The sequence below is a fragment of the Vigna umbellata genome, chromosome 8 (genome assembly GCF_029865625.1).
Source record: "Vigna umbellata cultivar VRB3 chromosome 8, Vumbellata_1.0, whole genome shotgun sequence".
Lineage (NCBI taxonomy): Eukaryota > Viridiplantae > Streptophyta > Magnoliopsida > Fabales > Fabaceae > Vigna > Vigna umbellata.
Window position 1 is genome coordinate 22854381 of NC_142172.1, and position 72089 is coordinate 22926469.

Here is a 72089-nt window from a genome sequence, read left to right on the forward strand (position 1 = left end):
TCACGTTTTCCCCAGCTCAGTTAGACTCCTTCCCCAAGTCCAAAATATGCGTATGAGTAGTCAAATTGAAGCTCTTTGAGTCTAGTTTCCAATAAAACAAGAATCAACTCAATTGATATTTTACTAAGAATAATAATTTCACTCCCCAGAGTCCCAAAATATTTTCGAAAACCATTGCTCTGATACCAAAATGTAACACCCTAATATTTTAAAGGGTATTACTAATAGTAGAGACTAAATTAATTTGATATCTCATATAAACAATCAAACTTTATTTCAATTACTCCAAAGTACAGTACCAAACTTACAAACTTTAAACAATATAGTCTTCACCATTGAAATTTCAACTTATAAGTTTTACACAACATAATCTTCCCAATACAAATTTATTCTTTTTACAAAAATCCCTGAAAGTTTTTCCCCGCATCTCTCTCATCTCTAAGCTTTTTCAACCGCATCTGCAACATTATCTAATCACATATAACATGAGTTATATGATCATAGTACAAACAAATAAGGGTAAGCCAACCATATCATAAAATCATTAAACTTGTAATAAAAATATTATAATCATGTATTTCTGCAATTGATAAAATATCATTATTCCGATGTCATTAATTCATCATTATCAAAATCATCTTTTCCATTTCCATAAATCTTACAAGTGTACCATGCTTACTCATGAAGCCTTATGGTCAGACCGCTCTCTGCCTGCTTCCTTAAGCCTCACTTATATACTATGTCTTACTTTCTGAAGCCTTATGGTCAGACCCCTCTCTGCCTGCTTCTATATAACTTACGAATCATATGTTTATGTCAAAGCCTTATGGTCAGACCACTTTCTGCCTGCTTTCATAAACCTCAGGTGTTACATTGCTCATACCAAACTCTCATGGTATAACTCGAACATACTACTCCCGGTAGTAAACATCATTTCATAAGTAATGATTTCTCATATCCACTCCAACATTTCATAAAACCAACAATTCATACCCTCTTATCCACCTAACTCAATCATGTTCATTCTTTAATCATGAATTCATAATAACCCGTTTTGGTATCAATAAATTAAACATATTGCCATATATCATGCTTCATATTATAAACTCATTTTGCCCATAACGAGTATAACTCAACATATTTTCACCAAACAAAGATCATGGATCAACCAAAATATATCAACATATCGTAGGAACTACATATTAAAGTCTGGGCTCAATGTAATGATAAATAAAATATATATGAAATTTTTACCATGATAATATTATGCATCTACAATCAACTTGTTTTATTTTATTTTCATCCTAGTAGAGATTTTTCTTTACCCCAATTGGTCACCGGAGAGGACCCAGATGTCTGAACGCATCAAACTCACCTTCGACGCCAGCACATATGACTAGTCACAACTGACTGAACCAGACCAGGGCTGCTCTATGATCAGGGATGTGCCAACTCAGGTTTTTAAGGTTCCTCTATCCTACCAACAAAGGGAGGCCCTCAATAATTAATCAATTTATTTATTTAATTTATCTACCTTGTTGTCTTATGCTCTAAATCTAAAATGCCTAATTTTAATATTTTTACTTCCTCTCACAACAACCTCAAACAGTATCTGTATATCTATTTAATACTCATATATAAGCTATTACAGAACCCTTACTCCAGACCTTCTAACAAGATCAATTTCAGCCAACAAACTCATTCAATAAATTCATCACATCAGAACATGTACAATAATTTAACAGTTTCAGTTATAACACCCAATATAATAAAAGTCATAAAACAGTTTCGCAAGAGAACACCAGTTCAACATTCGTATATTTATAAATTCATACAAAAATAATTAGTTGCCCTTACCATCAAAATAATATTAATATAAAAATTCAGGGGAAACAAGAAGTTGAATCTGGCAGAGCCGGTTAGACAACTTCTCATCCTTCCACAAAGATGAAATAAAAAGAATAGATAAAACAATAAAATTTCTGGGGAAACAAGAAGTTGAATCTGGCAGAGCCGGTTAGACAACTTCACATCCTTCCAAAAATACAATATAAAGATATAAAAAAAAAAAAAACAACAAAAGCTTTGGGGAAACAAGAAGTTGAATCTGGCAGAGCCGGTTAGACAACTTCTCGTCCTTCCAAAAATACAATATAAAGATATAAGAAACAACCAAAGTTTTGGGGAAACAAGAAGTTGAATCTGGCAGAGCCGGTTAGACAACTTCTCGTCCTTCCAAAAATACAAAAGAAACAAATAAATGTTCTCATTCAAAATTCAAGACCATACAGCAACAAAATACTACATATTCAAGATTTAGGATTAGAGAAAAGCAAAGTATAAGAGTGGCTTCCCTTACCTCTATTACAGACTTAATCTCCTCGCTCTCTGAAAACTTCCAGAATATCCCCTTTGCAGTTAGAAATTCTTCCAACTCTCTTCTCTCAACATTTTTCTAAGTTCTTTGGTGTAAATTTTCAGCCTCCCCCCTTGGCTATTTATAGTAAAAAATTTTACTATTCATTTGTACTATTCATTTTTACTATTCATTTGTACTATTCATTTTTTATTCATTTTACTATTACAAAAATAATTTTTTATTTGCAAATTGGTGAATTCTGATCTCAAAGCTACGTGTAACACTTATCCTTTCCAAAAATAATTTTATTTTTTTTTATTTTTTTTTTTTACTATTCACTTTTTACTATTTACTATTCACAATTTACTATTCACTATTTTTTTTTTTTTTTATCTAGTATCTAACTTACAAATATTTTCAAGGATCTTACAGTAAACATAGTCGAAATGTGATCCTTTCATTTGGAGAGTATCCTAGTTGAGGACGAACGTCCTCGTGTGGTAATACTATGCTTGAGCGTTCGGCCAAGCACAGTTGTATCCGGGTATCCTGTGATAAACTAAAGTTCTATATGTAACAGTATATTTTGTTGTCCGTAAACACTGCTTCGATAGTATTTTAGACTATTTATTAAGCCTTTTATTATAAGTTTAAATGTGCTCGGTCTTACACCAAGCGCTCGTCCCAAATAAGTGCTCGGTCTTACACCAAGCGTTCGTCCTGAATAAGTGCTCGGTCTTACACCTAGCGCTCGTACTCAGTAGTGCTCGGTCTTATACCAAGCGCTCATACTCGTTTTTAATTTATCAATCTTGATGAAACAACGTTCGTCCAATTTCAGTAGAATCTCTTTTACCATGTTCGGTCATTGACTGGCATTAGGTTTCTACATTTGAATTATTCCAAGTATGGTTCTTTAACGTCTTGATGTGTCTACATCCATTGGATCCGGCGTAGAGCCTCCGTACTTAATTTATTCTTTGAGTATTGGTCTGAACTCACGAGAGTCAGTTCATTTAGCTGATTTACGTGGTAAATAACGTTCGTCATATATGGTATATTATTGTACTCGGTTTGTTTCTCAAATTAAAAAGTAACTCTCTCAGTCTTATTCTATTCTGGAACTGGAGACCTCTCTATCTCATTCCAAATGTTCGTCCTCGTTCTGAGTGAGGATTGAACGTTCGGTATCGAGTATCCGTTAGAATCTTTGAACAAAGATGAAATTTTACTTATTGGTAATGAAAGATGAATTTGAGAAAAGTGATAATGAAGGATGAAATTGAGAATGATTAGGAATGAAATAGGAAGAGAATGTGATGTGAATGAAATGATGTGGATTTGAACGAGCGTTCCAGGGAGGAACGACTCATGGATGAATATTGGAATTGGTAAAGTATGACTGTGGGCATGCTAATGCTGGCGGTTCATCCTGATGTTCCGTGAGTACTCGTCCTCACGTAGAGGAGGGTAGGTCATGTGTGGGAACGACAGGAGGTCCTAGTCCTTAGGGGTACTTTGGACGGAACGGACTAACCTCGGGTGGCAGCTGATGAGAGTTTTCCAGTTACTACATCACTCGGGTGCACGAACGCTTGTAGCTACGCAGATTTCATACAGTCCGGACAGTCAGTCTAGTGATAGGCTTGTGTGATACGTACGTTGAAATTTATCTGGTGTTGAATTATTTGAAATGTATGTTTATGCATGAATTAAATTACATAAGCTTACCCTGTGTTTTTCCTTGTGTTGTCTCGTTTGTACGTCCGTCCTTGTCTTTGCAATGATCATCCGTGTGGATGTGAGCAGAAGGAGTCGAGCTGTTGGAAAAGGCGCTGGAAGAAGAAAATTTGGAAGAAAGCGAAGTCAAGACCGAAGAGTAGGATGTTCGGTCAATAGTCTAGTTATAGTAAGGTGGACATCCGCTCACCTTCCCTTTTGTTTATGTATGAACGATCGGTGTCGTTATTTTGTAAACCGGTCAGATAGTTTTGGGTAGTGATGTACGGCTTAAATTTGTAACTCTTTTTGTAAGGCCGTTCGGCCATGAGCGTACGCTCGACTATAGTGTAAGACTAATCTGATTTATTATTAATGTAATTATTCTATCATATGGTTTATTGCTGTATTTTTGGATGTTACATATTGTTTTTTAAATAAGATTATTTTAAGAAAATAATGTATAATATATTTTTATAAATTTAATTTTATTAAATAATGATGTAATTAAAAATTATAAAAAAAATAAAATAAAAAATATTATACAAAAATAATATTTTAAATATAAGTTATTGTTTAACAATTTATTAAAATCAAGTAATTAATTTATTAAAAAAATAACTAATTAAAAATTATAAAGATAAATTTAAGAACGAAAAAATTATTATAGAAATAAATTTTTATTTTCAGAACAAAGCAATTTAAAAATAAAAAGAGTTATTAATAAAGAAAAATAACTTCTACAAAGGTAAAATAAATTTAAATATTGTAATATTTCAATAATGTAATATAATATTATATAAAATAGTTATACATACATGATATTATAAAACAATTATCACACCTAATTATAAATTTACGGTCATTAAAAAATAACTATAAAATTTTAAACTTTATATACAAGTGGCTAACAAAACTATATACAAAACTAATCTAAAACTAACTACACAGCAACATGTCCTCCGTCCAATGCCTACTCTAGGGAAACTTCATCTCCCTCTGCTCACACCCACAAGATGATCATTGCAAAGAAGAAAACATCGCAACATACAAAACACAAGTACAAACAACAGGGTAAGCTAGTTTAAATAAAAGAACAATCATTATATTCATCAACTACGTTACATACAATCACACATAGTTATTCACCAACACAACACACTTCATGCATGACACTATAATGACTTGACCGTCCAGACTTAGAATGATTGCCGAGGTATGGCGGGTTGTGCACTTGTGGTGGCTTCTACTGCTTTGCAAAGCCATTGCCAATGGGGTTCACCCTACCACACTCTGTTACTCCTCACGACATGGATCAATCCTCTCTACATGAGAATGAAAGACCATTGGAGTTTCAGGATAGCCCCCAAGACTGAGCTCCTGCATTCATTCTAAACATACTTGAATCTCACCAAGAAAATTCACTTTGGAACTTACTTTCACCACTTTGAATCAAAACTCATAGCTTTGATACTCATATAATTCAATACACATCCATACATAATCCACAATGAAGCAAAATATCATTCAAACCAATCAAGGACAAAGAAAGAAAGAGTAAACTAAAACCTGGACCAATCGTTGAGCAACCACACTCGTTGAGCGACCACACTCACTGAGCGACCACAAAGTTCTCTCGCATAACGACCCAACTCGTTATGCGAATACACAAGCAGTACCTCCAGACTCCAAACTACTCGTTTAGCGACCCCGCTCGCTGAGCGAATAAACTCACAGTGCTCCTAGACCTTAACCTCTCGCTTAGCGACTTTGCTCGTTGTGCGAATCCCCTAGACAGTGGGCCATACCCTCCACGCACTTGCTCAATGACACGACTCGCTAGGCGAATAAAAATCCCAGTGATCCCAGGCTCCAACGTCTCACTTAGCGACACAACTCGCTAGGTGAATCTCCCAGATAGTGGCCCAGACCTTTTGACCTCTCGCTAAGCGACTCCACTCGCTCAACGAGTCTGCATAATTCTGCAGCACCAAACTGCAAAATTTGCAAACATTCACCAAATTGACCAAATGGATATATTTTTCCCAACTTCTAACCCTTCTAGATTGTGTTATACACTCAATTATACTCAATCAAGTGTGTCTAAACCTTTCTAAACCAATTTTAAACATGTAATTACAAAATCTAAACCAAAAACTTACAAATACTCAACTTAGAGACCCAAATTGAATTCTACCATTTGTGGTACAATTTCCAGTAAGTTAGGGACTCTAAAAAGTCTCAAATGACTTACCAAAACTCTCCAAATTTACCATTTGAGCACAGAACCTCTAACTCAAGTTTTCACTAGTTCACTTCCTCAATTTGAGTTCTAAACCAAGCTGAACTCTACACAATCACCACCACTCACTCCAAACTGAATTCTCTTCCAATTAAATTATTGAACATGACCCAAACCAGTTCATAAAGAACCTAAACTTCATCAGACCAAAACACCAACCACTTCTCACCATTTTCTCTACTTTAAACCTCCATTTTAGACTAAAACTCACAACCAAAACTAACCCTTTTTCCTCTAACAATTTAATCAACACAATTCAATTCATCAACATCAAATCCAACATCACCAACATACATACAACAAATTCAACAGGTTATACAACATTCATCATCATACAAATCATCAATTTCACCTCAATACCGCAATTATTACTAACACAAAACAAGATTACTCATCCAAACAATTTACTAATCACATACCATCAAACTTACATCACATACTTCAATTAAAACAATTTCCTAACTTCCCTTACCTCTATCAAACTTGCATCGCTCTAGAAAATACCCTGACCGTGGTTTACATCGCAAGGAACTTCTAAAAACACCTACAAATTACCGATTGATGATTGGAGAGAAACTTTAGGACATAAATTGAGTCAAGAATTGAAGAAGAGACCAAATTGATACATGCAACGGAAACCCCTTTGCATGATCAAGAATTAAGAAATACTACGAAAGAGGGAACGAAACTTACTTGCTCAATTCAATAAATTGATCGGTTAAAAAGATAGCCCTCGATGCCAGGATCACCTAGACACTTCCTGATTGTCGAACATATGATCCAAGAGTGAGAAAGGTTAGAGAGAAGTGAGAGGAAACAAAGAGAAAAAAGTTTAGAGAGGTAGAAAGTATTTTAGATAATGAGCCGAGCTTTAGTAAATTCTATTTATATTATAAGATTATTTTATAATAAAATACTCGGTCTCATTATTTTAATACACCTATCTACTCTAATACTCTATTTTCTAAGTTCTTACCAATATAAATATAAATGATTGAAAAAAATTATTGAAACACTTATTAACAAAAAAAATAAAATAAATATAAATAGAAAAATAAATTAATAATGTAAAATAACTAAAAATATTAACTTTGGAAGCATTTTCAAAAAATACACGAGTTTGCTAACCTATGTCTTTTTCCAATTGATATATTTTAGCAAAGTGTACCAAATTTTAGTACTTAAAAAAATTTCATTCATAAAAATAAAGACATACTTTAAACATATTTTAATAATTTCATTTTTAATTTAAAATAAAAAAAAAAAAATTAGAAACATTAACATAATTTTAATCCATTTCCATCATCTCTCTCACCCACCCACACCAACCCGCGACACCGCAATTGTTACTCTAGTTTTGTTCGTGCATTTGTTTGCCACTTTAATAAAAAAATAATTGATGATGTTGATTTTGTTTTTAAATTTTAGAAACAGTAGTTTATCTTCATAAGTTTGATACTTTGAGTATCATGTGACCTCCCTTGTGTGATGGCTTCCTTTATTTGTTTGGTTAACATTTGAATAACGAAATAATTGATATGATTTGAGTTAAAATCATGTTGATTTGCAAGGTGAAGAATCATTATTAGTGTGAAAAATATTATCTCTAAAAAGCACTCCAGGTCCATTACTAATTCTTTGGATGTCATTTTTGTGAAAATTTAAAGAAAAGTACAACCTAAAAGTATAGTAAAATAAAATAAACATGAGTAATGATTTTTTGCACTAGTAATGATTTTAACTCAAAGCATATCAATTCATTCGTTATTCAAATGTTAAATAAAGGAAGCCACCAAACAAGGGAGGCCACATAATAGTCAAAGTATCATTGAAAATAAACTACTGTTTCTAAAATTTAAAAAAGAAATTTAATAATCATTAAAAGGAAAAGATATAACAACCCTCCAATCAAAAATTGAACAGAACAAGAGTAACAAATTGCATTGTCGTGAGTTTACTATGTGTGGGTGAGAGATAGAATGGAGATGAGAGAGAAACAAATGAGATGAGTGAAAAATGTGAATTAGAGTTACGTGAATGTTCTAATTTTTTTATTTTAAATTAAAAATAAAAATTATTAAAATATTTCTGTATTTAAAATATGTCTTTTTTTTTATAAATAATGATTTTTTATCGGCTAAAACTCATTACACTTTGCTAAAATATATTCACCGGAAAAGAGCTTCCATATATTAACACACACATATATATATATATATATATATATATATATATATATATATATATATATTTTTATTTATTATATAGATGATTATAATTATCGTAATTAGAAAGATAGCAACCAAAGTTTCTCTTTTATTGATAATTAATGCATACAAGTCATTCTGGCATTTGGGACCAACTAATTTTTTAGCATATAATTACTTATTACTTTAATTGAATTAAAAATAGTATTATAAATGAAATTGCTAATAATTATTTTCCAAAGTCAATTTTTTGTTAGGAGTAAGTTGTACCAGGATTTTAAGTTGAGTATCTTTCATATTTGTACGAATGACAGAAGACATGGGGTATGACCAAAATTACAGTAATATAAATTGAATTTGCATCTAGATTGAATTTTATAGATAAAAATTTATAACAATGTAAGAATACGATATTTTATGTTTTTTTACTGCTTGTGACCTAAGTTATTAAAAGATTTTAAACTATGCTTGATGGGAGTAATTGTCTTGTTATTTTGTAAATTAATCCACTTTTTTTAATTAAATTATAACTAGATTGTAAATATGTAAGATACACACAAAAATAATTCTGTAAAGCTATTAGTTTATTTAGGGACATTAATAATTTTTAAAATTAAAACTATAATAGGATTTAATTTGTCGACCAATCCATTATATTTATTAACAAATACAATAAAAGAAGAGTACATAAAACATGCGACAAGATAAATCCATAAAACACGTAATTATTTATCTTGCTAGTTTAATAAGGGTGTTCTAATATGCAATGCACTTAGATGCTATACTTCAGTACACTATATTTTATTAAGTGTTGTAGGTTAAACTTTAAAACTTGAGTTCCTAGATAGTCTAGTCTCTCTAGATGATTTTATCTTAACATTATGTTCTGTTGCAGATCATATTGATCACATAAGTCAGTATGAGTTATTGGTTAATGGAGATGCCCCGTGTGTAGTCGCTAGGGTGACAAGAAGGACAAATTATCCATTTTGCTCTTTTACTGCTAGAATACACATGTGTGACAATTATGAAACTCAAGATCCTAATTCTTGAATGCCTATGCCAAATTCAAAGATCCAATTTATAGGGAAGGCCATAGGCATATTTATAGCTTAGCCTAAAAGAGTGATCATGCCATATTTTTGTCAACTATGTGTACTACATTATTTTCTTAGTATTTTTATGTTGTAGTTTATAAATAAATGCACTAAACCTTTGAATATCTTTGTTTTATTTCTCTTATCCTAAAAAGCAAGTCATGCAGCAACCTATTATCCATGAAGATGCTAATGTTATGGCAGATGCAAATGATGATCCTCTATTAAATCTCCTGCCAAATTACACTTTGCATAGAGGACCAATAGAGCTACATTGAGAGTTAAGAGTGTTTGGCCTCTAGTGTGTTGTTCCATTATACATTTCGTTAAATGATGTAATGAAGGTGATTTCAGTAGACAGGATGATAAATATTTCAATCTTACAACTATGATGGATGTAAGTTTTTCCATTGTTTTCCATATTTAATTCTTAAAATTGCTACATTTAATTTATACTTAATTGTCTTGTTACGTACATGGACGTAATCATTATAGACCAAGGTTGGACAAACATGTATAAAATTATCAAACCTCAGATCATTCAAAATTCTGAAAACATAGTTGACTAGACTTAAACATATTTGCAAACATGGATGTCTAAGTTACAAAGAGAGATGTACCTTGCGCTATACATTGATGGCTAAGTCTTATTGAATGTAATATTTTATGAAGTAATACTACATATTTGCCTAACTATTTGTGATTCATGGTAGGTACCATAAACAACTAATGGTCATCATTCCAAGACAATGCATAATTATATGGTTTTTGTTCTCTGTATAAGAGGATGAAAATTGATTTGAAATGCATGCTACAAACTTAAGGGTTACTTTTTCATATTATCTATGTAATACAAATTATTGCTAACATATGTTTCTAATTTAATTAGAGTTGTGGGTAAGCTCGGATCAATGTGAATTCAAGTAATATATCCAAAGGTTGAAACTCTTTTCACCTATAAGTTATTAATTTTGGCACATCAACCTACAACCTTAACATGTGATTATTTTCTTTGCCATGTATAGTGTGACAAACAGAAATATTCATTCAAATCTGACTATTCCTTGATGTGTTGGATGAAAACCATCATTTGAGCATAAATTAGAGAAGATTATATATACCTTTCGCATATTAAAAATCATATCAAACTTTAAACATTAATATAATTACATCGTGAAGTTATCATTTTTTAAGTTTTTCAAAAATTCATTACCTATATCGAATTGATTAATGAAGCAAATAAGACAAGGGATAGGCAACGTTTCTACTCAAATAATGAAATTATGTTTAGGTTTAAGAGTAGTGAATTTGATTGAAAACAATCTAGGATATATTTTTGAATTATGAAATCTATATTTTGTGTTACAATTGTATTAGTTTATATATATATATATATATATATATATATATATATATAATAATAATTTTTTTTTGCTTTTTAGATTTGGATAATAGTAAAATATAATTGAAACTTAAAAAAGTAATTCCCCATTCTTGTTTAAAGTGGTGCCAATTTCATATAGATTTTTTATGAGGTTTGACATTACTTGATGTCGATTTTTTACTTTTGACGTCAATTAACGCACTAGTGCAAAATAAGGCTTCAACGTCTCGCATTCAATGTTAGAAAACGAAAAAGCCAACGTTAAAAATGATCGGTGACATTTTTGTAAATTAAAGTTCAATTACAACGTCAGATTTAAACTTGTTTGACGTCAATTGGTTATAAGACGTCGAATATTGATAATGTACTTACATATGACGTTGAATGCCCTAAAATCATGTCAAAATGTTATAAAACGTCGAATGCCCTAGAATTAGATGTTATATGTTAGTGAATTAAATAAAAATTGGCACGCGGGAGGTTAAAAATTCATTCACTTTATTTTAACGCGATGCCTCTTTTGCTCAAACTTTTCTCGAACGAAGCTTGGTGACCAACACATGTAATCTTTCTTTCATTTTATACAAAGACATGTTGATTATGTACTTTAGGTATGATTTTCGTTAGTTTTGACTGATTGTTTTGGTGTTCTTCTTCATAGGCGCATTCTGCTTTCTCTCTCACTAGCGAGAACACTTTATTCCAACGAACCCATCTTCAAGAAGGTTAGTTTCATTTTCAAGAACTTGTTTGTTGTATTGTATTGTCACGTTTTGTTGAACTTGTTTGTTGTTCATACTACACTACACGTTATACATGCAAGCTTTAGGGTAAAAGTGAGAGTATATTCAAAACAACTCCAAATGACTTGAAAATTTGTTCAAAAGCACCAAAATATCATGAGAAGCCCCCACAAAAAAAAAATAGATCAAAATTCAAAGTCTAAGTATGTGAAATATTTTTGCAAAGTTTGGAAAAAGCAAAAAAATTGACAAAAAATAGAAAACATTTTCTTTTATAATCTAGAAGGAACAGCCGATTACGTGGGTTGCCACGTGTTTGAAAATATTTTCTACTCCAAATCCATATATAATAATAGCAAATTAGCCAACCAGAACAAATGTTATAGTCGTTTTAAGATATATCGCAATTCACTTTCCAAATAAATTTTATACTTCACAAAGACCAAAAGTAAGGGCTCTTAGTGTTTTTTCTTGAACTAGGGGTTCTAAAGAGTGGTAAAAAAAATACAACCAAAACTAATAGCCATAACTATCAAAACCAATAATAACAAGTTAATACTAGAAGGAACCGCCGACTAAGCGGGTTACCACATGTTTGAAAATTTTTTTCTATCCAAATCCATATATAATAATAACAAATAGGCCAACTAGAGAAAATGTTATGGTCGTTTTAAGATATATCGCAATTCACTTTCCAAATAATTTTTATACTTCACAAAGACCCAAAGTAAGGACTCTTTGTGTTTTTTTCCTGAACTAAGGGTTCTAAGGAGTGGTAAAAAAAATCCAGAAAAACTAATAACCATAGCTATCAAAACCAATAATTACAAGTTAACACCAGTGCAGAAATGACCTTTAACGTCACCCCTTAGATGTCTGACCACCAAATATCCAACATAAAATATGACCGGTGACTTTTCTGTAAATAAAATTCGTATTTAGACGATTCCGGGGGCCCCGACGTCTAAATTTACTAACACGTCAGTTCCCCAAAAATGGACGCCAAAAATATGGCAGAAATTAATTTTTTATGGTATTTAGGCGTTCGACTTGAGATCCCCCGACGTCTAATTCGTATTTAGACGTCCAATTACCCCATTGGACGCCAAAATGGTCGTGCCAGAATTCCAAAACCCATTTTTGAACGCCATTTAGACATCCAACCCCTCCACCCTGACGTCTAAATATGCCTTAGACGTCCGATTCACCCTTTGGGACGCCAAAATGGTCATCCCAAAATCCCAAAAGTCATTTTTTTTCACCACTCAGACGTTCGATCCTGCCACCCTGACGTCTAATGGGGTATTTAGATGTCGGGGCCCCTGAAGTCGAACGCCTAATGGCCTACAGAGGTAGGTAAAAAGTGACTGTTCCATTGCCCTTATACGTCTGCTAGTCAGCCCAGACGTCTAAATACCCGCTTAGACGTCGGGTCCCTTAAAGTCGAACGCCAAAAGGCTCAACCAAAATTAATTTTAAATGATTTAAACGTCGACTTGGGAGGGGTCCCGACGTTTAAATGGATATAAAAGTCGGCCACGGAGGGGGATCGATGTCTAAAACATTTTATTACCCACAGCGCGAACTCGCGGGCAGTTATGCGCATTGTTCATCATCTTCCTCCTCGCATTTTCTCTCCGCGCTTTGCATTTTCCAGGTGTGTTTTCTCTCTTTTGGATCGTTTAAACTTAGTTTTGGTCAGGTTAAATTACTCTTTGATGAATTATCTTCCATTTGAATCGATTAAATACTAGTGGAGAAAGGGCTTTAGGCATATGTTATTTTGGCCTTTTAACGTCCGATCCAGATCCGATGTCTTTGGAGGTGACGTTAATAAGACGTCGGACTGGATATACCAGACGTCTATATAGACGTCGCACTAGATATATCAGACACTGTATAGACGTCAGATGTGAATATATCGGACGTCTATATAGACGTCGGACTGGGTATACCAGACGTCTATATAGACGTCGAATGTATCCATATCCGACGTCTATAGGCCCTGGAACGTTTTGTCCATATCCGACGTCTATATAGACTGGGTATAACAGACGTCTATAGACGTCGGACATGGCTTTAACATACGTCTACTGGGTTTTTTTTTTTTAAAAATTAATTTATTTTTACAATAAAATCACACCTGAAAAAAAAAAGTGTCCCAGAATAGTATACTATAATATATATATATATATATATATATATATATATATATATATATATATATATATATATATATATATATATATATATATATATATATATATATATATATATATATATATATATATATATATATGCGTTTCAACTAAAGAAAGTTCTACTTAATCTAAAAAACAATCCAATACCAAAACTATCAAAATATAAACTTAAACTACACCGAAGTAATGTTCAACAACAAATATAAGGGTTCCTAGCTCCATCTTTGCAGAAGATAAGTTGTCCACTCCTGCCTTATATGCCTAATTATGTCCTCTGGTATAGGAGATGTACTCTTGAAGCGCTGCAAAATGAAGAAAGATTCATTATGGTTTCATATATGTTCAAAGATGAATTTGATTTGTAATGTATATAAGGTATGCATCATTACCTCATTCCAGTCATCTGTAATGGCAGCTCGAATTATGGTTTTAATCCAAGACATGACATAGAAGTCACATTCCCATGAATCTAGCTGCTTGTGACACTAAAATGACAAACTAAAAAGTCAAGAATTTAGATCATTCAATAACATAGAAAATGAATTAGAACTATAAATGTCTTACAATCTTTGGATACAAAACTTGAACTAGTTGACCTCGGGATTTACGCATAACTCTATTTAGATTGAAAACACAAAGTAAAATTAATATAACTATATTTATCATAAAAGTTAAGGTCAACATGAAATTCAAAGTCATTTTTGGAGAAACACTTACCCTTGAAGAATGCTTCTCAAGTCAAATATGTACAAAACACAATCATTAGGACAAGCATGTATCTTTTGATATTCAAGACCATTGGACATAAAAAAAAATTTGCCTCGTAATTTCAAATAGGTAGAGTATTATTTTCTGGAAGCATCTCCTTCAACAACTCCAACAACTCTGTGAAACTTTTATCGGTCCATCCATTTCTTGCTTTTAAACTAAACAACTTCAAAGTTGCAGACAGACGTGTAAAGTTCGAGCATCCTAGGAACAACGATTGCTCTGAATTATTTATAAGAGAATCATATAAATTAGCTCTTCCAAAATTATCTTCACCAACATCACGTATGATGTCCTCTAAATGATCACTCATCCATTCTTCTAAATAATCCGTTCCTCGTGACGTGGTAGGCTGGTCCAATACTTCTCCATGCCAAGTCCAAACGGTATAAGTTCTCATTATGCCAAGTCCTAAGTCTTGCCAGATTTCATTAAGACAACGAACACAAGGACAAAAATATGTCCTGTTCATAAACTTTGCATTTTGTTGAACATATTGCAAGAACACCGAAACACCCTTCTCATATTCTTCACTGATGCGACGTTCATCCATCCAGCTTCGATCCATACTATGTTTGTAACATACTTCATCAGTTTCAATTTTTTAACTCTCACAAAGTTCTACCCATTCAGAAAAATTATTTTTCATAATTTGCTAAGTCACGTGCAAAGAAGTCTAACATGATAAATTTGATAAAATTTCGACAGCATTTCGCATTGGTCTCCGAAATACACGAAATGAGAGTGGTCACGAATGACCACAATCAAATATGCATAAGGAGAACAACACAAATAATCTGAACCGAAATTTTATCAATCTTATCCATAAACTCCAACGTACATGTTATAGCAAATTATGAAAAATAATTTTCCCAAACTGTCCAATTGGACAATTCAAAATTTAATACAAACAATTAAAAGATTAATCGTTTGTGTTAAATTTCAAAGGGGAACTAAGTTTCACTCAATGATTTGATACTTATAATCTAACATGCCAATCATAATAACACAGCAAAACTTTATCACATGCATATTCAAAAGCCAATAACACATGCATACGTAAAAGCCAATAACATGCATACACAAAAGGCAATAATATGCATACACAAAAGTCAATAACATGCATACATAAAAAGTTTTCAATAAGTAAGCTAACCTTCTTAGGATATTAAAAACGCATTGTAAGGAAATGGAGGAGTGCACGTCCAAAAACACAGGCCAAAAAGGGTAAAAAACGCCGCCCAAGAACACGCCATAAACTGCACCAAAACGCAACGAAAACACATTTTAATCGGTTCAAATGGAAGATATTTCATCAAAGAGTAATTTAATTAGAGTAAGAGTAAATTTAAACGGTCCAAAGGAGAGAAAACACACCTGGAAATGCAATGCCGTAGAGAGAAAACGCGAGGAGGAAGATGATGAACAGTGAGCGTAACTCCCCGTGGGTTCGCATTTTCCTTTATAATAGGCTATAGACGTCGGGCACTGGTAGGGACTAACGTCTATAATAGTAAAGATGTCGGGGCCCTCACTAATATGACATCTTTCTGATTTAAAAATTAATATTCGCGGGACATATAGACGTCAGTTAGGAGGGTGCACGACGTCTAGGTTAACTTTTCACCTACCATGTCAGCTATATAGATGTCTGTTACAGGGGGCCGACGTCGATAATCGTATATAGACGTCGGGGTGGTGGTATTAGACGTCTATATGGTAGAAAAAAATGACTTTTCACCTACTTGTCAAGCATATAGATGTTTGTTAGGAGGGCCCCGACGTCTATGATATCATAGACGTCGCCCCCCCCTAAGAGACGTCTATATTCCCAACTTATTTACGAAAATGCCATCGGTCAATAATTTACGTTGGTTGTTTTGTGGTCCAACGTCTATAGGGTGACGTTACAGGGCAATTCTGCACTAGTGAAAAATGTGTTTTCATTGTGTTTTGGTGTAGTTTCTCGCGTGTTCTTGTGCGACAATTCTTAGCGTTTTTGGCTTGCGAATTCTTGCGTGCACTCTTCTATTTCCCTCCATTGTGTTTTTAATCTGCTAAAAAGATTAGCTTTGTTGTTCAAAACTTTTTGTGTATGCATGTTATTGGCTTTTGAATATATGCATGTGATAAAGTTTGTTGTGTTTTTATGATTGACATGTTAGATTATAAGTATCAAATGATTGAGTGAAACTTAGTTCCCGTTTGAAATTTAACACAAACGATTAATCTTTTAATCGTTTGTATTAAATTTTGAATGTCCGATTTGACAGTTTGGGAAAATTATTTTTCATAATTTGCTATAACATGTACTTTGGAGTTTATGGATAAAATTGATAAAATTTCGGTTCAGATTATTTGTGTTGTTCTCCAAATGCATATTTGATTGTGGTTATCATCCCTGACCACTCTCATTTTATGCATTTCGGAAACCAATGCGAAATACTTCCGAAATCTTATCAAATTTATTATGTTAGACTTCTTTGCACGTGTATTAGTAAATTATGAAAAATAATTTTTCTGAATGGGTAGGGCCTAACCTTGTGAGAGTTAAAAAATTGAAACTGATGAAGCATGTTACGAACATAGTATGGATCAAAGCTGGATGAAGGAACGTCACATCAATGAAGAATATGAGAAGGGTGTTCCGGAGTTCTTGCACTATGTTAAACAAAATACAAAGTTTGTGAATGTGACATATTTTATTCCTTGTGTTCGTTGTCTTAATCAAATACTCCAAGACTTAGGCAATATGCGTGACCATCTATTCATGTTCGACATAATGAGATATTATACCCTTTGGACTTAGCATGGAGAAGTATTGGACTAGCCTACCACGTCACGAGGAACGAATTATGTGGAAGAATGGTTGAATGATCATTTAGAGGACATGATACATGATGTTGGTGAAGATAATTTTGGAAGAGCTAATATGTATGATTCTCTTATACATGATTCAAAGAAACCGTTGTTCTCAAGATGCTCGACGTTTACACATTTGTCTGCAATTTTGAAGTAATTTAGTTTAAAAGCAAGGAATAGATGGACCGATAAAAGTTTCACAGAGTTGTTGGAGTTGTTGAAGGAGATGCTTCCAAAAAATAATACTCTACCTATTCATAATTACGAGGCAAAGAAAATTTTATGTCCAATGAGTCTCGAATATCAAAATATACATGTTTGTCCTAATGATTGTGTTTTGTACATAAAGGAATTTTCTGCGTTAAAGTATTGTCCAACATGTCGTTTATCCCATTTTAAAAAGAAAAATGACAGAAACACTAGTGATGAAGGTAATGATGGTGCACCTGTTAAGGTGATGTGGTATTTGCCTATGATACCTAGGTTGAAACGTATGTTCTCTTTTAAAGAAGATGCAAAGAACCTTAAATGGCACGTTGTCGAAAGAAAGTGCGATAATCTTCTTCAACACCCAGCTGATTCACCACAATGGAAGAAGATGGATGAAACATTTCTAGAATTTGGTGCAGATCCAAGAAACTAAAGACTTGCACTTGCAATTGATGGTATGAATCCTTATAGGAACTTAAGTAGCAAACACAGTTCATGGCAAGTTATGTTGATGATATACAATCTTTCTCCTTTGTTGTGCATGAAGAGAAAATATATGATGTTGTCCATAATGATATTGGGTCCTAGACAACCCGGAAATGACATTAATGTTTACTTGAAACCTTTAATTGATGATTTGAAAATTTTTTGGGAAGAAGGGGTTGAAGTGTTCGATTCAGATGTTCAAGAAACTTTCTGTTTGCTTGCAATGTTGTTTTGCACTATAAATGATTTCCGAGCATATGGAAACTTGAGCGGTTATAGTGTTAAAGGTCATTTTGCATGTCCCATTTGTGAAGAAAACACTAGTTACCTTCAATTGAAGCATGGTCAAAAGACAGTATATACAAGACATAGAAAATTCCTTCCTCGTAATCACCCTTACCGTAGATTGAAAAAAGCATTCAACGGAAGTGTTGAGGATGAGGTTGTGACCAGACCCCGCAATGGTGAAGAAGTGTACAACGAAGTCAAAAATATTGACATTGTCTTCGGAAAACATAAAAACAGCACCTTTGCGAAAAAACATTTGGAAGAAACGTTCAATATTTTTTAATCTTCCATATTGGTGTAAACTTGATGTTAGTGACAGTGTCATCAGAACTTTATTAAACATGAAAGGAAAGACCAAAGACGGAATAAAAGCACAACAAGATTTGGCTAACTTGGGAATCCGTTCTGAGTTACATCCACAGTCAATTGGAAGACGCACCTATCTACCCCTAGTCTGTCACACTCTTTCTAAAAAAGAAAACGAAAGTTTTTGTAAGTCTTTAAGAAGTTTGAAGGTTCCACAAGGTTATTCTTCCAATATTAGTAACCTTGTTTCTATGCAATAGTTAAAGTTAGTTGGATTAAATTCTCACGATTCTCATGTATTGATGTAACAATTGCTACCAATTGTTATTCGAGGCATATTACCTGCTTCTGTTAGAGGTATTCTAACACGTCTGAGTTTGTTCTTTAATGCCATTTGCAAGAAAGTTGTTGACCCTCAAGGTTTAGATAAAATGGAAAATGAAGGAATAAGATTACTGTGTGAATTGGAGATGTATTTGCCACCTTCTTTTTTTGATATCATGGTTCATTTGATTGTTCATCTAGTTAGAGAAATTCAAATATATGGGCTGGTTTTCATAAGGTGGATGTACCCTGTTGATGGAATCCTATCTGATGTACCTTTCTTAGTGTTCTCTGTTTGTATTTTTACATTTCATTGTATACATAGCTTAGCTTGAAAGGAGCATGGGTTAGTATAAATACCCAACTCCTCTCTTGTAATGGGACTTTTGGAGATGAATGAGAATTGAGTTTTCTGAAACCAGAAACAATACAATTCTCTCTTGAGAGTCAAGGCTAGAGAGTCCAAAGACTCCCTCTAGCCACCTTCCAAGCACACTTCCTATTTTTCATTCTTCCATTTTACTCCATTGTGCTTCCATTAATGCTCTCCTCCAGGACGCATTGTTCATTCCTTCAAGCCAGCTTCTCGCGCACATCATTCAACCAATCTTCATTCACCACGCGTCAGAGGCCATTGCCTCGTCATTTTCTCTCTCACGCATCAAAGAGCATCTTCATTTCTCACATTTTCTACTTCCAAGAAACCTCATCTTAGGTTTTCCTCTCAAGTGCATCACCATCACTATAAGTCTTGTTTTCATCACAGATTCACTTCGTCACTCTCATTTCTCCCTCGCCACAGCCTCTTCTCACCATTTCTTCATTTTTTGACCGATTAAACACCTCTCCTCACATCGTTTTCCATTTTCAACCAATTGAACCCTCCTTTACATCTTTCCGCTTCGTCGGAGAAGCTTCGAGGAGGTCTGGTTCGTGTTCGCACAACTTTAATCGACCTCTCCTTGGAGCTTGTCCATCACCTGTTGAAAGATACATGAAGATCTTAAAGGGATATGTCAAGAATCAGTATCGACCAGAAGCTTCAATCATAGAGCGGTACGTAGCAGAAGAAGCCATTGAATTTTGTTCAAGTTGTGAACCAGTGGCTCTTCCTAAGAGCAGACATGAAGGAAAATGTGAAGGAGGGTGTTCGAGGTGTGAGAATTGAAAGTGTTAGTAGAAAAGAAGTTGATCAAGCTCATTTGTACATCTTAAACAAGACAGTTGGTGTGATTCCTTACATTTCTGAACATGTTAATGAAATAAAGGCGGCACACCCAAGAATGAGTTAAAAATGGCATCTTAATAAACATGTCAAAACCTTTTTACAATGGTTTAAGAAAAAGATTTATGCGACTCCAGATGTTTCTGAAAGTCTATTGAGGCTATCTCGTGGATCGAACACAAATGTCATCACATATGGTAAGTACTATATAAACAATATTTCTTTTCAGATAAAGGTAGAAGATGCCAAAAGTAGAGTTCAAAATAGTCCCGATGTCATTAATTCATCATTTTTTTTATAATCATCTTTCTCATTTTCATAAACCTTACAAGTATATCATGCTTACTCACGAAGCCTTATGGTCAGACCGCTCTCTACCTGCTTCCTTAAGCCTCACTTATATACTATGTCTTACTTTCTGAAGCCTTATGGTCAGACATCTCTCTGCCTGCTTCTATAAAACTTACAAATCATATGTTTATGTCAAAGCCTTATGGTCAGACCACTTTCTGCCTGCTTTCATAAACCTCGAGTATTACTTTGTTCATATCCAGCTCTCATGGTATAAACCGAACATACTACTCCTAGTAGTAAACATCATTTCATAAGTAATGATTTCTCATATCCAATCCAACATTTCATAAAATCAACAAATCATACCCTCTTATCCACCTAACTCAATCATGTTCATTCTTTAATTATAAATTGACAATAACCCGTTTTGATGTCAATACCCAAAATAAAGTAAACATATTGCCAGATATCATACTTCATATTATAAACTCATTTTTTTTATAACGAGTATAACTCAACATATTTTCACCAATCAAAGGTCATAGATCAGCCAAAATACATCAACATGTCTTAGGAACTACATATTAAAGTTTGGGCTCAATGTAGCGGTAAATGAAATATATATGAAGTTTTTACCATGATAACTTTATGCATCTACAATCAACTTGTTTTATTTTATTTTCATCCTAGTAGAGATCTTTCTTTACCCCAATTGGTCACCGGAGAGGACCCAGATGTCTGAACGCATCAAACTCACCTTCGACGCCAGCACATATGACTAGTCACAACTGACTGGACCAGGCCAGGGCTGCTCTATGATCAGGGATGTGCCAACTCAGGTTTTTAAGGTTCCTCTATCCTACCAACAAAGAAAGGCCCTCAATAATTAACAATTGATTTATTTAAATTATCTACCCTGTTCTCTTATGCTCTAAATCTGAAATGCCTAATTTTAATATTTTCACTTCCTCTCACAGCAACCTCAAACAGTATCTGTACATCTATTTAATACCCATATACAAGCTATTACAAAACCCTTACTCCAGACCTTCCAACAAGATCAATTTCAGCCAACAAACTCATTCAAAACAGATTGAATTCATCACATCACAACATGTACAATTTCACAGTTTCAGTTATAACACCCAATATAATAAAAGTCATAAAACAGTTTCACAAGAGCACACCAGTTCAACATTCATATGCATATATTTTTATAAAATAAATTCATACAAAAATAATTATCTCCCCTTACCATCAAAATAATATTAATATAAAATTTCAGGGGAAACAAGAAGTTGAATCTGGCAAAGCCGGTTAGACAACTTCTCATCCTTCCAGAAAGATGCAATAAGAAAATAGATAAAACAATAAAATTTCTGAAGAAACGAGAGGTTGAATCTGGCAAAGCCGGTTAGACAACTTCTCATCCTTCCAAAAATACAATATAAATAAGAAATAAAAGGTATGGGGAAACAAGAAGTTGAATCTGGCAGAGCCGGTTAGACAACTTCTCGTCCTTCCGAAAATACAATATAAAGATATAAGAAACAACAAAAGCTTTGGGGAAACAAGAAGTTGAATCTGGCAGAGCCCGTTAGACAACTTCTAATCCATCCAAAAATACAAAAATAAACAACTAATAATATACAAATGACATAACATAATCAACATCACATTTTACAACTATCACACTTGGATCTAAACACAAAAGCATGTTCTCATTCAAATTTCAAGATCATACAGAAACAAAATACTTCATATTCAAAATTTAAAATCAGACAAAAGCAAAATATTGCATATTCAAGACTCAAGATAATACGAAACAAAATACTCAAGGTTAGCTCCCCTTACCTCTTAATCTCCTAGTTCTCTGAAAACTTCCAGAATATCCCCTTTGAAATTAGAAATTCTTCCAACTCTCTTCTCTTAAAAAATTTCTAAGTTTTTTGGTGTAAATTTTCAGCCTCCCCCCTTGGCTATTTATAGCAAAAAAATTTACTATTCATTTTTACTATTCATTTTTATTATTCATTTTACTATTACAAAAATAATTTTTTATTTACAATTTTGTGAATTATGATCTCTTATGACTCAAGGCAACGTGGAATACTTATCCCTTCCAAATATATATATATATTTTACTATTCACTTTTTACTATTCACAATTTACTATTCACTTTTTACTTTTTTTTTTTAGTATCTGAAATACAAATATTTTCAAGGATCTTACAATGGACGTCTAAGAGGCTGAACAAATGAACACTTTAGCTCCCTTGTCAGCCCACTAAATGTCCGTTGGGGATGGGGACGGACGTCTATAATATTATAGACGTCCGTCCCCCTTTATCGGATGTTTAGGGTGCTGACAGGTAGTTGAAGAATTAATTATCTGTCAACCCCTTAAACGTCCGTTGTGGAGGGGGACAGACGTCTATAATATTATAGACGTCCGTCCTCCAATATCGGACGTTTCGGGTGCTAACAGGGGGTTGAAGAGTTAATTGTCTTCAACCCCTTAAAAGTCCGTTGTGGAGGGGGACAACACCCTTTTTCCTCTCTTCCTTACCGGGAGGGCAATCTTATGGCCTTCACCTCCCGCCCGGCCCGGAAATAGAACCCAGCCCCCCCTTCTGATCCATTCATTTCTGCAAGCAAGGGGGATCTTCGATGCTGTCATTTCGAAATGTCTGCTTCAACTGCAGTTTCACCTCCCAAAAAGCAAAGTTGGCTTGACGAGCGCAGATGCGAGGAAGCGGGAGCAAGATAAGCGCTTTTGTTACTGAGAAGCTAGATTTACCGGGAGCAAGATAAGCGGGAGCAAGATAAGCGCGACGGTTCAAGACTTAGCTGAGCGTTAGCGAAGCTAGATTTATCGAGAGACTTCGAGTTAACGAAGCGCTGTAGTAGCGCCGGTCAAAGCCCTATGTGCTAAAATGTTGAGCCAAGGACGCTCCGCCTTATCTATAGAAGCAGTCAACCGAGTGCACAAACAGACGTCTTGCAGTGCACAAACGAACGTCCAACCCCAGCCCTACCACAAAACAATTCAGGAGGTGGTCGTCGCAGACGTCTGACGGGCACAAGGGACGTCTACGTGGACGTCCAAGGTGTACACCGGACGTCTAGATAGGCGTCGGGCCTGACACATCGGACGTCTATATACACATCCAATGTGGACCCCCGACGTTTGAGTAACTTCACCCACAAAGGCGTCGGGGGAAAGGTCGGACGTCAAAAGGCCAAAAGAACGTACGTCTAAAACCCTTTCTGCACCAGTGATATACATCAAAAATCTTTTTCACTAGTTACGTCTCATTCTATAATATGAGACATTCTATTAACTTCAAAATTTTAAGATATCATACATTAAAAACTTTTGATCACAGTTATATTACAAATTGTACGAAGATAAAACACAGTTATATTACAAATTATATCCTTCATCACACTAGAAAAAATATTGGCCCGAACTTGCTTGACAAAATCATATCAGTCCTATCGATCATGTTTCATGTATAGACATATAATATTTAAGAGACATGTTCACATGCGTATTGACTAGTTTAATATATAGTTTATTAAAATTTTAAACTAACAGAATAAAAAGCTCTTAAAATAAATATTAAAGTGTAACTCAATGTTACAAAATATAAGGTGTAATTTACATTGACTAAAGATTTTATTTTATTTCAAGAATAATTACAACGAAAATAGATACAGAGGAATGTATTTACTCTCTCGGAAGTTGGCATATTTCTTCGTATATATTAAATTAGGTTAATACAGTTAAAATAAAACACATCATTTAATACTTGTCTTCTCTGTCAGATAATTCTTTGTAGGCATGTTTACGGCTTTGCTTAAGTCCTAAGATTATTTTAATAAGCAAATTTAAGATTAATTTAATTTTGTAAAATAAAGTTTGTATCATATTTATATATTAAAATTGAATGATGCTGTTAATTGATGGGGACGGCCAACAATAATAAGGATTTGAAATTGATTAGTAATTTAATGACGTGTTATGTGAAAAAAAACAAAACATAACCTCTTAGGGAATGGGAAGAAGTTATAAATGTTGAAATTCTAAATAGAAGAGCATTGGTGTTGGAGGAATGAGGATGTTCCAAGTGTAATCGAGATGTTCCTAGTAACAGTATAGCATCAACGTGGGGGATGGAAGCCCCGTCACGAGGTTGTCGACGGTGGTTGAGCCACGACTGTAGCATTCATACACAGCGAACGTGGCACAATCTGCCACCACAGATATGTCTCCATCACTAGCCCCACCTCTGTGCACCGCTTTTCCAGTTCTATAAATTCATTAACACTCCCATCACCCTTTTTACATTTCAGCTGGCAAAAAAATACAAGCACGAGTGGCTCGCTTGCAACTTGTAAAAGACAAAACACACACTACACATGATACACTTCTCCTAGTGTTCTGTTTTTCTTAAACCTGAGACATGGGAAGAGCTCCTTGTTGTGAGAAAGTAGGGTTGAAGAAAGGGAGGTGGACATCAGAGGAAGATGAGATCTTGGCCAAATACATTCAGGCCAATGGAGAAGGTTCTTGGAGGTCATTGCCTAAGAATGCAGGTATACTAACACTTTCACTTCCAACCAACTATACAAATTTCTCTTTCTTTCTCACTTGCATTACCAATTTTTTTAAGGATTATTGAGGTGTGGCAAGAGTTGCAGACTCAGATGGATTAACTATTTGAGAGCTGACCTTAAAAGAGGAAACATTTCTGCTCAAGAGGAGAACACCATCGTCAAGTTGCACGCTTCTTTGGGTAACAGGTCAGCGCCACTCTATTATACGTAACAAAATTAATTAAGCCCAAACTTTTTTTTAATTTTAAAATAATTAATGTTCTTTTTTTACCCTTAACACACACGACATTCCAATTCACTTTATTACCCTAAATATATCCAACTACTTTCTAACACGCAAAATATAAAATAAGTAAACTGACTGACCCCCTTATTTGTCATCACCCAGATTCATAGAGATCTCTTTCAACCATCGTTTTAAAATAATAAATAAATGTAATATATAACACTGATAAATAATTTTACAATGTTAGTCAAACATAAATTATTATGTCGTCATCTTCTATTATAACTTTTTCTTAAATCATAGTTATTGCAATATTTATAAAGATAATATAACGATATTCTATAAAAAAAATTAAGCTGTTAAAAAAATTGCTTCTAGGATTATCTTTTAACATTAAACACTTAAAATTTTGGCTAATTTTTGTGCCCTAATTTTCGTATAACAAAATGTATCTTTGTATGTACTTTATTCCGACCAACTGTTGTAATAGAAAAAATTATATATAAAGTGAAAGAAAGTATACCCTTTAATCGTATATGTATATGATGTTGAAAGAAAGTGAAATTAATTGCATCTCGTCGTACACTCATTTATATGTTAGGTGTGCAGAAAACAAGCGTGGGTTGAATCACCTTATTGGTTGAGGCGAAATTAAAGAGAGAAAAAGTTGCCGATGTATTTTGCTAGCTGTATATAAACCTTTTTCTTAATAATTTTTTCGTTAAATAATAATATTATTATTATTAAAAAAGTAATAATAATCATTTAATGAAAATTATTTAACTCAATTAGGAAAAAAAATCATAAATAGATAATAAGTTCAACGGATAATTAAAATAAAATTATAAGTGCCATTTAAAAACAAATAAAATTTAAAGATTAACAGAAATAAAATTAAAATTGGTTGCTTATTTATAGATAGAATAAAGTTGATATCAATTAAAACAACATTGGTTGCGTTAAATGTTACTTTTAAAAAATGTTACTTTTAAAAAATGTTACTTTTAAAAAATGTTATAAATATCTTGAGCCATTTATTCGGCTTTTGACTCTTAAACGTTCCTGAGAATGGAGTATATATTATTTTTGTTCTTTTATCTTCTTTTGTATGATTGACAAGTACTTTTAACTTTTAATTAAGTAAATTTTTGTTTAATTTTATTGAAATATTTGAAAAATAAGTTTATTTTAGTAGTCTAGAAAATGATTTTCTTCTTTTGTTTTTTATTTTACATAAGGTAGGTTTCATTATTATTTTTATTTACTTTTTCTTCTTGTTATTGTATTTTTTCCATTTTTTACCATTATTTTTAGATATTTTAATATCACATTCTTTAATAAAAGTCGTTTCATTAAGAAAATTTTTGAGATTTGGATATTCTTAGCCTCCTTTAGAGTGTGTAGGAAAGATGTTATTTAACAAAAACACCATCCATTTAATATCACGACCATCACTGAGTTGCTTATGCTTTTCCTTCAACGACCTCAAGTCTGATAAAAAATATTAGCTTTTCGTTCTTCACAATAATAATTAATCTTTAAATACTTAATTTTTCTGTCTTTCCAAAAAAATAGAGGTATTATTTAAAAATTAATATTATTAATTAGTTTTTTTCAAAATTATTGAATAGTATTTTTTTAAAAAATAATTTATTAAATCTTTATTATATGTCTATTAAATTGTTTTATCACATTAATATAATCATTCACAAATTTCACTCTCACATTTATTCACTTTCTCTTTCGAATATGTTAAAAAAACAAAAACTTTATGTTTATATTCATAACTCACTCAGATCATCCATATTCAAAAAAATAAATAAATAAATAATCACATACCATTAATGTCTCACATCTACCATGGAGTACACCCAAAGTAAACAAAAATAAGTTGACTACATAATCAAACTTGCTCTAAAGTAATTCATGAAGATAAAACGACAAATATTTAATTGTATAATATAGGATAATTTTCACATCAACAATAAAATAGACAAATAATCCTCACAATTAATTTTTTAAATATTCCTTTTAATAATAAAATATTAAACTCAGATAATAATAGTATTATAATAATAATAATTTTTGTTATTATTATTGTATTAATCCATTTTCGATTTTTATTTAATCTTATGATTCGAAAGACTGTAGTTAAAACAGATTATATTTTATTACACCTGTTTTTTACTTTTGTCTAGTCTCATGTACCTATTTTTCAACTAGTATATTATGAAATATAATTTCAACTAGTTAAATAATGAAATTTCAATATTTACTTCGAATAATGAAGTCATTAATTATATAAATACGTAATTATTTACACGAGATATTTTATGAATAAAATTTTATCGTACAAATTATTTAAATCAATCGAAATATTAATATGTTAGGTTTACATGTATATAAAAAGACATACAACATAACAACACGTTTTAATTTAAGGTCCCATTAATTATGACACTTATAAATAAAATTTTGAAATAAAATAGTTAGATAAAATAATAAAATTGTGAGCTTAGAAAAATATGAGATAAATTTGTTTCTGACTGCGCATAAAGTCTCTGAACATTTGCATTACCGCTGAAATGTTTGAATGCGACAGCTATGTCCTATTTTGACAGTCCTTTTACCTTGTATAGAAACTACCTGTCCATGCACCTTCAGAACATTTTGGATAATTTTATACAATTATAGAAGATTAAGTATTTGTAGTTTTTAAATTTGAATCCGAAATTGAATTTTGTTTTATTTTTATTTTTAATATATATTGATTTTTAAATTTTAAAAATAAATAAATATAATTTTTTAATTAAAGTATTAACTTTTATATGTTAAACTATGTTTAAGTGATATTTAAATTTACAAAAAGTGTAAACAATCTGAATTTCAGCTAACATGTAAAAAGGTTTAATATATTAAAGTTTAAAGGATTATACCTATTTATTTTTAAAATTTTATTAAAATATTTGGGACAACAATAAATTTTAATTTCACGTCATAAATAAGAAAGATATATGAAAAGAAAAAATAATATTGACAGAGATAAATCATGTGATGTCGTAATGTTTACTAGAGTTTAGGATGAATAGTTTTCTAATTATATACTTAAAATAAACACTGATTTTTCTTTCTTTTTTGTACTAGTACTACGTGATTGTTATATTGAAGTTTTGTTTATGTTTGATGATAATCTTTTACGAAATATCTTCCGTGAGTTAAAATTATTTTAGTGAATTATACTGTAATTAGCATTAAAAACTAAGATAATAAAAGGTTAATTAGTTTGTCAGACAACTTTTTTCATGGTTCGTCTGATTAAGGGAAGGATCGAGAATAAAATTAGAGAAGACAATTATTTGTAGTATTCTAATATAATATTAAGTGGTTAACTGTACAGTGGAAGAAAAATAGTAGTAATTGTGTGTGAGTTAATTATAGAAAGAGATTGATTATCCATTATGATGGACTGACGTAAATAACGAAGCGACGGTTTTGTTGGTATTATAGATGGTCTATGATAGCAAGTCATTTGCCAGGAAGAACAGACAACGAGATTAAGAATTACTGGAATTCTCACCTGAGCAGGAAAATTTACAGTTTCCCAAAGATGGAGAACCAACAAGGTGATACACCTAAAGTGGTGTGTGTTCCTCCGAAGAGAAAAGGTGGCAGAACAAGCCGTTGGGCAATGAAGAAGAACAAAAACTACATCGTAAATGCGGACAGAAGCAAACAGAGTTTGAGTGAAGAAAATATTACTGTTAGCATAGTTCCAAAGGCAGGCAGTTCGTGGACAGAGGGTAGAAGGGAAACAAAGGTAGATGAAAAGAGTGAAAAGGAGAAAAGTAGCGATGAGGAGATCTTAAAAGTGTGTGAAATTGAGGGCATTGAAGAGGGGATGAGTGAGATGTTGGAAAGTTGCTTGGCAGAAACATGTGGGGTTTGGGACATAAATGAGGAGAGAGAGAGTAATGATATGGAAATGGTGGCTAGTGGTGATGCGTGTCTCAACAAAACATCGTCGTGTGATAGTAGCGTCAACGGTTATTCGTCTTCTTCTTCCGTGGCCCAGGGCTTGGATCAACACTGGGATTGGGAGAGCGTGATAGAGTTCAATAACATTGTTGAGTCCCAACTCGCTTCTGACCATTTTAATCACAAAGATGAACTGCTCACGTGGCTGTGGGAGGACGACAATTGGGTGGGAGAGACAGATTTAAAGATACAAGACAACGTCGTCGATTGGCTTCTCTCTTGATTCCTCCAACTATGTATTAGAATAGCCCTAGTGTGTGCTTAGCCTTCTTTTTCCTTTCTCCCCTCTTTCAAATTTGTATGTCCTAGGCTTCCAATTCAAAATTTCCCACATTTCAGACAAATATTGCTGTTTTTCTTACTTCCATGCCTTGCTACTTCCAAATGCAGATTTCACTATGTCACTCTTACAAATTTATTTTATTTTACATAATTAATTTAGAGTTATGAATAAATTACATTTTTTGCTGAAGTTTTCCATACTACTATTATCTTCTTTATGCTTTTTTTTAGATTTTTTTTAATCTCAACATAATTGACCTTTCAAATTTTTTAACTTTGGTATATTCCTTTTCCAGGCTAATATACTATCAAGACATCGATACTACTATGAAAGATATTGTAACATCTCAACAATATAGCTTTAAACTATACTTAAAGGGTCCTTACATTTACAATAAAATTGAACAGTTACAAGGAAAAGTAAAGTTAATTTACATTTATCCTAAAATAACCATAAATTAAAAACTTTACAGACAATACTAATACACACCAAAAGAGCTTACCGATCAGTCATACAAAAAGTGTATCGACCGAACGGTCCTACACAAATACAACAGGAGTACAAGACGGAACGGTCTTGCTCTTAAACTTCCTTCTTCTTCTAGCGCTTGCTCCAGAGAGTCATATGCACCTTCTGCTCACACCCACCGGGTGATCATTGCAAAGACAAGGACGACCGAACAGACCACATGACAAGACAGGAAAATAAGGATAAGCTAGTGTAATTTAATTAATTCAGTACAACATATAATACACATAAATCTGAGATAAATCAATAGGTCAACCATGCAACAGCCAATATACATTTCCAACCATAACCATACAGTAATACATGCAATGACCGACATCTTTACTCTGACTGTCCGGACTGTATGAATTTTGTGTAGCTACGACGTTTTTGCACCCGGGTGATGTAATAGCTAAGATGCCCTCAACAGCTGCTACCCGAGGTTAGTCCGTTCCACCCAAGTTCACCTTATGGTTTAGGACCTCCTGCCATTCTCACACATGACTTACTCCTCTCTACTTGAGAATGAGTAATCACAAAATATCAGGATAAACGCCAGCCAAGCATAACCACATTCATACTTTACCATTCCATAACCAATCCTGAGATATTTCTCCTTGGAATACTCCTTTATATTCATATTATTCTATTCATATCACATTATAAATATCTCATAATACCTTCACATTACATTAGAATTATCATACCATATTTCAATACCAACATACTTCTTCATCCATCACATTTAAGTATAATCAAACTGAACAGTAAAACCACCACCATTCTTGAATATGACCGAACAGAAAAGATCAACATAACCTATGAACAAGACCAAACACCCTATGAATGTTGGAGACCGAACGATTTCTCACTATCCTAGTATAGAACCGACGGTAACGACTATCACACATAAGTATGACCGAAAGGTCAATTTGAAGAATAAGGCTCAAACATGAGCCAAATACAATTCGAGGGTCAAACATTATAACAATCGAACACTTAGAGCTTGGACCGAATACTAAGAACATAGACCGAACACTTAGTGTAAGACCGAGCGGTCTTTCACTATCCACTGAATAGAACCGAACGGTCCATACTAGGTAAGGTTAAGCAAAAGGCCTAACACTATTTAGGACAAATCACCAGGGAAAGACCAAACACTAATACGAGTCCGAGCACTACCAAGACAAAGTACCCACTTAAAACCGAACACTCTGGACTTAGACAGAATACTCTCTTAGGACCGAACACTAAAGCATGATCGAACGGTCATTAACATGTAAGGCCCATCAGAGGTCGAACACAGTTAAGACCGAACATCAATGACAGACCGAGTACTAGTGCAAGACCGTCCGGTCATTAACTGAAAACTCCACAGAAGTAGAACTCAATTAAGACCGAACATTAGAGGAAGACCACTCACACCTAATACCGAACGGTCCTGAACTGGTAAGACTCCATAGAGACTGAACCCAATTAATGACCGAGCACCTGAATATGGCCGAACGGCCAATCAGCGTATGACCAAGCGGTCAACAGTGAACCCTTAGTTTTTTGCATAATTCTGCAGAAACTTCTACAAAATTCTGAGTACATCAAATTTTACCAAAACTAAACACTTTTCCAACTTCTAATATTCCAAACACGAATCATATACACATTTACACCTATCCAAGAGTACCTAAATCTTTCTAACATTATTCCAAAGAATCTCGTACCAGATTTCACTTCAAATTCTGCATAATTCACCACTCAAAGACCCAAAATCTGTTTTCCTACTTTTGACACATTTTAGGAGGACTTAAAGGTTCTAACAGGTATAAATACACTTGCTCAGACTCTTCCCACTGACCAATTTCACTCTCGGCTCCAAACTCTCATTTTCAATTACTCACTTTCTCAAAACCAGAACAGACCGGAGACTTATGCAGAGACTTCAACCAGTTCACAGGTTCCATCATTCATCAATTCAATACAATTCAATCAAACATTCAATTCATATACATGCAACCATCCAAACAGTAATTTCATACAGAGAAAATCATAATTAAGTTAACTAGCTTCCCTTACCTCGAATTAAAGAGACCATTTTTCTTTCACATTTCAACCCGAGAATTTCTACAACAGCTATAATTTCTGATCGGTGCAGCGAAATCAACCGAAGAAACCAAAAGAGAAAAGACTCAGGAACAAAAGCAAGAACACATGCAAGCCGATCAATTCTTGCATGCACAGAAAATGCAAAGAATTCACAGGAAAAAAGTTCGGACCTTACCAACTTCAAGAGAGGATTTAGATTGGTGCCAACTGAAGCCCTTTATACGAGGAGTGCTCAGGCACCAACTGATTGTTGATCGGAAGAAAAAGGAAGGAGAAAATTTAGAGAGAAGGTGGAGAAAAGAATAAACTTGAGTTTTTAGAAAGAGATATAAATTCTGAGAAATGAAATGAACTGAGATTTGGAAAAAATTCTATAAAATGTTAAATCTCTTTTGGTTGAGACATTTGATCTCCTTTACACATGTTATTTTCGGAATTTGACAAATATGATAAGAATATATATATATATATATATATATATATATATATATATATATATATATATATATATATATATATATATATATATATATATATATATATATATATATATATATATATATATATATATATATATATGAAATTACATATACCAATAATCGTATAGCATATGATGTAGAAAGAAAGTGAAATTAATTGCATCTCGTCGTACACTCATTTATAGGTTAGGTGTGCAGAAAACAAGCGTGGGTTGAATCACCTTATTGGTTGAGTCGAAATTAAAGAGAAAAAGTTGCCATGTTTTGCTAGCAGCAAATAAACCTTTTTCTTAATAATTTTCGTTAAATAATAATAATAATAATATTACTATAAAGAGTAACAATAATAATAATAATTTAATGAAAATTATTAAACTCAATTGGAAAAAAACATAAATAGATAATAAGTTCAACAAATAATTAAAATAAAATTATAAGTGTCATTTAAAAACAAATAAAATTTAAAGATTAATTGAAACGAAATTAAAATTTGTTGTTTATTTATAGATAGAATAAAGTTTATATCAAGTAAAACAAAATTGGTTGTGTTAAATTTTATTTTTGAAAGGAGCTTTTTGAGACTTCAATATACTTAGACTTGTCTGGCATCTAACATGGAGTATACCCAAACTAAAGAAAAATAAATAAAAATAGGTTGAGTACACAATCGAACTTGCTCTCAAGTAATCCAGGTAGATATAACGATAAATATTTAGTTGTATAAAATAGGACAATTCTCACACCAAGAACAAAATAGACAAATAATCCACACAATTAATTTTTTTAATAATGTTTTTTAATAATAAAATATTAAACTCAGATAATAATAGAATTATAATAATAATAATAATAATAATAGTAATAATAATAATTTTTGTTATTATTATTGTGTTAGGTATATTTGTATTTAATTTTATAATTCAAAATAGTTAAAAAGAATTATATATTATTAAACCTGATATTTACTTTTGTCTAGTCTTATATACCTATTTTTCAACTAGTATATTAATCATATGTAAAATAATGTACTTCTAAATAATGAAATTTTAATATTTACTTCAAATAATAAAGTTATTAATTATGTAAATAAGTAACTATTTACACGAGATGTTTTATGAATAAAATCTTATAATACAAATTATTTAAATCAGTCGAAATATTAATATGTTAGGTTTAAATGTGTATAAAAAGACATATCACAAAACAACAGGTTTCAATTTAAGGTTTCATTGATTATGTCAGCTATAAATAAAATTTTGAAATATAATAGTTATATAAAATAATAAAAATGTGAAATTATAAAAATATAAGATAAATTTGTTTCTGACAGCACAGAAAGTCTATGAATATTTGCATTACTTTGAATAGGACACCTATGACCTATTTTCCTATAACCTATTTTGACATTCCCCATTACCCCTCTTAGGATAGAAACTACTTGTTATTCTTGCACTCTTGAAATATTATTCAAAATTTTATTTAAGTTTAATTAGTAATTTAATCGTCTAATGTTAGTTTGATTTATTTTTGTTTTTTGGTAGAGAAGCATTTGCATTTGTTCAAATTGTTCATAGTCAAAGTATTGAAGGCATTCAATTATTAGTTCGAAGGTCAATTTTAATGGTTTATTGGGAATAAGTATCCCCTACTGTCAATAAAGGACAGTATTCTTGTATTCTACGGTTATTAGTTTGTTATGGTTTAGTTTTACCTGTCTAGTTTACAGAAGCTCTATAAATAGAGCTTTTCTGTTTCAGTTTTGTAGATTTGAAGAAAACACAGATTGTAACATTTTCAATATATCAATACACTACAAGAAATAGTTTTTCTTACCTCTCTCGCTGTCGTCTCCATTTTTGCCTTCATCATCACTGTGAACAGCTCCCTCCACCGTCACCGGACTGCTCCTGGATGTCGCTCGCTTGACACCACTCGAAGGGAAGCTTCTCAAGGCTCTGCACTCTCCCCTCTCACTCAGAATTCTCGGTCTGTGTTTGTGCCACCCTGGACGTTGCAATGCTTGGAAAATACCAAGGCATATTGGACTGGGCCGCACGCTGTTTAAGTGCACAGTGTTTGGCCATTTGCAAAATGGTATCAGAGCAGGTCTAGTACCTGCTCTGCTTCCGTTGGCTCTGATCTTGGTATCCTTCCTTATCTTGGTATCTTCTTGGCATCTTCTTGGACTGGTTCTTGCGTTTCTTCCACCATGGATCAGATGGACCAATTTCCCAATCCATCCAGCCCCTATTATCTACATCCAGGTGAGAACCCTGGCCTCACACTGGTTACTCAGATTTTGAATGACAGCAACTACTCTTCTTGGAGCAGAAGTATGAGGAGAGCTTTGCTCTCCAAGAATAAGATAAAATTCATTGATGGGTCTATAAAGAAACCCCAGAAAACTGACCCATTGTTTGATGCATGGGAGAGATGCAATGTGATGATTCTGTCTTGGATAACAAAGACTCTGTCACCACAGATTGCAGAAAGCGTCATATACATTGAGGAAGCCAAAGAATTGTGGGATGAATTAAAAGAAAGATTTTCCAAGGGTGACTACTTCAAGATTTCTGATTTACTTCAAGAAATACATTCCATTAGGCAAGGAGAGAGAGGAGTTAGCCAGTTCTTTACCGATCTAAAGATTCTATGGGAGGAGTTGGAGTCTTTAAGACCCATACCCACTTGTACGTGCAAAATCCCATGCAGCTATGATCTGTCAAGAGTCTCCTTAAAGTATAGAGAAATGGAGCATGTGATGTGCTTTTTAAAAGGGTTAAATGATTCTTACAATATTGTTAAAACGCAGATCCTCCTGATGGATCCACTTCCAAATATTAACCGGGTTTTCTCCCTCATTATGCAACAAGAGAGACAGGAAAAGCACAACTCTGCCGATACAAAAATCCTGGCAAATGTGACTGACAAAAACAGTCAGTGGAAAGGCCAAGGAAGGGGTTCTGGATTTCGTGGTCAAGGAAGAGGAAGAGGTAGAAATCCTAACTATGGTAAACAGTGCTCATACTGTAACAAAATGAACCACACTATAGATGAGTGCTACTCTAAGCACGGGTACCCTCCTTGGTACAAAAAGGGTGACAACAATCAAGATAAAAAGGCTGACTAGAATTCTGTCAATGCATGCCAGAACAAGACTAAATCAGAAGGAACTCCAAGCACACAACAAACTGTTAATGGTACTGTTAATGGTAATATTTTCAATTCTTTTACAGCAGAACAGATGCAAAAACTTCTCCGAATGATGGATAAAATTGATGAGCCTACCCACAAAGTTAATCAAGTTCAAAGGAATGACACTGAAAATAGAGAAGGTAATCTTTCCTGGATAATAGACACTGGGGCCATAGATAATGTGACCCATGATAGGACAAACTTTGTCAATTTTTTCAAAATTAAACCTATCTCTGTTAAATTACCAAACAACACTGTTCTCACTGCTGAACACGCAGGAACAGTACAGTTCTCCAAAAACTTTATCATTTTTAATGTCCTTTATATTCCTGAATTTTGTTTCAATTTAATTTCTGTCCAAATTCTCATTAAAGATTTGGACTGCAGCCTAACCTTTACTTCTAAGACTTGTCAGATAAAGGAGAACCATACTTTGAAGATGATTGGATGTGCTAACTCTTGGAAGGGACTCTATTACCTACAAGCTTTTCCTAAACCTGACCAAAGATACATTGCTAATACTGCTTTCTCTTTTAAGAACGTTGATGTAAATTTGTGGCATTGTAGGCTAGGCCATCCTGGAGACAGGGTTACAAAACAGATTTGTGAGAATTTTCCTTATGTTAAAATTGACACTGACATTGTTTGTGATACCTGCCACTTTGCTAAACAGCGAAAATTTCCCTTTTCTAAGAGTGTTTCTATCACTGTTGAATCCTTTGAAATTATGCATTGTGATATATGGGACCCTCTTAGTACCATTTCGGTTCATGGCCATAGGTATTTTCTCACCATAGTAGATGACTATAGTAGGCACACATGGGTTTTTCTGATGAACAATAAAGGGCAAACTAGAGATTTATTACAAAATTTTGTTGTTAAGATTAAAAACCAATTTAACAAAATGGTTAAAACTATCAGATCAGATAATGGTCCTGAATTCAATTGTGTGGATTTCTATAACTTGCATGGAATCAATCATCAGAAAAGTTGTGTTGAAACACCTGAACAAAATTCTGTTGTTGAAAGAAAACATCAACATATTCTAAATGTCACCCGTGGTCTTCTTTTTCAAGCTAATATTCCTAATGCCTACTGGTCTTATGCTATTGGTCATGATGTTTACCTCATAAATAGACTACCTACCATCACTCTTAACAACAAAACTCCCCATGACCTTCTCTACAATCTGTCCCCCACATATTTAAACCTCAAAACCTTTGGATGTTTGTGTTTTGCCTCTACTCTTACCAACAACAGAAGTAAGCTTGACCCTAGAGCTAGAAAGGGAGTCTTCCTAGGGTACAAAAATGGTGTGAAAGGCTATATTGTGCTTGACATAAATACCAAGGAACTCATCATAAGCAGAAATGTCATCTTCCATGAAGACATTTTCCCCTACAAAAATCTGCAGGCGAGCAGAGAAGACAGTCATGCCGAAAAGGACAGAGCTGACATTCTCAGTGACCTTCTAAAGGATCCCTATACCACTGACGCTGACAGACAAGCAGGGTTAGATGTTACTGACCCAGAAGAGGTCCAACTGTCCTTTAATGATGGAAGCAGCAGCGACAATACAGAGAACAACCAAGAAAATCACAGATGCAGAAGATCTGACAGACCCAAAAAGACTCCTGAATATTTGAAGGATTATGTTCATCAGGTCAACCAATCCTTGACTGTAAAAAATTCCTTTAAAACTCCCTACCCGATTTCTGATCTCTTGTGCTGTGCCAATTTTTTAGACAAACATTTAAGATATACTATGGCTGTCACTGGAAATAAGGAACCCAAATCCTACAGTGAGGCCAAAGACATGAATGAATGGGTAGAGGCAATGCAGAGAGAAATCAAAGCCCTGCAAGACAATGACACCTGGGTTTTGACTTCACTACCTCTAGGAAAAACTGCTATAGGATGTAAATGGGTGTACAAAACAAAATATAAGGCTGATGGAAGCATTGAAAGGTATAAAGCCCGTTTGGTGGCAAAAGGTTACACACAACAGGAGGGCATAGATTACCTTGACACTTTTTCCCCTGTGGCTAAACTCACCACAGTTCGGTTACTCATTGCTCTAGCTGCCTCAAACAACTGGTTCCTACACCAACTAGACGTTGACAATGCATTTCTACATGGAGATCTCCATGAGGAAGTCTACATGGAGACACCCCCAGGTTTGAATGTCTCTGATAGGAGACAGGTTTGCAAACTAACTAAGTCATTATATGGTTTGAAACAGGCCAGCAGACAATGGTTTAAGAAACTTTCTTCTTTCCTTATAAATGCTAATTACACTCAATCTAAGTTTGATCATTCATTGTTCATTAGAAGAACACCTACAAGTTTCACTGCTCTACTTGTATATGTTGATGATATTGTGCTAGCAGGAAACTCCATGGTGGAAATCAATTGCATAAAGAAGCTCCTACACAATAGGTTTCGAATAAAGAATCTTGGAGAGCTCAAATACTTCCTAGGACTGGAAGTGGCCAGATCTAAAAAGGGTATCCACCTATGTCAAAGAAAATATGCTTTGGACATACTAGAGGAAACAGGAATGTTGGGGTGCAAACCTTCATCTACTCCCTTCCTAAGTGACACAAGTTCACTATACAAGCCTGACAACTACCTGGATGATCCAGGACCTTATAGAAGGCTAATAGGGAAGTTGTTGTACCTTACAAATACCAGACCCGATTTATGTTTCTCAGTTAATTTGCTTAGCCAATTCGTACACTCACCTACTGATCACCACTATCGTGCTATACAGCACATCCTCAGGTACATAAAATTCAAACCATCTGAGGGATTGTTTTTCGCGGCTGATTCTCATATGCAGCTAAAGGCCTTTAGTGATTCAGACTGGGCAACGTGCCCTGACACTAGAAGATCCACAACAGGGTTCTGTGTTTTCCTTGGTTCTTCCCTTATCTCCTGGAAGTCTAAGAAGCAGAGAACTGTTTCCAGATCCTCCATTGAAGCTGAGCATAGAGCTCTTGCAACCACTGTATGTGAAATACAGTGGCTGAGTTATCTCCTACAGGACCTTCAGGTAGAAGAGACAGGAATCCCAGCCTTGTACTGCGACAACAAGTCTGCAAGGCACATAGCTCATAACCAGAGCTTTCACGAACGGACCAAACATATTGAACTTGACTGCCACGTTGTCCGTGAGAAAATCCAGGAACGTCTTCTAAATCTTCTTCCCGTGCGATCTGACGAGCAGTTGGCCGATATCTTCACCAAATTCCCTCATCGCGTCAGATTCAGGTCTATTGTTCCCAAGCTTGGACTGATGACAATACATCGTCCAGCTTGAGGGGAGGCTATTGGGAATAAGTATCCCCTACTGTCAATAAAGGACAATATTCTTGTATTCTACGGTTATTAGTTTGTTATGGTTTAGTTTTACCTGTCTAGTTTACAGAAGCTCTATAAATAGAGCTTCTCTGTTTCAATTTTGTAGATTTGAAGAAAACACAGATTGTAACATTTTCAATACATCAATACACTACAAGAAATAGTTTTTCTTACCTCTCTCGCTGTCGTCTCCATTTTTGCCTTCATCATCACTGTGAACAGCTCCCTCCACCGTCACCGGACTGCTCCTGGACGTTGCTCGCTTGACACCACTCGAGGGGAAGCTTCTCGAGGCTCTGCGCTCTCCCCTCTCACTCAGAATTCTCGGTCTGTGTTTGTGCCACCCTGGACGTTGCAATGCTTGGAAAATACCAAGGCATATTGGACTGGGTCGCACGCTGTTTAAGTGCACAGTGTTGGGCCATTTGCAAATATATGTGATTATGGGTTTAAGGTTGGGGTTGTCTTATTGTTTTCTTATTCATACATCTATCCGAGGAAGTTAATTGTTGTTTTTGGTATGTGATGAAGTAAATATGAAGTTAATTGTTGTTGGTGTGTGATTAAGTAAATAGAAATAAGAATTTGTAATGTGTCGATAGTTTCTATGGTGAGTGGTGGTCTCCGTTTAAAAGAGACTACATTTTACTTTTTTTGGAGTATGAGTTATAATATGTGTTGTTTTCATGGACATTTCTATTTAATGATGTAACTTTTTATATTTTATTTATAACTTGAGATGTATGATCATTTTTTTTAGGTGGTGGTCAGCCATGGTGGTCACTTTGAAAACAACGACACCCTGAAACATAGTGAGAAAGCAAACACATGGTCTTGTGACTTAGATAGGTGGAGTTATTTTGAAATTACTAGAATACTTAAGGAGATGTGTTATGTTGTAGTCAAGGAGTTATGGTATAAAATTGGTAGTTGATGGAAACTTATCCATGCTTGAATGACCTGGCCTTGCAGACAGAGCTTCAAAAAAAAAAACCGAGAACAGTATTGGTGTAGTGGATGAAAAACAGCAGTGTGGATGCAGCGAAAATTGAGTGAGATTGATTGATGATTGGTGTATTTGAGTGGAATGAGTATGTGTGGGAACCTCACAGCTCAGAAAGCCTTCCTACAATGGAAGGAAGCTAGAGGAAAGGGAAGAGAAAGTAGAGAGAATAAATGACTCAAGAGCAATAGGGCTGGCAGGGAATTTCAGCAGCAATTTACTAAGCTCAAAAGTGAATCAATACAAGGAAAAGGCCCTCTTATTTATAGGTGAAGAGGAGCCTAATTTCTAATTCTAATTCCCTCCTAAATTCAGATGATTCAGATTTATTTTGATCAAGCAAAGTCCATGCCTCTTTCCAGCTCATCCAGCAAGGTGTGTGCTTCCTTCCACATCAGCCAATTCACGTGGAAAATGCTGGAGCATGCCGTAAGCACCTCCTTTGCTTTTTTTGGCTCCTTTGCTTGGTTCTTCTTGGATGGCTCAATCATAGTCTCCAAGATTTATTAATTCCTACAAAACAAAATATAAGTGCTTTAGTTAAGAGAAGAAGGATTTTTATAAGTAACCTTCCATAGAAGTAAAATGTTAGATGATCCTTCTTCTTCTTGAATCTTCCTAGCCATTGCTCTAGTAAGAGGTCCAATGTGATTTCTTGATGATTTTCCATCAGACCCTCCCTCTTGAAAAAGATCTGTCCTCAGATCTGCTTCATCCTGTTGATCATCTCCTGTGAAAGGAATTAAATCGCAGATGTTAAAAGTAGGACTGACACCATAACTTTCAGGAAGGTCTAATATGTATGCATTATCATTTATCTTTTTGACCACCTTGAATGGACCATCTCCTCTTGGACTAAGTTTGGATTTCCTTTGAGAGGGAAATCTTTCCTTTCTCAAATGAAGCCAAACTAGGTCTCCTTTTTCAAAAACTATTTTCTTTCTCCCTTTGTTGTTGTATTCTGCATATTTTTGAGTTTGTTTTTCAATTTGGATTTTAACTTTCTCATGTAACTTCTTGATAAACTCCGCTTTAGAAGCACCTTCTTTATGAAGAAAAGAAGATGATTCTGGAAGAGGTAGTAAATCAAGAGGTGTGATAGGGTTAAAACCATAAACAACCTCAAAAGGAGAAAGATTAGTAGTCTTGTGGACTACTCTATTATAAGCAAATTCAATATGAGGTAGATGTTCATCCCAAGATTTGTTATTTCCTCTTAATATTACCCTTAATAATGTAGATAAAGATCTATTTACTACTTCAGTTTGCCCATCAGTTTGTGGGTGACATGTAGTAGAAAATAGAAGTTTAGTTCCAAGCTTTTCCCATAAAGTTTTCCAAAAATGGCTTAGAAACTTCACATCTCTATCAGACACTATAGTTTTGGGTAAACCATGCAATCTCACTATTTCTTTAAAGAAGAGTCTAGAGATATAGCTAGCATCATCTACTTTGTGGCAGGGTATAAAATGAGCCATTTTACTAAAACGATCTACTACCACAAATATAGAATCATACCCCCTTTAAGTTCTTGGCAATCCTAAGACAAAGTCCATGCTTATGTCCTCCCAAGGGGTATTAGCTATAGGAAGAGGTGTATAGAGTCCATGAGGCATAATTTTGGACTTAGCTTGTAAACAAGCTATACATTTAGAACAATGCCTTTGAACATCTATTCTCATGTGTGGCCAATAAAATTTACTTTTCAAAATGTTTAGAGTTTTATCAACTCCATGATGGCCCATGAGTCCTCCTCCATGACTCTCTTTGATAAGAAGTTTTCTAATGGATCCTTGGGGTATACAAAGTTTTCCTTTATTAAAAAGATACCCCTCAGAAAGATAGAATCCATCAAAAGGCTTCTTAAGACATGATGAATAAGTGGATGCAAATGTTTCATCATTTTCATATAACTCTTTTATGTCATCAAATCCTAATATTTGGGATCCTAGGGTTACTAATAATGCATGTCTTCTAGATAAAGCATCCGCAACAACATTAGTACTCCCCTTTTTGTGTTTGATGACATAGGGAAATTGCTCAAGATATTCCACCCACTTTGCATGTCTTTTGTTTAGCTTTGCTTGCCCTTTAATGTACTTGAGAGATTCATGGTCAGTGTGTATGATGAATTCTCTAGTTACCAAGTAATGCTCCCAAGTTTTTAAAGCTCTAATGAGGGCATACAACTCTTTGTCATAGGTAGGATAGTTTAAGGTAGGCCCCCTAAGTTTTTCACTAAAGTAAGCTACGGGATGTCCTCCTTGTATTAAAACAGCTCCTATTCCTACCCTAGATGCATCACATTCTAGTTCAAAGGCTTTGGAAAAATCAGGCAAAACTAGAATAGGTGCATGTGTTAACTTGTGTTTCAAAGTCTCAAAAGACAACTCTTGCTTATCACCCCAAATAAAAGGCATATCTTTCTTGACTAGCTCATTTAAAGGAGCAGCTATGGTGGAGAAATCTTTCACAAATCTCCTGTAAAAACTTGCTAACCCATGAAAACTTCTCACCTCTCCTACATTTTTAGGGGTTGGCCATTCTTGTATAGCCTTGATCTTCTCTGGATCAACATGTACACCTTCTTTTCCCACTTTGAATCCAAGGAAAATCACACTTTCTTGACAAAAAGTACATTTGTCAAAGTTGGCAAAGAGATGATGTTCTCTAAGAAGAAGCAAGACTTTTCTGACATGGTTAAGATGTTCTTGAAGGCCTTGACTATAGATTAAGATATCATCAAAGTAGACCACTACAAATCTGCCTATGCATTCCCTAAGCACATGATTCATTAATCTCATGAATGTACTTGGAGCATTGGTCAAGCCAAAGGGCATGACTAACCATTCATACAAACCAAACTTGGTCTTGAAAGCAGTTTTCCATTCATCTCCTTCATGAATTCTTATTTGATGGTATCCACTTTTAAGATCAATTTTGGTGAAGAGATTTGCTCCATGTAATTCATCCAACATGTCATCTAGCCTAGGAATGGGATGCCTATACTTGACAGTTATGTTGTTGATGGCCCTACAATCTGTACACATTCTCCAAGACCCATCCTTTTTAGGGACCAACAACACAGGCACAGCACAGGGACTTAAACTCTTTTGGATCCACCCTTTGTTCAACAATTCATTAACTTGTTTCTCTATTTCTTTTGTTTCCATAGGGTTGGTTCTATAGGCTGGCCTATTGGGTAGGCTTGCCCCAGGCACCAAATCTATTTGATGTTCTATTCCCCTCAAAGGTGGTAATCCACTTGGTACCTCTTTGGGAAATATATCATCAAATTCCTTTAAAAGTTTTTGCAACCCCTTTGGTAGAGAACCAAGTTCATGAGTGATTGAAACAAATGCCTCTTTGCAATAAAGAAGGAAATGAGGTTGTCCAAGAAAAAGATTTTTGGAAATATTCAAGGTTTGAGGTTGGACAACTTCATGGGCTGAGGCATGGGTTACCAAATTCTTTCTTTCTTTCTTTTTTTCTTTTTTTCTTTTCTCCATCCAACTTCTTCTTAAGAATTATTTGGTCCTCTCTTACTTGTAAAGGTGTAAGAGGACACAAAATAATTTTCTTTCCCTTGTGTTGAATGGTGATTTTGTTGGTGACTCCATCATGTAAAGCTTGTTTATCATATTGCCAAGGTCTTCCAAGTAATATGTGCCCAGCTTCCATTGGTACTATATCACAAACAATTTGATCTTCATATTTGCCAATGGAAATAGGTACACTTACTTGTTCTTTAACTACTATTCCATCATCCTCTTTGATCCATTGAAGTTTGTAAGGTTTAGGATGAGGAGTAGTTGTTAAGCCAAGCTTCTCTACCATTCTAGAACTACAACAGTTGCAACAAGAGCCACTATCCACTATCATTGAACATGTCTTTTCTAAAACTTTGCATCTTGTGTGGAATAGGTTCTCTCTTTGTGACTGTTCTAATTCTACATGTTTACTTTCCAGGAGTCTCCTTACCATAAGTAAGTCACCATCACAAGGTAAAGCTTCTTCTTCTTCTTCAGAAGTGGATGTCTCAGACTCACTATATGAAGAACCCTCACTTTCACTCTCATGCTCAAGGATGTAAGTTGACTTTCTATTGCGGCACTCAGATGCATAGTGCCCTTTTTCCCCACATCTAAAGCACTTAGTCTCCTTACTCTTATGATCTCTTGAAGGTTCTTTGACTTTTTCTTTTCCTCTCTCTCTCTCTCTGTCTTCATATCTTGGCTTGGTTTGATTACCCTCCCTCTTATACTCTTTCTTATGGTAAGAACTATGAGGGTAATCTTTCTTGGTGGAGCTTTTCCTCTTTAGTTGTTGCTCAACCCTCACACAAAGTTGGACTAACTCATTGAGATCATTGTAGGGTATAAGTTCAACCCTATCTCTTATGTCATAGTTAAGTCCACTTTGAAACCTAGCTATTGTTATCCTAGGTTCTTCTCTTATCCCAGCTCTCAACATGAGTAACTCCATTTTTTGTCTATATTCCTCAACACTCATGTTCCTTTGTTGGAGTTTATGGAGTTTATCCATTATCTCCCTATCATAGTAGGCTGGTACATGCCTCCTCCTCAAGGCAGCTCTCATTTCATTCCAATACCTAGTGGGAGGTAAGTGTCTTAGCCTATGGTCCTTGACTAAGGTTGTCCACCAAATTAAGGCATAACCTTGAAAGCTTAGAGAAGCCATGGTGACTCTCCTTTCATCATCTATTTGGTGGCACTCAAACAATTGCTCAACTTTCATTTCCCACTCTAGGTATTCTTCTACATCATCTTTTCCATGGAAGGAAGGAAGATCAATCTTAGGCTCTCTTGGGTAATGCTCTCTAACTCTATGTTGTCTTCTAGGAGGCATTTGGTAGTGGTCATCATTGTGATGACTACTATTTTGCTCAATTTCACTTGGAGAAGATGATGATTCTTCTCTTCTCCTATGGGAAGACCTCTCTTTCTTTTTATCTTGATTAATCAAAAGTTGACTAATCATATCTTTGAGCTCACTAATCTCTTTATCCGTTTGTTCAAATCTTTGCTCAAATTCTTCCCTTAAAGACATTTCACTATTGGGTTTCAAACTTCCTTGCACACTTGATTGACTCATTCTTGTCAAAGGAAAGTTTTTCAAAAGGTTTTCAAAATGTTTGACAAGTAATGAATGAAAAAGATTTTCACAAACTTTCTTTGTTTTTGGTGAAAAATTTCTAAGAGATTCTAGAAGTAAAAGATGTTTCTAAGTAGCTCCCAGGAAGAAGAGGTGAGTCACAAATGGACAAGCTTAGAAACCAAGTTCTTCCTTAGCCAGAGTTTCCTTAGAATGTTCTTTTACTTTAGTTTCTAAGTAGAAATTCTTCAAATTCTTTTTAAATGTTATGAACCTACAAACCAAAGAAAGGTTTACTATATGCTATGCTATCCTAAATACCACGGAGACCTAAAAACAAAAGGATTACTCAAGAAATTTAAGGAAAGCAATAAAGATGCAAGAATGTAAATGCTAGACGGCCCTAAGTGAAAGTGCAAGTGACACTTGGAGCCCCTTGACACACTTCCACACTAAAGAAAACGAAATTGGACTATTACAATGTTCAATTGTGAACTTGGAATTGCTTCAAGAGCATTTTCCCAAGTCACTTAACTCAAAACAGCAAAAATAAACTGAAATACACTTTTCAAACATCAAATTCCGTGATATAGACTTGAAATGAGGCCAGGAATTTAATGAAAACTTTGTCTTCTTGCTGCTGCACAAAGCTAATTGAATTGGAGATGCAAGTTGCTGCTGTAACAGAGTTTACAGCTTGCTGGACAGTGATGTTTAGCTGTTGTTGAGTCTTCCTTCTTGCTCCACTTTCAATGCTCAAACCACTTCCTAGGAGGCTACCAAAGTAGGAGAAGGATTCTGGTACTGGATGCCCCAAACAGCTTGCACATACACTCCAAAACTCAGCAAAATCACACCAATCAATTTAAAAATCTGCACCAAACTATGCTGCTGTTTGCACCAAACTATGCTGCTGTTTTGAGACTTAGGATGCCAAAAAAATAGACACAACAATTTGGAACAGCACACCAATGAAAGGTACACAAAAGGAACTTATCAAGGCACTAGAATGGATGAAGAAAGCAAGAAAAAAAAACACAAGCACAGTTCAGAAATTCTTCCAATACAAACTGTTTGATAATTTCAAAAGTGTTTGATAAAATGCCTCACTGACTTTCAGCTTTGTTTTTCAAGACTTGTAATCTGGATTGGTTGGTTCTAACAGCTTTTTAACACTTGATTCTTCTTCTTTTGATCATGTATTTTCTTTTTTAAACATTGAACCAGCTTTTTCACAATCCAACAATATAATTTAAACCAGAATTACCAAAATTGTTGCTGGAAAAAATCAAAATCTGCACAAAAAAAATGAACTAAAAATGGTGGTTTTGGAACCCAAAATGAGTAGCAGTGTTTCAGCAGCTTGGATGAATGTTTAAACAACTTTTATTCATGATATTAAACATGTTTAAACTCTTAAACAGCTGAATTAATGCTTACTACTCAAATTCACTGGTCCACTTCCAATTTTAACTCAAAATTGATGGTTTCAAATGCAAATTTGCATATAAGTCATGTTTTGACCAAATGAACAGTACTAGCAACTTTGAACCATCAATTGAAACTTGCTCAAGCTATAAAACAGCAAGGAAACAACAGATTTTCGAAAATCCCTACTGCTGTACCACTTATGCAGTAAATGGCACCAAAATAACCAACCACTTTTAATTTTTCATGGATTCAAAACTGGACAGCAAAGGAAATGACTCTAAGAAGTGTAAAAACACAGATCTAAGCTAGATTTAATGCGCTTAGCAAGACCAAACTCAGATTAGACAATTCAAGGAAACTTAGCACGGTGAAAAGCTTGGATTAAAACTGCAACAGTGGAATGCTATTAATTGTGAGCAACCAAGCTATGCAAATTGCATTTCATTGCTTGTAATGATCTGCTACACTTTTAGCATCATTCAATATCATCAACCAAATTTGTATGAAGCACTAGAATTAAAAAAAATCAACTGGAAAATAGATTCATGATTTAAAAACAGAATTGAAATTCTGCAGCAGAGTTCAACACAGATTTGAAATCAAAATGGATTTCTAGTGCTTTAGCTTGTATCACCAAGGCTAGAACAAATTCTCATTGCCTTTATTGGTTGATATATAGTTTATCTAGCACTTGAACTCAAGCAAAACGAATTAAACCAGCAGAAAAGAATACCAAAGCAGTGACAGAATTTAAAACTACAATATTCACTTGCACATGACCAAGACAACACTGAAATTGAAAATTAAAGCTGGAAATGACTCAAACAAATAAAATTCACCGTTTAAAATGAAAGATGGACATAAGACACTGTAAGAACACAGAATTAAAGGCTGGAACAGAATTACAGAAGCAGAATTAAAACTGAAACAGAAACAGAAAACAGAAACAGAGATGGAATTCAGCAGAATTAAATTGCAGAATGAGACGAAATGCTTAGCTCCTTGGTGCGTGGAGAACCTAAGCTCTGGATACCACTTGATGGAAACTTATCCATGCTTGAATGACCTGGCCTTGCAGACAGAGCTTCAAAAAAAAAACCGAGAACAGTATTGGTGCAGTGGATGAAAAACAGCAATGTGGATGCAGCGGAAATTGAGTGAGATTGATTGATGATTGGTGTATTTGAGTGGAATGAGTATGTGTGGGAACCTCACAGCTCAGAAGGCCTTCCTACAATGGAAGGAAGCTAGAGGAAAGGGAAGAGAAAGTAGAGAGAATAAATGACTCAAGAGCAATAGGGCTGGCAGGGAATTTCAGCAGCAATTTACTAAGCTCAAAAGTGAATCAATACAAGGAAAAGGCCCTCTTATTTATAGGTGAAGAGGAGCCTAATTTCTAATTCTAATTCCCTCCTAAATTCAGATGATTCAGATTTATTTTGATCAAGCAAAGTCCATGCCTCTTTCCAGCTCATCCAGCAAGGTGTGTGCTTCCTTCCACATCAGCCAATTCACGTGGAAAATGCTGGTGCATGCCGTAAGCACCTCCTTTGCTTTTTTTGGCTCCTTTGCTTGGTTCTTCTTGGATGGCTCAATCATAGTTTCCAAGATTTATTAATTCCTACAAAACAAAATATAAGTGCTTTAGTTAAGAGAAGAAGGATTTTTATAAGTAACCTTCCATAGAAGTAAAATGTTAGATGATCCTTCTTCTTCTTGAAGCTTCCTAGCCATTGCTCTAGTAAGAGGTCCAATGTGATTTCTTGATGATTTTCCATCAGTAGTGGTCCTTTGTTAGACAATAGGTGCAATGCACATGGTCAATGTTGCAAGAAGGAATGGTTAGGTGCACTTGTTTGCAATACATAGTTTCTGATGATGAAATAGTAGATAATTTCTTGGAATATTTCCCTAATGAGGAGAATAGAGAAAGAGTAGACGTGTCAGCATCTAAGAGCATGTACTCAGGGGGAGTACACCAATACTTAGGGTAGTATAGAATTAGGAGGAGGTTTCTCTGTATTCTTAGAGTTTCTCTTAGGAATCCATGTTTAATTCATGTAATAAGTATTGTTTTAATACAACGTTTGTGATTTTGTGATTGTTGTCTATTTACTTTATTTGTTCTATTTGTTGCTTATTTACTGCTTTATCTGTTGATTATATTTATTCTCGTTTATTCATTTATTCGCAATATTCTTTCGACTGTGACCACTAACAACATGCAAAAAGATAAAAATAGAAAAATATAAAACACAAAACTTCACTAAAAGCTAAACTAATAATGACTACATCGTTTAAATGTGTGTTTGTTAAACATAAAAAAGAGGGAGATTGTTACAGACAAAATCGTCTATACGACCAAACGCTCTCATGTTTTGAAGTTTAATAAAATAAAATTAAAACTAAGTAATAATAAAAAATAACTTAGGGTGAGAACACAAAACCTAGAGCCTAAACCCCAAACAAATGCAACCTAGAACTATAATCCCTAAACATAGAAAAACATATGAAAACACTTAGGTCCTAGGAAATAGGAAAACATCTAGGCTAAAACATTCAGACGCATGGCTAAACGATGTTCTTCCTAAGAGAGCTTGAGATAAAAGCTTAATGCTTATAATACTTGGAATAGGTATTTGACTTCTCTCGAAAACAAAATATGTCGAGACAATGTCTCTTAAAAAATACATTAAAAGACTCAAGTATTAAAGTATGTAAGGAAGCTTAAGCAAGTTAAACGCTATCTGTCTAAAAAGAGACAAAAGCTAAAACAACGTTTACTTGACTAAATGATACCATGAGCTCAACAAGTACCTCATATTTTGATAAAGTGTATATCTACGTTGTGTATCTTCAAAGGAAAGGACTTAATTGTAAAATGCTACATAATGGTAGGAAATCAAAAGCATTTTGTTGTTCTGAACAAAAATTAAATGACATTAAATGCTCAACGTTAAAAAAAACCAAAAGTGGTAAGAAAAGTCATATCTATTGCATGCACAATTTACTCTAATTTTGCAAATAAGTTATTGTGCACGCATCCACAGTGCTACAGATCAAATATCAAAATGTGGACATTAGAGACAAAAGAGATATTCACGGAATGTTTCTCACTTGAAGTAAAGTCTAACAAGATCGTACAACCTACTTCAAGCAAAGAAATGAAAAAGCATGTCTACTCAGACAAAGTTGACTTACACAATGACTGCTGTGAAAAGAAGAAAGAGAAAACACAAGTATCAAGGCTATGAAATTCAGACTCAGTCTAACGAACAAATATCCATGAAGTCTATAAATAGAAGATCTCTCAAAAAAAAATCAAGAGGATAGTTTAAGAGAATGTCTTAAAAAAGAAGAACTTACAACGACATATTCATTTTGAAGAGAAAAGGAGAAAGAGCTCAAGAAAAAGAATACATCTAAGCTGAAGAAAAGGGAAAAGAAGAGAAAAAGAGAAAGAGATAATGATGAATGCATATTTATTCCCACATTTTAGGTTTTATTTCAAATATTTAGTGGAACAATTGTGTTTAAACGGTTGATTTCAAGAGGATTTGTGACAATTGAAGTTATCGAGTTTGAGAATTAAAGAGGCGTAAAAAGTAATTTTTAGTGCATAAATTATTCTTGTATGTTATAATGTTTGTTGATGCAGCTAAAGTTAACGTTTGAATGATTAAAATGGTTAAATTTAAATGTCCAATATACAAAATAAACCCTCATTGGATGTTAAACTCTGGTCAAAGTTGGTCTAATCTAGTCAATTCAGGGCTCCTATGCAATTTTGAAAAGAAAGAAAAGGCTAAAGTGCAATTAGATAAATTTTTTGGACTTCTGTGCAATTTTGAATAAAATAAAAAGAGTTGAAATGTAATTTTGGGAAAGTTTAAATCTGTTAGATATTTTAAAAGATAATTTGGGGAAAATATATCTTAAAATATTTTATTTTATATTATTTAATTATATCAATAAATATCAAAAGAAATATTTGCCAAATCTTTTTGAATATATAAAAAATATTATCAAATATTCTAAAAAACCGATTAAATCTGTTGAATATTTGGAAGATATTAGATATAAGATAAAAGATCTTATCAATAGAAGATTCAGAGTCTAAGCCCAATAAAGCCTATATAAAAAGACCTAGGAGAGGTATAAATCAAAACTCATTCATTCACTTAGACTCCTATACTGGAAGCAATCATCCACCACTCCTCTCACTTTTATTTTACCATGTATTCTAATCCATTTATGGAGGGCTAAGCTCCTAGGGCTATTCCATTGTAATTTCATTATAGATTCTAAGGTTAAGTTGAATTAATGAATTTGATTCTTTTAAATATTGATTTGAGTTACTTTTCTTCTATGTCTTTCATTTCTCAATCATATTAAAAACAATGATTTTTGCATCATAAGGTGTTTGAATCTACATGTATATTGATCGTATGAGTTCAAGGATTTCTAGGTTTGATTGAGAATTTACTTTGATTGAAGGAACATTCATGTCATTAAACAAGTTTTTTACTACTAATTGATAATGTACTTTGATCGATGGTAATAATTTCAACTATAATTAATTGAAAATTTACTTTAATTAATTAGCTTTTAATTTGATTAGGAGCTTTTAGAATAAACATGATTAAACACAATAGGATTTAATTGATAATGTACTTTGGTTGAATTCATTGCGAATAATCTAGGAAGGTATTGCATGTGATTGAGAATCTACTTTGGTTAATTACATGATCGCCTTCAAGTTAATTAAGAATGTACTTTAATTAATTTGAAACCTGAACAATAATCAATTGAACAATAATCTATGGATAACCAATGATGAATTTATCTTGGAAAAGTAGTGAAATTAGTCTATTTCATTATAATTGTTTCTAAGTTTCCTATTTGTTTTTCAAACATTCTTCAAATATAATTCCATTAGCATAGTTTCTCACTTTTATTCTTGAGCATTGCATAGTATTCATAAGAGTCAAATATTGAAAAACAATTTAGTATTTGTTTTGGCCAGATCTGGATGACCCTGCTAAAACACGTGAGTTTGCCGAAGACCGGGCAGACGTTGCTGAATCCCACGAGCTGAAGCAGACCGAGCGACTTTGTCTCTAGGGGGCATTTGAAGCTGGCGAAAACCGGACGGTTACCTCTTTGCTGAGGTCTGGACGCACTGGGAGGGGTCGGACGGGCTCTCTCGTCTTCAAGTCCTAGTTGTGGCATTCGTTCCACCCCGTTCTCCAAGCCGGGCGGTCGGGTACCTATCAAAGGCACTCTGACGCTTAAGTCAGTAACATGACCGAGTGGTCTGTAATGCATGTATATGTTGCATCGTAAGCAATCTGTCCCGAAATCATACCTGGAACCTTTATTTATACTGATTGTAATGGGCTTTTACCTTTCATGGGCCTGATAACGGCCCAATCGTACCTTAATCTTCATTTAAGGGCTTTAATGAGTCATTAGCGTTTAACCGTGTAGCCGACCGAGTGAGGGTCGGTCGGGACGGCCGGTCAGAAGGGTGGTCAGCCAGGGATGTCAACCTGGGTGGGCGGCCACTCGGTTCTGCTGATCGGTCACACTAGAGCTCGGTCTTGATGGCCGACCTGGGTGGACGTTCGGTTCATGAATGGTCGACCTTGGAGGATCGCTCGGTCCATGTGTGGGCCGACAGCGTTAGCTTGGACGCTCGGTCTTAGTGGTCGACCTGGGTGGACGTTCGGTTTTTGAATGGGGAGGATCGGACGATACATATGCCCCCCAAGCCCGAGCATAATTTTATTATGCAAAGGGGTTTTGTCCATGGCCTACCTGGAAAGACGGGTTCTCTTGTTGGGCACCGCTTCTAAGTCGCCTCTATTAGGAGCCTCTGTAGGTCTGGAATGGCTGACCGTTCAAGGCTGGGCGACCGGATTAGTGATGCCAAATTTGGCTAAGTTTCGATGAGGCCAAGGTCGACTTGAAAACGAGGCTCATGGTAAGGCCGGACGAGTGAGGTGATGGACAACCTTGAAGTCGAGGCCTGAGGTAAGGCCGGAAGCCCGAAAATTTGGAGGCGGAACGGATGAGGCCTTTTAGAGGCTGAAGTGGAGGTTCTGGGAGGCCGAAATGACGAGGCCTTTGGAGGACATGCTGAGACCGAACGGTTAAGGCCATTGGAGTCCAAGTTGAGCCCGAACGGTTGAGGTCTCTAGAGGCTGAACGGTTCGATGCCTTGGAGGCCACACTGAGGCCGAGAGGTTTAGGCCGAGAGGTTTAGGCCTTTGAAGGGCACAATGAGGCTGTCTGGCGTTGGGGAGCCGTGGTTTAGTAAAGAACTTGCCGTTCACTACCCGGCCAAGCTGATAGGAGTGAAACTCCGTTCATCCACTTGGGCTTTGTCTGGAGTCGGGCAGTAGTGGTTCAGTAAAGAACTCGTCGTCACTGCCCGACCAAGCTGATAGGAGTGAAACTCCGTTCATCCACTTGGGCTTTGTTTGGAGTCGAGCAGCAGTGGTTCAGTAAAGAACTCGTCGTTCACTGCCCGACCAAGCTGACAGGAGTGAAACTCCGTTCATCAACTTGGGCTTGTGGTCACGCCGGACGGCAGTGGTTCTTCGGAAAGAACTCCCCGTTCACCGCCCAGGCCAAGCTGACAGTGGCTCTTTGGAAAGAACTCTCCGTTCATCAGCTTGGGCTTCGTCTATGTTTGATGCAGGATGATTGAGGAGAGCTCGTTTTTGCTTTATGCAGTCGTGCAATCATTGCGGGTTACCTGTAGTAGGAAGGAAATATAATCGAATTTGGAGTTTAAAGAAAGTAGATGGTTATACCGTGTAAGGTAGATCGGTCGGTTGAAGATGCTCAGATGAGAATGATTGTTCCTAGAGAGCACTTCTGAGAATAACCATCCGTGGCCTAAGAGAACTTCCCAGTAGACGTTAATGACCGTCCCTGGCCTAGGAGTTCCTGGAGAATCTCGCAGTAGACGAAATCTGTTTGGCCGAATGACTGAATGCCTGAACACTTGACGCCATGAAGGACGAACGACAGAGGCCTGATGGTCGGGTACCTGTGTGGTCAAACGGTCGAGTACCTGTGAGGTCGAACGACCTAGTTCTTATGAGGGCGATTGACCAAACGCCTATGAGGCCGAACGACCGAGTACCTGTGAGGTCGAATGACCGGGTACCTGTGAGGTCAAATGATCGAGTTCTTGTGAGACCGATCGGCCGAGCACCCGTGAGGTTGGAATGGCCGAGTACCTATGAGGAAGACCGAATGGTCGAATACCTGAATCCTTGAGGCCAATTTAGGCCGAACAGTAGAGGCCGAGCGACCGAATACTTGTGAGGCCGAACGACCGAAATGAATGCATGGGAGGCCGAATGGCCGAATGCATGTGGGGCCGAATGGCCGAATGCATTTGATAAAACGTTATAGTGATATACGTGTAAGGTCGAATGGCTAAATATATGGGAGACCAAACGGTTGAACCTATGAGGCCGAACGACCAAATATCTGATTAGTATGGCCGAACGACAGATGCCTCTGGAGGCTGAGTCCCTGAGGCTAGAATTGGCCGACAAGTTGAAGCCTTTGGAGGCCGAATTGTGGGCTGAATATCTACGAAGCCTGAAAATTCGATGCCAAATTTGGCTAGGTGCCTAGAAGGCTAGATTATGGAATTACCTAAGACCAAGGTATGGCCGAACGGTAGAATTCGGATGACCAATCACAAGCTTGGGCCAAACGACCGAACGTACTAGGCCGAGGAGGTCCAGCGAGTAAGTCCCTTATAGGCCGAATGCGTGGGGCTTCTGTTCACCGAATGGTTAAAGAAGCGAGGCCGCGAAGCCGAATTGCCTTGGCCGAACGGCTGAGGCCACGTTTGGTGAAGTTCCTGTTAGAATAGGTTTTGAGGATTTACCTAAGGCCAATGTATTGGCCGAGCGCGCTCAGTCGAATGGTTGCTTTCGAACGGCCAATCACAAGCTTGGGCCGAATGTACATGTCCGAACGATCGTATGATGAATGACAGTACGCATGAGGCCCATCGAAAAAACGATCGAGACCGATTTGTTGTGTTGACGAGGCCGGGCGTTGGAGGCCGAACGGTCGGCAGAGTACCTTGGAGGCCGAATGGCCGGACGCTTTATGTCGGACAACCAAATAACTCGGGACGAACGACCAAGACGTTGAGGCTAGAGGGTTGAATGTTGAATGCCAAATTTGGCTAAGTACCTAAGGCCAAATGACGAATGGTAGGGGTCAAACACGTACCTTGGAGGCCAAATGGTCAGATGGTGGATGCCACATTTGGCTGAGTTTGAGGCCTGATGGCCGACAGGGAGTCTGAGGCCGGATGGCTGAGAGCTTGAGGCCGAATGGTTGGGGAAACGAGGCCACGAAGCCGAATGGTCTTGACCGAACGGCTGAGGATGCGCGGCCAAACGATGGAGACTGAGTTGTTGGGTTGATGAAGCCGAGTGCAAAGGGCTGAACGGTGGAAGTTGACGTTCTTCTGAGGTGCCCCTCACTGGTTCCTTGTGTTTACAATGGGGAATACCCACTCGGCCCCACGGTGGGCGCCAAATGTTTCGGCCAGATCTGGATGACCCTGCTAAAACACGTGAGTTTGCCGAAGACCGGGCGGACGTTGCTGAATCCCACAAGCCGAAGCAGACCGAGCGACTTCGTCTCTAGGGGGCATTTGAAGCTGGCGAAAACCGGACAGTTACCTCTTTGCTGAGGTCTGGACGCGTTGGGAGGGGTCGGACGGGCTCTCTCGTCTTCAAGTCCTGGTTGTGGCATTCGTTCCACCTCGTTCTCCAAGCCGGGCGGTCGGGTACCTGTCAAAGGCACTCCGACGCTTAAGTCAGTAACATGACCGAGTGGTCTGTAATGCATGTATATATTGCATCGTAAGCAATCTGTCCCGAAATCATACCTGGAACCTTTATTTATACTGATTGTAATGAGCTTTTACCTTTCGTGGGCCTGATAACGGTCCAATCGTACCTTAATCTTCATTTAAGGGCTTTAATGAGTCATTAGCGTTTAACCGTGTAGTCGATCGAGTGAGGGTCGGTCGGGACGGCCGGTCAGAAGGGTGGTCGGCCAGGGATGTCAACCTGGGTGGGCGGCCACTCGGTTCTGCTGATCGGTCACACTGGACGCTCGGTCTTGATGGCCGACTGGGTGGATGTTTGGTTCATGAATGGTCGACCTTGGAGGATCGCTCGGTCCATGTGTGGGCCGACAGCGTTAGCTTGGACGCTCGGTTTATGAATGGGGAGGACCGGACGGTACAGTATTCATTCGGAGATGACTCATGGTTACTTAAACCTATCTACTTTCTTGACTACTAACATGACAATATTGAAGTTGCCTTAAAGAGTTGTATTAATTTGATAGCTTCAACGACAACGTATCAAATGCTCTAGAGCTTCATTGTCAAATTGCTTACTCTTGTAACAAAAAAGATTGAAACACTTGTGAGTGTTTGGACTGCATTGTATTGTATTCAAATCCTCTCATTGAGAGATATAGTCTGAACTACTTGTAAGCAATCATTGATTGCAACTCTGAAGAGAATTAAAACACTCACAACTGAGTAGCAGGAGTGGTTCAAATACTTAAAGGAAATGTTGGCTAAGGTTGTGGAGTACCAAGAGCGGTGCGAATACTCAAAAGAAATCTCTGCAAGGAGTTGAGTACTAGGAGTGGTGTTAATACTTAAAGGAAATCTCGGCGAGGTACTTGAGTACTAGGAGTGATACTAATACTCATTTGTAATCGTGTGAAGATTATAGTGGAATTCTCTGCGAAGGAGACTGAATGTAGCTTAGTTGGAGCGAACCAGTATAAAATCTCTTGTGTTATTTTCTCTTGTCTTAACTAAACGATCCTCTTGCAAAACCTGTAGTCGAGCTTTATATTTCAAACACAAGAACTTCCAAGATAGACAATTATTTTTCTTTCAAGTACGTGTTGGTCTAAGTCAAAGATTTGTATGAGTCAGCTCAAACCAAAGTTTGAGCCAAGTCAGCCCGGGCTAAAAGCTTAAGTCGGCCTAGGTTGAAAAATCAAGTCGAGTCGATCCAAATCAAAGGTCTAGACATATCTACTTAGGTCGAAGCTCGAACAAAGTCAACCAAAACAAAAGATCTAACCGAGTAAGTCTGAGCCAAAGATTGAACTAAGTCAGTTTAGACCAAAAATCAAACCAATTTAACCCGAATTGACCCATATTTAATAGACCTACTGATAGTTAAGTATATTCATCAATCTCAATATATTTAATTTAACTAATAAAAGTAAATTCTACATATATTTAATTCAATTTAAATTAAATATATATATATATATATATATATATATATAAATCTAATTAATCCAATTAAAATGAATTTAAATTTGGATATAATCAATTTTATTGTATCTAAATCTAAGTTGTATTTTTAATCCATAACCACTGTAATTTCAATAAATAACTTGTCCTCTATTCCTTCTATAAAAAAATTAAACTCATACCTAATATTTTTTTTATTAAGAATCAAATACGTGAAAAACGCGTTAAGAAATGTGTCCCACCGGTGTATATAACACTAATTTTACTTTAAAATTAGAATTTGAAAGATTTAAGTTATTTTAGCAAACTGAAAGCAACATTTTATGAGTTATCTATTTTATTTTCTATTGAATGATTTTAAACTATCATATATGATTCCATACATGCTTTAAGATTAAAACTTTTACATGACCAGATTCAACTAAATAACTTGTCCACTATTCCTTGTATCAAAAAAATTAAACTGAAACCTGATTAATTCAGTATCTTTTTAGTTGTGGTTCATTAATTAATTAATTATAGAGTGTTTCTCCTTGTACTTATGAGTAATCTCTAAGAGATTATTCCTACACCTTCAACTATTTAAAAAATGCCATAATTGAACTTAGTAAACTTTTTTAACTTAGCTAAAATATTTTTAACCTTTTCACTTTCCTAATACATTCACTCACTCACCCACAACAAATAATAGAAACCGTAGTCGTACTTCCTTTGCACTCCTTTATTCTTCTTCATCACAAACTTCTTCTCGTGCATCCTTTTATTCTTCTTCTTTGTACATTTTTTTTCTTCATCTCCCTTCTTTTTCTTCATCATTATATATATATATATATATATATATATATATATATATATATATATATATATATATATATATATATATATTTTATGATTGTTTGAAAATGATGAAGAAGGCCAGATATTCGACGGATTTTAAAAACTGTCGAGGCTTTCAACGATTTCCAAGAATCGTTTTGTCCTTCAACGAATTTCGAAATTCGTTGAAAGCCACAACAGTATTCGAAAACCATTGAAAGTCTTGACGGTTTTTAAAAGTTATCGAATCTCAAGTTCAACAGATTTCAACAATTTTCCTAATCCTAAATCCTTTGCAGTATTTCACTTTTAGAATGATCATTGTTACAATGGTTGCTTATCGATCTATAATTTATTTGCTTCGAGCTTCACAGGTAGGAGAGTTTCTTTGCTTACTTGTTTACAAAGCCTAGATTTTATAGAGCTATTGTTCATTCTATTTTTCTCTATTACAATCTTATCATGTTTTTTTTTTAATTTTAATTTTATTTAAATTCTTAGAAAATTTAAATCTAGTTAAGAATTAACATGTATGGTAAGAATATTGCCTTCTTGGATAGTTATTTTGTAAGTTGTATCTAAGTTGAAATCTAATTAGTTAGCAGTGTAATAATATTTACTGCTAAACTCTTTTTAATTTTTCAGTGCATACAAACATGATCATGTTATGTTGTAGAAAATAGTAGTTTTGATTTGTGCATGCTATTGGTTTTTGAAGGACATTGCAATTAGGGACTCTCTCTTGTTTGCTCCCAAGTTACCTCTGAGTATGTTGTTTGGGTGAGGAAGGTTAAGCAACGCTCCTATTTTAAGGTAACTCTTCCAAAAATAAATGTTTAATGGTATGTAGTAATTACTTCTTAACAACTCTCTTTTTAACATTTACTAAAGGGTATTTTTGTCTATTGGAGGTGCAGGAAAAAGTCCTTGGAGGTGGAGGTAGAAGCTTTATTAATTATAAATCATTTTATTTCTCGAACCTAAGTTTTTGGGCGTGTTGTGTGAGTCTACCCTTGCTATTCTTGAACATGAGTGCTTCTCCATGCACCTCCAAGAAGTTCTTCCTACACCTCCAACTTTTTGAAAATGCCACAACTGACCTTAGTATTTTTTTTGAACCTAGGTAAAATATTTTTAACCTTTTTACTCTCTTAATAAATTCACTCAGTCACCCACCATGAAGAATTGAAACCCTATTTGTCGTCCCACTACACACCCTTTATTCTTCTTCTTCATCGCAAACTTCTTCTCATGCATCCTTTTATTGTTCTTCTTCAGATCTTTTCTCTTTTTGAATGATCATTGTTACAATGATTGCTTATTGATCCATAGTTTGTTTGCTTCGTGCTTCGTAGACACGAGAGCTCTTCGCTTACTTGTTTATAATGAGAGAGTCTGGATTCTATGGAGTTATTAATCATTCTATTTTTCTCTGTTACAATCTTATTATGTTTGTTTCTTTTTAATTTTAATTTTATTTAAATGCTTGGAAAATTTAAAGTTATTTAGGAATTAACATGTATGGTAAGAATATTGCCTTCTTGGATAGTTATTTTGTAAGTTGTATCTAAGTTTACATCTAATTAGTTAGACGTGTAACAGTATTTACTTTTATACTTTTTTTTAATTTTTGCAATGCATAAAAAATGATCACGTTAAGTTGTAAAAAATATTAGTTTTTAGGTTTAATGATTCACTAGGTCCTATTTTTCGGTCAAACTCTCACATAGAACCCCTACTTATTGGTTTTCTCAATTGGGTCCTTAATTTTGAAAATTTGAAACAAATAGAGATCTACCGTTAAATTGGACAAATGTCGTTTAAGGGGTGTGTACGTGGGATGCTGATTGTCTTTTTTTAAATGATGTGGCATAGTTTCTACTGTAATAACATAGTCTGATGTGGAATTTTATAACTTTTGAATTAAAAAAGTTGAACTAAAAAATTAGGGGAACTTACCCCTTTCTTCTAATTAAATTGTCTTTTGTAATATATAAATTCATATTTTTTAATTAATAAATTAGGGAAATTTTAATTACACTCAGCCCCTTTGTTTGAATTAAGATTTGTGAAAAACAAATGTGGGAAAAACTAAGTGCTTCTTCAAATTAGGGTTCCTTCTTAAGGTTGATGTTTAAAAAGATTTAGGACGAAGATGTTGGGTTCTCTGACTCATGGCTCTCTTGCGATAGATGGAGGTTCGAAGGATTCGCTCACGGAGGAGCTTGAATGGCGTTGTTCGAATGGGTTGTTGTTGTTTTTGGTTCTGTGATTCTGATTTCTGATTTCTCTTTGCAGGTTGGATCGTTATCTCTGTCTCGGCGGCCATGGCGGTTGCATGATTGAACTGAAACGCGATTTAGGTTTCACGAAGGTGCTAGTGTTGATACGTCAATGGAGGATGCGCAAAACTTAGGTTCTCCATGGTTGCCGACTAAGTTGCTCGTGATTTGGATTCACGGTGGGAGCAATGGTGATGAACGAAGAAGATGATGATTCTCGAACTAGGTTTCCGATTAGGAGTCTCTCGCGTCTTTGTGGTTTGCGCATGGTGGCCATGACTGGTGGTGTTGGTGGCGCGTGTAAGTTGTGGCGCGATAGTGGTTCGGTGATGGTGTCCTCACGGCGGCTAACGGTTGAGGCACAGCGGCCATCAACTTCCTCTTTCACCATTGATGGACGTTTGCTGAACCATAAGCTCTTGAACAAAATCCCTAATCTTCAGAAACAATGCAGTTATGGTTGTGAGAGTGATGAAGAAGGTGGTTGAAAACACATAACACACAATACCCACCACGAAAAATCCAAAATTCTCACAACCCTTATCCCAGAATTCCAAATTTAAAGCATCCATGAGACGATAAAGGTGTTTCGATAAAAAGGTTCGAATCAAAGTAGGTGGTAGAAATCAATAATTCAAACCTAATTGAAGTTCAATCCTTTGGCTATTTTTCTTCCTAAATTTTGAGAAAAATGCATAGAGTGTTGGTGCCTTAGCGGTAACCAAGAAAGTAACAAGGAATAAAAAGTGGTACTTTCGGAGAAAGAATTTAGACAGAAAATTTTTATACAACAATAATTAAAGAAGAGAAGAAACAGAAAGGAATGAAGCATAATGGTGACGATGATTAAATGAGGAATTATGAGATTGACATGTCTTAAATCTTCTTTGAAAAATAGTTTATTATTGCAACCAACGAAGTTGCATCTGAAATTCTTCGTCGTTGGTGGGACAGAAAAGAACTAGAGAGATAGGTCAAAGGCACCACAGGAAAGAAAAGTTTGTTACACTCTCAAACAATGCAGTTAATTTAAAAAAACAAAAATCCACGTAAGCTAAAATTATCTAACAATTTGCCACGTCATTTAAAAAACTAACATCAGCATCCACATCATTATAATTCCAACGTCCGTTAGTCCAATTTAACGGTAGGTCTCTACCAAGAAGTAAGGGTTATATTTGAGAGTCTGGTCGAAAAATAGGACCTACTGAATCATTAAACCTAGTTTTTATTTGTGTATGTTCTTTTGAAGGACATTGCGACTTAGGACTTTCTCTTGTTTGCTCCATGTCGTTTGGTTGGGAAAAATTAAGCAGTCGGTAACTATTCCAATAATAAATGTTTAATGGTAAGTAGTAATTATTACTTAACAACTTTTATTTTAAAACATTTGCTAAAGGATATTTTTATCTATTAGAGGTGAAACAAGAAGCCCTGGAGTTAAAGGGAGAAGCTCTCCTGGAACATTCCAACTTGGCTCATGTTAGTTGGCACATTTTACCTTCAAAAATTCATGGTTATTGCTTCCTGCACCCACATAATTACCAACTTTACCAGAAAGTAGTGAATTTTTTTAGGCTTAATGGCTTATTTGGTCCCTACATTAGGAGTTTCTTTTTTTTTCTGTTTAGTACCTGCTTTTAAAAATGCATGTATTGCGTCCCCATGTGGTATAATTTGCACCAATCAAGTCTCTTCCATTAAATGGGCAGAAACGGAGTTAACTCCATGTTGACGTGGCTATGAAATCTGATCTTTTTCTTCTCTCTCTTCTGTTGTCCCGCCCAACTTTTTCTCTCTCTTCTGTATTAACGGTTTTCATAATTGTAGGATTTTTATTCCTCTTTTGCATTATTCTGGTATTTAAATCCCATTTGATAAATTAAAATAAAGACTAAAATCACATAACCTTCCTTTTGTCGTTAAAAAAAATATAATTTTTATTAACCCTAATATATAAAATTTCAAGTCTACAAAATTTCATGATAATCTTTTCTTAAATCTTGATCAATATCCCCAATAAAAAGATAATATAGACAAAATAGAGGAGCAGATTCCGATGGCGTTGCCGGTCACAGACTTCGACATCGTCATGGACGCGGTCATAGTGGGGGCGATCAACGACCTCCACGAGATCACGATGCGAATGGTGGTCGGCGGGTTTGGTAAGGAGTGCTCCTACGTGTACAACAGTTGCACGAGGGAGTTCTTGGAGGAGAGCGTGTCGAGGTTAGGGTTACAGAAGCTCAACATCGAGGACGTTCACAAGATGACGTGGCAGAGAACCTAATAATGCAACATTACCAATTGATTAACACCTCAGAAAATTATCCACCCAACAGAGAAAGAAGACCATACCCCCAAGAATAACAATAAAACAAAAACCTCACATTCTCAAATCGCAAAGATAGAAAAAAAGATTAGAAATTCCAATTCACGTCTTGAATCTACGGAGAACAAATAAAATCCAAACGCAAACTTAGGACCACCCCCAATTCGCAAACCCACAGAGAAGAACAGAAGCCAAAACCCTCAACCTGCGAACCACCCTATGAACCACCAAAACGTTGCCATCCACTTGCAAAGTAGAAACATAAATTATTACCCAACGCGATGCACCACCAGTGGTCGTGGGGACGCTAATGAATGAAGACCGCCAGACCGCAAAACACCAGGTTCACTATTTCCCTCCATGACGACGCCATCAACAGGGTTTCTGGCACGACGGAGATTTCTAATGTTGAAACCTCGCGAAGGCGTCGCCGCTGCAACAATCACCACAAAACCCCCAACCAGAACCTCGAAGGAGAAGAGGAAAGAAGTCCTTGCGACACGGTAAAACGAGAAAAGAGAAAGGGAAGGAAGCTTCCCTGTTGCGTGAGCTCCACAAAGGCAGCCCAAAGCTGGTATGCCTGCGAAAGAGAAAGACCAAAAATTAAGAAAGAGGAGTGGGCTTTGAGAGAGAATTGTCAAATATGAAGTTTAGGGTTCTTCAATCTGAATTTCAATTTGGGAAATTAAGTTTTAATTAGGATTTAAAAAATAACATTTAATAAAAAAAAACCTAATCGAATCAAATTATAATTATATTTAACAGAACTCTTCTTACTACTGTTCTCTTTCCAGATTTTATTAAAACTAATGGAAAAGAGGAATAAAAATCCTGCAATTATGAAAATCATTAATATAATCATTAATATAGAAGAGTGAGAAAAAGTTGGACGTTGCAGGAAGAACAAATGAGAGAGAAAAAATCACGTCAACGCGAAGTTAACTGTCAATTTAACGGAAGGAACATGATTGATGCAAATTATACCACATGAAACAAAATAGATAATTTTTTAAAGCGGGTACTAAAAAAACAACATCCCAATATAAAGATACCGCCTCACAGTTGCTGCAAAGGAGTAAAAAAATAGGAAGAAGGTTACAAAGAAAAAAGAAGCAAGGGGTCGCGGAAAAAAAACTCATTTCAAAATATTATTTTCAGAATACATTTTATGTGAGTTGTTTAAGAAAATTGGTTCTAAACGACACTATAAGTATTTAAAAAAAAAAAGTTTATTTCAGAAACCTTCCTCTAAATTTATTTTTTCAGAAATCTTATTATGAAAAAGTTGTTCCAAGACATATGTCCTGCGATTTCTATTTTGACAATCTTGTTCCAGAAATCTTCTTCCGAAAATTTCATAAAGTTTGCTCCTGAAAATTTCCGGAATATATAATCTGTAAATCAGTTTTACAAACACTAAAATATTCATTTTAAACTTTTGTTGGTTGTGAGAATAATTTGTGGGAGTACAGAAAGCAAAACCCGAAATCCGCAAGAGAGAAGTTTGTATTAAACCCAAGCAACAAGAAAAAACTTTACACTTCCTGGAGGATGAAATTGATAGAGAATCTGATCTACCATCATAATTGTAATTGGTTTTGTATAAAATAATAAACAAAATAAAATATGCCTCTCCAACAAAACTTTGAACAATGTTTTACTATGTTTCACTATTGTGTTAGAAATAAAATAAAATTTACAAAGTCATTTAGTTTAGGTTTTAAATGAGAGCTAATGCTAATCCCTCATATTTAGCTCATATTTATCTCTGTTATTGTCCATTTCTATTTGGTTTCTTCATCTATTTCTTTCTAGTGAAATTTCTCAAAATATTGTTTCCATTCAAATAATTAAAAGCTTTGGAAGTAAAAATTGATTGAAAATTAAAACTTTTAAAGTTTCGTTTTTTCTTGTTTTCTAGTCAAATTTGATATTTTAAATAAAAAACTTTTGCGCATTTAATTAGGGTTAAAAGTTAAAATTTTACGTTTTTATGTCGGAAAAATCGATAAATAGACCAAAATTTTGTTTACGTCAGAAAATAAAAGTGGGAAATAAATAACTAAAATCACATAGTTCAAATTAAAGAGATACAAATACAATTCCATCAAATTTATAGATTAATAACACGTCTTTATGCCACGTTAAGTGAAAAATTTATATCCAATGATGTCATTATATAAATTACGGGACGATTATTTATATTTCTCTAAGGCAAAAGCATTAATAAATTAATGATATAAGTAAATATTTTCATTATAGAAGAAGACATACGGTTTGTTTATATTGAAAATAATAAATGAAGTATTTTTATATCCCACTAATGCCTACTAGTTATGAAGTCGTTAGATAAAACTAACTTAAATCCCTTGACAGTTTCTATTTATGTGAGATTTTTTCAGTTAGATTCTTGTCTTATAGGTTTCGTCAATTTGGTCCTTAATATTGAAAAATTGACTCAACTAGGTCCCTACCGTTAAATTGTTTTAACGGGGTGACCTGACACGTTAATATGATCAGTTTTTGTCACATCACTCCTACCACGTCAGCGTCATCTTCTTAACAGAAACCCTAATTTTCCTCTTAGTAACCACATGGAAATAAGGAGATTCATATTATAACAACTCCAATATTAAACTGGAAAAGAAAATGAACAAGAGGAATGAGTAAATCAAATTTTGTGGGATCTCCTTATTCCTGAAAACATGTATTAAAATATTGAAAACTGATCCAAAATTTTGCAGTTTAGTTACACCCTTCATGGCCAATCTTCTGCAGAAATCATTTGCTGCATGATATATCAATGAAATTAGACAATAATTATTATGAAGTTAAATAATGAGAACCCAGAATTTGCTGGTTATACCATTTATCTAAAAGCATCAATTGAACCAGAGAACTTCGAGTTTTTGTAATCTTTTGCATTGCAGAAGCCCATCATCCGTCACCATCACCATTGCGAGTTCGTCTCCGTCGTCGCTCAAGCAGCGCCTCCCTTGCAGCATCATGACCTGCAAACACACTCAGAAACCAAGTGCGAGAACTTCATAATCAACCACATCGTTGCGCTCCACCTTCAACCGCAGCAAAACCTGGAATTGCGAGAAACCTCGGTTCCTCTTCTCCTCCTTCATCAATCGCCTCACACTTGCAAAGAAGAGGAGAACTCAAAAAAACAGAGAAAACCCAGAGAACGCCAATCTCGCGACTTCCATGCGTGAACGCTACGAAACCCCTCGTATCTTCGTCTTCCTCGAACCCAACTTCCGTAGAGCCACCAAACCTGCAAACAAAAAATCCTAGAAACATTAGCCACCCTAAATCGCAAACACCATCGAACCAAAGCGCCAGCCCTACACAAAGCACCACTGAAACGATGAACCCTAATTACAAAGAAATTTCCAAATCGCAGAGAAATCCTTCTTCACAAATTTGGTGATAAACCCTAATTTGGTGATGAACCCTGAACATCAATCGTTAAAGTTGAAGATGGTGAAGGGAGGTTGAAGATGATGAAGGGAGGTTGAAGATGAACCCTAATTTGGGTTTTAATTATCAGAAACTTTATTTTTTTATTTTACATTCTATGTAATTTGCTTGAATGTGTCACGTATAAAAAACTTATCCATAAACGTGTCAGGTCATAATAAACGTGCCAGGTCATAAAAAACTTAACTCCGTTAATTAATTTATTGAGTCAATTTTTTAATATTAAGAACTAAATTGACGAACCAGAAAACTCCATATAAATTGAGAAGGGGTTTAACCACAGTGGAAGAAATGAATTTATTGATTAACAATATAAAAGTCTTTAAATTAACACAAATAATACTAAACAAATCATAAAACTTATGAAACCGTCGCCTAATAGACACATATATACATGTATTAGTACGCGCGTAACGTGTCTTTTCCTCGTGGCTCAGATGTCTAGATATTGACACCGTGTTCCTTTGAAAGGTTGCCACGTCAACGATAAGACGTCATAGGTAAGAAAGTAGAATGATGTGGTATCGGCGTGGGAAATGCAAAAGCCAACGATGAATTTGATTACAAGCGATGCAATAAAACGGTGCCACGTGACAAATACGGTAGCGATACATTTAATGCTTCAAACGGTGTTTCGTATATAAGCCTGCACGTGCCGAAGCAGTTGAGCTGAAATCGAGAAGAAAGAAAACAGCGAAGAAGACCAGAAAGAAGAAGATGGAGAAGTATCAGATCTGGAGCAGTAGGATAGTGTTGGGAGCTTTCGCGTTTGCGCTACTGTTTCTAGCGGCCTCAGCAGACGACGTCGTTGTGCTCTCTGAAGAAAACTTCGAGAAGGAAGTTGGTCAGGACAGAGGAGCTCTCGTCGAGTTCTATGCTCCCTGGTAACTTACAATCTTTTCGATCTCTTACTCTCTGTTTCCATTAACTACCGCTTCTTTCATTATTGTTTTTGAAATCGTTAGGTAGGGTTTTTGTTGACGGATTCCGGTGTTTTCCTTTATTTTCTTCGCTTCGTTCCGATCGCATGTGTTCTTTGCGTTTAGCGTTTCAACTTGTCGTTTAACTTCTATTGGTTTGTAGTTACTTATCGACTTATAGATGATACAATACGATGCTGTTTTGACTTTTGGTGCAATTTAGTTCCTCCAGATTCTATTGGAAGCAATGTCCTTCAGTTTAGTTTGTAAACTTATTTTTGAAATTAATAAATTAAATTAAAACTACTACTCTACTTTATTTAAATTCAACTAATTTAACTAATCAACTGTTTGGGTCCTTTGGTCAAATAGAGGATAATATCCCCTGTAATTATTCAAGAAGGAGTGAATGCTGCATAACCCTGTCCAAAACTCTTGCACAAAAGGTCGTGATCAGTCATTGTACATTTAAAACTTCATGAGAATAACCTGTTCGTTGCACCAGTCACTGGTGAATTTCTTTATATTGTGTTGTGTACTAATGTTCTGAATATGTTTTATCCCTCTTTTGTCATAATAGGTGTGGACATTGCAAAAAGCTAGCTCCAGAATATGAAAAGCTTGGAAGCAGCTTCAAGAAAGCCAAATCTGTTTTAATTGGGAAGGTCAGTTCCATGGTGTTTCTTTCAAAACTTTGAATATTGTTTGCTGTTTTCTTCTGTTTATTTAATTTCTTTTGTGGTATTTTCTAATCTTCAGGCATTTTCTCTATTTATGATTGTCTGTTTATTTTATCGAATTGATAGTCGCTCAGTGTGGTGTGGAGCATGTTCATTTTATGGACTTCCTTCTTATCGAAGAAGTCTAAGCTACAACTTCAACATTTACTACATAATTGTTCGAGTTATCTTTTCTCCTACCATGCACCCTTCGTATAGAAAAAGTCTAAGCTACAACTTTAACATTTACTATATAATCCTCGAATTATCTTTTCTCCTTTCTTGAACTCTTAGTTTCTTCTTAGCAAATGTCATCTCCTCCTCCCTTCCTTTATTATCTCTAAATACACACACAAACAATCAAAATGGATAGTCAGGATTAGATTTCAGTAAAACAATCTTAACCATTCATGTATAGTTATATAATCAAAGATTAGTTCACCTCTCACTCTCCCACTATATATGCACCCAATCCTCCAGGCCAACTACCAAACACACTCAAACACATGTGGTGATCCTTAACCATAACTAGAAGGGGTTGGAACATCTATAAAAACTGGCATGCTTTGTGAATGTGGTTGTATGTTTTTATTTTTGCCCGTTCTCAACAACAAGGCAATAATTTCATTACCCATTAAATGGACATTAGCTTACTTCTTAATGTACTGTAGGTTGACTGTGATGAGCACAAGAGTTTGTGCAGCAAATATGGAGTCTCTGGGTACCCAACACTTCAGTGGTTTCCAAAAGGATCTCTTGAACCCAAAAAGTGAGGAGATCTAGGCTATTGGAATATAACATGCAAATGATTTTACGTCTCATTTCATGGTTATTTATCTTTCGCTTTTCACATATATCATAACTTCTGCGTTCAATAATTGATTTTGGAAAATTACCACAGGTATGAAGGGCCACGCACTGCTGAATCACTTGCTGAGTTTGTAAATACAGAAGGAGGTACTTTTTGAAGTCTTTGAAGCCTTGTGCCATACTATCTTTAAAGGAAAAACGCATTGTGATATTAAAATATCTGTAACTTCGTAGGGAGTGTAGTATCTGGAGCATCTTCCACAAGCTTTTAAAAGAAAAAAAACATTTTGTGGGACAAACTTACAAACTCACTAACTTTTAGGTTTCATTCGTGTCTAAGAAAAACATTGACGTACACACTTTCCCTAGATCTTTTAGCTTTTAATCATGTTGGAGATAAAAATCATCAGTATTGGGTTTCCCCTGTGTGTTCTGTGTGCTTCTGCCTTGCAATTTATATTGATTCCTAACCAGAAAATATGATTGCAGGAACAAATGTGAAGATTGCTACAGCTCCTTCCAATGTAGTGGTCCTAACACCTGAAAATTTTAATGAGATTGTCTTGGATGAAACCAAAGATGTCTTGGTTGAGTTTTATGCACCATGGTACCCAGCAATAATTTTCATTTGTTTCTATTTTTTCTTTAACTCATGCTTTGTTTTGGTCTAGAAGTTGTTTGGTAGAACTTAGTTCAAATTACATATTATTTGAAAACTCTCATACTGCTAGATCTAATAAATTTTACGATTCTTCTAGGTGTGGGCATTGCAAAAGTCTTGCTCCTGTAAGTATATCTCTGAGCATTTCATGTTGTCAATTTAATGTTGGGCCTTTAATTTTTGTAAAGCCAATAATATGAAACCTGACTGTGCTCTTTTTACCTTCAGACATACGAGAAAGTTGCCACAGCATTTAAATTGGAGGAAAATGTAGTCATTGCTAATCTGGATGCTGATAAATATAGGGATCTGGCTGAAAAGTGAGTTTTATCTATCTGATCTATTATTCTAATGAGTTGTGTTTGTTCTGGCAAATCAAACCTTAGCTGCAAAGGCCGGTAGAAGTGAACTTAGAGGCCCTAGTGCTCGTTTGTAGTTCCTCTTTTCGTGTGATGATATGAACCTCTTTACCTGTTTAGCGAATACATTTCAATGCAGTTCAGATATGGGCTTTGATATAATATGGGAAAAGAAAATAGTAAAGGAGCTGAAACAGATGGATGTGCTAATACTGCTAGTGCGGTGGATACGTTACTAATGTGCTTACGATGGTTACGTAAACAAAAAAATTGAGCTTACTGTAAAGGTTGACGAATACAACATAAATAATTGAAGTTTCCTGGAATAATGTATGCAGGTTTGATGTGAGTGGATTTCCTACCTTGAAGTTCTTCCCAAAGAGCAACAAAGCCGGTGAAGAGTACGGAGGTGGAAGAGACTTGGATGACTTTGTGGCTTTTATCAATGAGAAATCTGGTTCAAGTCGAGATGGAAAAGGGCAACTTACTTCCCAAGTGAGTGAATTCACATCAATGAGGAAAAGCTAGAATTTTGTTTTGTTTTTGTTTTATCTTTTGGTGGGGGGTGGAAGTTAAACTTGTTACACTTAGTATCTTATTCCTACGTTTGGTATTTCTGTCTAGGCTGGTAGAGTAGAAAGTTTGGATGTCTTGGTGAAGGAGTTTGTCGCTGCCAGCGATGAAGAGAAAAAATCCGTGTTTACCCGAATTGAAGAAGAAGTTGAGAAGCTTCAGGGTTCAGCCTCAAGGTAAACTTGAATATTCTTGCAAACATCATCCTGTAGAATATTTATGAGTGGCGTATGCTTTCAACTATGTTACTTAAGAATAGCTTAATTCGTATTACTGTGTTGCGTATATTCTAGAAAACATCATCCTTTAGAATATTTTTAAGTGGCATATGCTTTTAATTGTGTCACTTAGACAATAGCTTATTTCGTATTACTGTAATGATCCAATTAACTAGAAGTAATGATCCAATTAACTTTTTTTATGATCAGTTACGGGAAGATTTACTTGAAAGCTGCCAAGAATTCCTTGGTAAAAGGTTCCGATTATGCTAAAAACGAAATCCAACGCCTGCAGCGCATACTTGACAAGGTAATAGAAATATTCCTCCTCGATGATAAATATAATTCACTATTTGATGATTCGCCTTCACCGTAAAAAATTAATTCACTTTTTCTCGCTGTAAAGCTATTCCAAACACTGATTTTTTTCTCGCTGAGAAGCTAATCCAAACATGCTATATATTATTCAAATTTAAAGACTTCCTTGAGAAAAAACTTGTAATCTCGAAATAATTGTTTTGCAATAATTAAATTTGGTCGTAGTTGAGATGAAAATTGAAAGTGTAACTCGCTCGTATTTTATTGATTGATGCAGTCTGTTAGTCCTGCTAAGGCCGACGAGTTTACTCTAAAGAAAAATATCCTGTCTGCGTATGCTTGATTCAATGGTGCAATTGACCATCCTGCTTGGAAGCATGGGATATCCACCACGACTTTGATATCAACATTGCTGGGAGATATTTGACATGGAGACTTGTAGTGCTTAATTTGAGTCTGTATTAATGATCCTATCTTTTATTTGGGGATGAAAGATTACCATTCTTCTACCCCCATCGAATTATACCTGAGCGATTTAAAATTTTGAGGACTACTGACTTTTACTTCGGCCTATAGCTATTTGATTGTGGCCGTAAATTTATCACGCTTATAGCATGTCAATTATCTATTCGATTCTTGTGGTCAATTTTTTCATTTAAAATCTTCAATTATATTAAAATAAACTAACGAAATAAAAAATTAGTAAGGTAAAATTCCGAAGCCATACAACTATTTACTACATAGAACTGGGTCATAAGATAAAAGACGAACACATTTTGGCCATAGCTAACACAAGCAACCATCTCGCATTGGAGACACTGGATTGACACAATGCAATGCTACTTAACACCATTCCTTTCAGTACTCTCTCTCATCAACTAGAGATTTTATATATGAGCATGATCTTTCCTCAGGATCTATGTTAGGAGCAGGGTCTTGGTTAGAACCAAAAGGCAGGTCCAAAGATGCAGAGGATGGTTGTGTTCTCATCTGCACAGATCTTAGAAGTGCAGCTCTTCTCAAGTCAGCTGAGTGGCATATATCACTTGGAGATGATGGGAAGCGACCTTCAGAATCTGACCCTCGCTGACGAGGCTGGGGGCAAGTTGCAGCGG

General features: G+C 35.2%; 4 protein-coding genes and 1 long non-coding RNA gene across 5 annotated transcripts in view; 3 read left to right on the forward strand and 2 right to left on the reverse strand.

The window, feature by feature from the left end:
• The first annotated feature begins 24969 nt into the window (after positions 1-24969).
• LOC124845532 (uncharacterized) lies at positions 24970-30131 on the forward strand. The gene is made up of 3 exons (XM_047322634.2): positions 24970-25377; positions 25455-25584; positions 29132-30131. Exons 1-3 carry the CDS (start codon positions 25245-25247, stop codon positions 29880-29882), a joined length of 1014 nt encoding a protein of 337 aa, XP_047178590.2. The 5' UTR covers positions 24970-25244; the 3' UTR covers positions 29883-30131.
• A 153-nt stretch (positions 30132-30284) lies between these two features.
• On the reverse strand, positions 30285-32870 carry LOC148194289 (uncharacterized). The gene is made up of 3 exons (XR_015781451.1): positions 32725-32870; positions 32520-32585; positions 30285-30575 (listed from the first exon to the last, which is right to left on the reverse strand). It is a non-coding gene; the product is annotated as an uncharacterized LOC148194289 (long non-coding RNA).
• Positions 32871-35237: 2367 nt separating this feature from the next.
• Positions 35238-36158, forward strand: LOC148194290 (uncharacterized). Its single transcript, XM_088097172.1, has one exon. The coding sequence runs from the start codon at positions 35238-35240 to the stop codon at positions 36156-36158; it is 921 nt and encodes a 306-aa protein (XP_087953298.1).
• A 30891-nt stretch (positions 36159-67049) lies between these two features.
• Positions 67050-71605, forward strand: LOC124820995 (putative protein disulfide-isomerase A6). Its single transcript, XM_047292788.2, has 11 exons — positions 67050-67280; positions 67897-67981; positions 68707-68804; positions 68937-68992; positions 69335-69452; positions 69604-69631; positions 69735-69826; positions 70204-70360; positions 70490-70614; positions 70867-70966; positions 71252-71605. The coding sequence occupies exons 1-11, from the start codon at positions 67114-67116 to the stop codon at positions 71315-71317; spliced, it is 1092 nt and encodes a 363-aa protein (XP_047148744.1). The 5' UTR covers positions 67050-67113; the 3' UTR covers positions 71318-71605.
• A 53-nt stretch (positions 71606-71658) lies between these two features.
• Positions 71659-72089, reverse strand: part of LOC124820996 (pollen-specific LRR extensin-like protein) — a 3308-nt gene continuing 2877 nt past the window's right edge. The window contains exon 3 of the mRNA XM_047292789.2: positions 71659-72089. This exon is cut by the window's right edge and continues 206 nt beyond it. Within this exon, the coding sequence (XP_047148745.1) occupies positions 71833-72089 (257 nt within the window). The 3' untranslated portion in view covers positions 71659-71832.

Bases quoted from the DNA above. Each gene is read 5' to 3' on its own strand.
- LOC124845532 (XM_047322634.2), top strand. From the start codon at position 25,245: ATGGGAAGAGCTCCTTGTTGTGAGAAAGTAGGGTTGAAGAAAGGGAGG. The intron at 25,378-25,454 runs GTATACTAACAC...AATTTTTTTAAG, and splicing joins GTCATTGCCTAAGAATGCAG to GATTATTGAGGTGTGGCAAG. The intron at 25,585-29,131 runs GTCAGCGCCACT...TTGGTATTATAG, and splicing joins CACGCTTCTTTGGGTAACAG to ATGGTCTATGATAGCAAGTC.
- LOC148194290 (XM_088097172.1), top strand. From the start codon at position 35,238: ATGGATCAGATGGACCAATTTCCCAATCCATCCAGCCCCTATTATCTA.
- LOC124820995 (XM_047292788.2), top strand. From the start codon at position 67,114: ATGGAGAAGTATCAGATCTGGAGCAGTAGGATAGTGTTGGGAGCTTTC. The intron at 67,982-68,706 runs GTCAGTTCCATG...AATGTACTGTAG, and splicing joins AATCTGTTTTAATTGGGAAG to GTTGACTGTGATGAGCACAA. The intron at 70,967-71,251 runs GTAATAGAAATA...TGATTGATGCAG, and splicing joins TGCAGCGCATACTTGACAAG to TCTGTTAGTCCTGCTAAGGC.